Source organism: Oryza sativa, chromosome 12 (assembly GCF_034140825.1).
Source record: "Oryza sativa Japonica Group chromosome 12, ASM3414082v1".
NCBI lineage: Eukaryota > Viridiplantae > Streptophyta > Magnoliopsida > Poales > Poaceae > Oryza > Oryza sativa.
Genome location: NC_089046.1, coordinates 22,222,459 through 22,275,692, shown reverse-complemented (window position 1 = coordinate 22,275,692; position 53,234 = coordinate 22,222,459). Strand labels below are relative to the sequence as shown.

The window sequence follows — 53,234 nt, the reverse complement described above, 5'->3', positions numbered from 1 at the left end:
CTGTTGGCCGAAGCTGGTGTTGCTCTATATATTTATCTGGATCACACAAGTACAATATTTGTGATAACCTATCTAGCTGCCGTCGACTTGACGGCATAGATAACCAACACGTAGTCGACGGCAGGGTAGTCTTCCTCCTCAAATATGAACTCGTCGAGATCAGAGATGTTCTAGATCCCTCTTGTCGACCTCCGTAGGCACCAGATGGGGTCTGTCTAGGCTTATCTCTGATGTCGATGTCTGGCCGCGTGTGTTGTGTGTCTATTTGTTGTTGTATCCTCTCTCCCCCTACGGGGTCTTGTATTTATATCCATAGATGTCTCCTTATCCAAGTAGAACTACGGAGACCAATATGGATACAATCCGAGTAGTCCTTGTCGTTTCCATATAAAACTCTACTTGTCCTTCCTTATCCGGAACTCCTATATATGGGGCATGATTCCATATAAGACTTGGTATATGGTGGGCCCCGCCGAGTTTAGTCAATTACTATTGGGTATGTGGTATCCGTAACCCTGACAACAGTCGACCCACAACCAAGAGTCACGCACACACAAGCTGAAGAAACAAGTCATCAAAGAAATGAAGAGGAAGGGGATCAGAGGGGAGGAAGAACAGGAAGAGCAAGAGGAAGGAGGGAGAGGATGACAAAGAGGAGGAGCAAAAACAGGAAGAGATCGGTGCATCTCAGCCTATGGGTGCACCGGAGTCATCGCAAGCTGCCCAGGGACGCCCGCAGCAAAAGAGGACACCGGTGGACCGATACGCACCATCTACTAGTGGTCGGAGGGGTCGTCACTAGTTCATCCAATGCATTTACTTTCTTACTAAACATGGGCCTAAGGAGAAATTATCTTCCTTGACTTGGATTCTGACATCTTCTATTTCGAGAAGACAATTTCCTTCTTTATCCCCTGTATTTCCTCATTTAAATGATATCTTGTCGTATACTATCGGGTATATGGGATTGTTGTATAGGAGGTATGTCTTATCCTTGTCACTGACACAAAGGAATAGTTGCGATTGAAATGGTAGATTAAATCAACCCGGTAAATTAACACACCAACTATTGAGGACTCTAAAACTATAGTTGCCGACTAATTGACCGAGGACTAGAGACAACGTGACTGGTACTTGGCAAAATTCAACTAAACAAAATTCAATTATTTTAGAGGGTGTGCATAGATATTTATATGTGAAAGAGTAAATTTCACAAAACTGCAGATACTATGACCAAACTATCATAAATTACATATTTAACTTGGTGTATCACAAAACTACATATTTAATACTAAATTTATCACAAAACTACACATTTAGGATGGGGTGTCACAAAACTACATATTTAGCAACAAAGTTATCATAATAAAACTAGGTTTAGAATCAATTTAGCCACAAAACTATAATGTTTATAGCTTCACCATAACAATGGTGCTAGGGATTTAAACTCTAAGATATATAATTTTTTTGATAACTTCAATATTAAATATGTAGTTTTATGATACTTAATCTTAAATATGTAGTTTTGTGAAATTTAGTCTAGATGAAAATAAAGCTAGGGCTAGGTTCTAGTTTGTGGAGGTGGAGAGAGGCACGTCTGAGATTTGCCTAGTCTATTACAAGGCCTAAGGCTAAAGTTTGTTTCAGCTACAATGTTATTTTGTTTTTACGATTTTAGTTGACTTAGGATGAATTTTAATATGAGGCCAGATGCATTTGAAAGGTGACAACATAAGTTTTTCAATAAGTTAAAGACCGCCCATATTAAAGTTGGCACGAAGATGCTTGGTCCATTTAAAATTAGTGTTGTCTCCGGAGATTGAAGATGCTAGGACCATGTGTATATCCAATAAAGCGATTTCTCATAAAAAGGAAGCCGACTCTCTCTTTTAGTGTAGATAAATATCAATCACATACTGTCATGTATAAATGTTCGTTTAGTTGTTCTGTGGCTGTCAATTACACCCTATATTTCATATTACAAATCGGTTATATTTTTTCTTGTCAAAGGTTTGTAGGTTTGACCGTTTGACCAACTTTATATTTATAGAAAAAATTAAGAACATCTACATCAAATTAGTTTTATTAAATATAACATTAAATATATTTTTATAATATGTGTGTTTCGTATTAAAAACATTATTATAATTTTGTACAAACTTGATCAAACTTAAAAAGTCAAACAACTTGTGATATAAAATAGATGTAGTTATAACATAAAACGGATATAGCAGTATATCTTTCGATGCTCAAAAGTTGGATGTACAAATCCGGAATGCAACTGCAAATCCGGACCTTCTTCCGTTCAGCATGTATGCGGTCCATATGACCTTACTGGTGCGTACTCTTACAGAGAAAATGTGTCCGATGATATGCTGCTGAGAGTGATATATATGGACATATATGGACCCATCTTATTGGGTATGGATCCACACATTTGACGGATACCCGTTATGAGGTGGATATCCTATTTACTTAATTAATACACCTTATTATATGCATGCATGGAGGCAAACCTCCATTCTTGTGAGAAGTTACGTAGGTGTGTTCCGTGCAAGGGAATCCGGCCTAAACATATCCACTCAACAAATATAAACTAATTTGTGAAATAAACTAGTTTGTATATACATAACTTTCTCCGTTTCATATTATAAGACTTTCTAGCATTGCCCATATTTATATATATGTTAATAAATCTAGACAAATATGTGTCTAGATTCATTAGCATCTATATGAATGTGGGCAATGCTAGAAAGTTTTATAACCTGAAACGGAGATAGTATGTTATTTAAATAGTCAAAAAATATTTTCTTTTAAAAAAATAAACTAATTTGTGATATATCACTCAACAAATATGTATGTACATAATTCCAAATTTAACTTATAAAGTTGTACTAAAAATATATTAGAGATAACATGTATGCTATGGTCAAAGTTATATTAGAGCTAAAAAGCAGCCATAGCATATTTACTATAGAGGTCAAAGTTATACACATGATATGGTGATTTGCTTTTTCTTTTGTATATGTCAAATTATAAAATTTAATTTTGTGGAAAATCACAAAAAACCAGCAAGTTGTGTTTTCATAAACCCATTACTACTATATACTAATATAGAGCACTGCGGTTCCAAAGTGGCTTCCATAGCCAGGAATAGAACGGATAGTGGGAAATTGGTTGTTATACTAGTATGTATCATCCTAGAGTATTAGAATTATACTAGAAAAAATATCCGTGGGTCACAATGTGTAATTCTTTTATGGTACACTAGCTATTAGACGCTGAGCAATAAATTAAAACATTAGGATCGCTATATATACATTATAATTGAAAACCCTTGGCCTACCTCTCTTCGACCCAACTCATAAGTGAAGACGCAGCTAGTATAGCAGACTAGCTAGTGTCGGAAGACAATTCCGTCCCATGCCCATATGATGCTGGAGCCAACCTTGCCCACCAAATCCTATCGAATCTTTATCGATGTCCTAAAATTGATTGAGAGCTTTTGATCCACTCAATCTCCTCTTTCTATTTTCTCCAACATCAGAGCGAATTCATAAAATTCAGGATGAAAATAGTCAGGATAAGCTCGATGGCTAGACATCATTGGAATCAATTAAATCCGGCGAATTAAAGCTGAACTGAAAGGTAAAATCACGGAAAATAATGAGGGAGGAGTAGGGAATTGCTTTTTGCGATTGAAGGAAGAAACACACCGAGAGGACATGGCGGTGGTGCTAGGTTCGGCCAAGGCGGGGCTGGAGGCATGCTGCGCCAGTACGGATGACCGTGGGATGACGAAGGATGAAAAACAATTCCAGAAAGCGCAGAATGAAGCCTGAATGAAATAAGTTAATTATATAACTTAATTTAAAAAGCAAAAGCGCAGTAGTTAAACAATTTTGCTGTGTAACTTTGGTAAAAAAAAATCAAGTAGATGATATATATTATATATATACTTTGAAGTTGGGACTCATAATCATATATTCACAAAGAAAAATGCCTAAAAATGAGTGCACAAAATTATAGACGGGCCGGATGGATGCATATATATTATTGAGAAAAAAATATTCATGATGTTAACTAAATACTATATGAATATATTGCAACTTATATCAAGGTGAATACCATAAAAAAAAACTTTGCGTACACAAAAAGGGATTAACAGAAAATAAAGTAAGAAAGATGCATACCTTACTTCAGGTCAAGCAAAAATATATCACCACCACAATAAGGGTGGCATTGTAGGGGGAAACTATTCTAATCCCTTGAGGGGATGCTCCCTTGTTTGCTTAAAAAATATTTAAACGGTTATGAAAAATTCTGAAAAAATTTGACAACATTCATACAACACATATATACAACTCCACAAAATCTTAAGTCCAAACTCAACTCACGCGTCGAGATATAAACAAATTTAGCGTATGAATAGTAGCGTATTGTTTATATCTAAATTTGTCTTTTTTGTTTCTCGATGTGTAGATCGAATTTGAACTTGAATTTTGGTGGAGTAGTAGATGTCATTATACTCTACATTGTTAATTTTTTTTAAAAAAATTTCACAACTATTTGCATCGAATTTAGAAGAAAAAGGTATACGAGGGGTAGAATCCACTCCCCATATTGTAGGTAGAAATTGAGAGCCCAGATGATCTCTCCAACGATGGTGATGGAATCCACCGACCACGCTGGGGACGTCGATCTGATAAGCAGGGCATGGAAAGGTGGGATGACACCAAAACCATATGTAAAACACTGTACAATGTGGGCATGGGAGCCATATGGATGTGGATTTTGGGCTGAAAATTGTCAGAATTATTGCTGTTAGATAGCATTGTAATGGGAAAGAGACCAACTTTCGTAGAGTAAGTGTTTACTTGATGGTTTTTTAAACAATAAGAGGGTGTCATTACTTAATCAAATAAAGAGCAATCAACATCATGTACTACCTCCGTTTTTTAATAGATGACGCCGTTGACTTTTTCTCACATATTTGACCATTCGTCTTATTCAAAAATTTTATGCAAATGTATAAGATATAAATCACACTTAAAGTACTATAAGTGATAAAACAACTCATAACAAAATAAATTATAATTACGTAAATTTTTTGAATAAGACGAATGGTCAAATATGTGAGAAAAAGTCAACGGCGTCATCTATTAAAAAATGGAGGGAGTATAAATGAGAATCATTGAGGCAACAGTTAATATGAGGAATGGCCCAATGTAGTAGCCTTTCAACTACATACTGTAGTAGAATTTTTTTTTTTTTGAAACGAACTGTATTAGATATCTAATAAGATGCATGCCAGCTTTGCCCAAGGATGCGTAGAACTCACGAAGCAGCAAACTCACGCGAGCAGTAACAAAAAGACAAAATATTAACAGATTTTTACTCTTAAAATTGTCAAATTTTTCATCTTTTTGTTACAGCTAAAATATAGTGAATTTGAATACGAGATTTTGCATATATGTGTAATACTATTAGAAGTAAATGTCTAATTGTTTATAAAATTTTTCGTGATATTTTTAAGTAGTAATATTTACAATACTAGCATAATTTCATAAAATCTATAATTGAATATATTTTTATAATATATTTTTTTCTATAAAATTAGTCAAACTTAAAGTAGTTTAACTTTGACCAAAGTCAAAATATCTTATAACCTGAAACGGATGGAGTATGTAATTTTTATACATTTTTAGTCGTGTAATCTGTACCGCTGTTCATCTTCAATGCAGCTCAGGATCCCCTCCCCTTCGCAGTTTTTCTATTTATTTCTTGTTTGGACGACATAAAAAATTTAAAACCGGGTTAAATTGTGTGTATAGTTTTTTTTAAAAAAAAGATTGAAGAGAGAGTGGTAAAATTTGATGCATAATAATTTGGGTAGTGTGAAAAGAGAGAATAAGGTGAGCTTAACTTAACTGTTTAGATACTTATAGTAGAACCAACCCACCGAGTTAGAGTACTACTTAATATGAGTGTTTGTATTTATATGGCTAATTATTTTTGACAATATACCCATCAATAGCTATACACGAATAATAATTATATTAAGATATACTGAGGCCCCGTTTAGTTCCCCAAATTTTTTTTCCAGAAAACATCACATCAAATCTTTGGACACATGTATAAAGTATTAAATGTAGATAAATGAAAAAACTAATTGTACAGTTAGGAGGGAATCGCGAGATGAATCTTTGGAGTCTAATTAGTGCATGATTAGTCATAAGTGCTATAGTAACCCACATGTGCTAATGACGGACTAATTAGACTCAAAAGATTTGTCTCGCGGTTTCCAGGCGAGTTATAAAATTATTTTTTTATTCGTGTCCGAAAACCCTTCCGATATCCGGTCAAACATCCAATGTGACACCCAAAAATTTTCTTTTCATAAACTAAACAGGCCCTGATCCAATATATCTGTCCCAAAAAACTCAACTTCTAGAGTTTGAATTTTGTCCCATAAAAACCAACTTCTACCATCCTATCTACACTCAGCACGTAAAACGAAAGGTTTTATTCCTTCAATACCCTTTACCTACCTATCACACCTACTATTTTTTTTCAATGTCCAAGGGCATTTTAGTATTTCTCTATCTCAACTAAAACAACCTTGGGATGCTAGGAATATGTTCTTTTTGGACGGAGGGACTATATGTGTTCGCAGAGATAATTTATGCATGTGTTATAAGTGTGTCGTTTGTAGTCCTACAATGTTATAAGAGAGAGAATAAAAAAAACAAGGGAGTACCTATACATCTTTCGAAAGATTTTTATTATCATATCACACAAATTTTTAATCTTTAATTAAAATCCGATAGATATAATAAAAAGCAAAAAGCAATTAAGAAACACCATAATGGACACTAAATTACCATATCCTCAAGAAAAAGATCAAATCCAATACAAATTTTAAAATTTACATGCGAAGATTCACAAATTACAGTGTAACCTACAAAAGTTACAGCGTAAATTTCATAAATTACACTGTAACTTACAAGAAAATGCACTGTAAATTTAAGTGAGAACATCGAGTGAGAGATAAGAAAAAATCTTTCAGGTAAGATATAGCAAAATCGAAAAAACAAATTACTCGGAGAGATCGAGGAGGGTTGGGGAGGTAGCATGTTGGGGCGGTGGATACGGGGAGCGGATCGGATCGGATCAGACCGGCCATAAACTTTCGCTTGCTGTCGAAGACTCCACCAAAACCCTCCTCCTCCGCAAAACCCTCGTCACGCGCTCCGCCGTCGCCGCCATCGCCGCCACGCCACCGCCGCCATCGCCGCCACCGCGGCCGCTAATGTTGCTTGTCGGACCCGTTCCTGCCGGCTGATCTGGTCGGCGTCGCCACCAAACTCAAGTCGCGGTAAGCTTGTCCACCCCCCCCCCCCCCCCCCCCCCCGGCCGCGAAAGATCTAAGCCACCGCTAAACCCCACCCGCCGCACTTTCTCCTCCGTGCAGCGGCCGAGCCCGCCGCCGTCGGAGGGAGCGGGGACGCGAGCTGCTGCGCCGCAGGAAAGGCAGGGCGGAAGTGGGGTGCGCGCGCGCTGCCGTCGGAGAGATCGGCGGTGAGCTGCTGGGAGAGACAGGCGGGGAAGTGGGTGCGCGCGCCGCCGTACACCCTGCCTGTGCTGGTTGGTGCCCGTTGGGAGAAGGCGAACAGGTTTCGTGTGCGCACTCCTGTGTATTCGTCCCTTTCGCCTTCTTTTCTACTATTGAGGATTTCCTTTTCCAGATGTTCCAAATTTAGCTGTTAGATTTCAATTTCGTTGGATTGCTATGTCATATGCCTTGTCAAGATTGTTGCATTTACATTACATAATGTAAATTTTGTTGCCATGTATACCAGTCCATCTTTCAGGTATGTCTGTCTACAAGGTAGAGGAGATCAGTTATGGTGGGCACATAAAACAAATTATATGCCATGATAAGAATGGCTCCTCCTCTCTCTTGGCGATTGTTAACTATATCATCCTCACTCGGACCACGAAGATCAAGCCAGATATCAACGGTTTTGTTTCTGAGGAATACCTGTCCAGGCTTGTTAGAATTGTATTGGACCTTGAACTCAGTAGGAAATGCAAAGGAAATTCTCATTTGATTGCTAATGCTGCATAAGAAGGGCCTGTGCTGGAATGGGAAATGGAAGGCAGAGCATATGAAAGTGAGGAATGATATCAAAGATTTTGTTATCACAGAAGTGCCAAATGATACAACCTCCAAGGAAGGGATGCAAGCTGACTTCAGAAACTTCTTTGAGATTATTTTCCCATATTACGAGCATGAAGAGATCGATTCAGCTTCTGGTGAAAAGAAGAAAGTTCTCCCCTGTTACTTTCTACAATTTCAGCATAATTGTATGGAAGTCCCTGAAGTTCATGAGCGTGAGAAGCTGGAGAAGTTTCAAAGGTTTTTGGGCTGTCATCCAGCTTTCATGTCTCCAGCAGCTCTTTCTACTTTGATATGCCATCTGTACAGAGATTGTGATTCACTGCGCAAACCGCAAGACACTGTGTATGAGCCATTACAAGTCTCGGAAACTCTTCTGATAGAATGGAGAGGTGTGAGACACTTTGGCATACCATTTTCAAATGTCTATTGGCATTTCTTTGTGGATGTTTATGAGTTAGGCTACTGGTTTCTGCTGAAATATCTGAGAAACTTTATTGAGCATGCCCATAGGTACACAAAGGTAAATACATGTTTCTGTTTTCTCTCTTTCTTTTTTTACTTCATCCAAGTCACCAACCTTTCCACCTATGCTTGTTTTCCGGTGGGGAGGGGGGGTGTTAATCGAAGACGCAACTATACCTCCTTATAAATAAATGTGCAGCAGCCCAATTTTAATTGCTCCTTGATGAAAAGCATCTGGCTCAGTAGGATGCAAAATCTGGGAGTCAGCGATAGGCTGGATAGCAGATGATGTGCCAGGGTGACACAAATGAACTATCATCCCTGCATTCATAGTCTAGAGAAGAATGTGGCTTGTGTGCTGGAGATGAGGGGTCTAGTGGTGACTTTGAAGGAGAGTTGTAGTTCTCTTAAAGAGTCGCAGAGTTAGGGATGACCATTTATCCCTATATTATGCTTTTCAATTCACCTTTTCTTGAGCTTTTTTCTTGACCAAATTTCTTTGTCTTTGTAATCGTCCTATTACTTTACTGACCTAATGATCCAGCCTCGCTTTAACCTTGTCTCTTCCTGAAAACACTTTGTTCATTCTGGAAATTTTCAATACCCTCATCAAATAGTCTGCTAACTTTTTTTTTGTTCTCTGAAGGACCAAGGGACTGTCCTGGACATAGTTACTACTGCTTTGATGATTGGGGAATACCTTTCAAAATTTGTGCCACAATTGATTTTGTTTATAGTGAGAAATTGTGATATCGATGGCCCGTAAGATTTATTTGCCACTTTTTTTTTTCAAAAAGCATGTCGTTTTGTACTTTTAACAGCTATTCTCTCTTGTTTTTAGGTTTTCTACAACCTGGACAATGTTTGAGGATTCTGAGTAAGTTTTACTGAATGTGTAATGAAGTGGTGGTTTCATTTTTAATTGACAGTTTTCTAAAACAAAATTCATGCTCACATGGGTGTCATAATACAAAGTAGTGACATTTCCCTATATATTTTCATATTAATCTAATTGACCATTCGACATTACAAATTAAATCCAGCGTCTTAATCTGTATGATGTGAAGAACCATAGCTAAAGTTAACCATCTTATTTCTATTTAATTCTGTTATGAACAAGCATCGCACATGGTAGCTACTTCCTCCGTTTTACAATGTAAGACTTTCTAGCATTGCCCACATTCATTTAGATGTTAATGAATCTAGACATATGTATGTGTTTAGATTCATTAACATCTATATATATGTGGGCAATGCTAAAAAGTCTTACATTGTGAAACGGAGGGAGTAGTAGATATTCTCTTTATCTATTTTCAGCAATGGAGGAACCATAACTGAAGTTTATTGGGATACTGGAGGATGATATTGGCTACCTGTCCATCCACTTGCGACATACTCTCTCCGTCCCAAAAAAAACCCAATCCTGGGTTTTGAACCTGGACACACATGCGTCCAGGTCCAAACCCAGGATTGAGTTTTTTTTTTTGGACGGAGGGAGTACCTGTTTACCCGAATGAACATGCTTTTACACATCTAAATATTTTTTAATATTACAATAATTGCTTCGCTTTGAGAGGGTGGGGGGATAGAGGTTGCTACTTGTAATGTTTATCTCAAGTTTCGTGCATGCTAACCAAATCTTCATTTACTGCCGTTTCATTTAGGTTTCGTTTTTTCATGTTATCTGATGGAAACGTTTTGTGTCAATGCAGCTGACCGCCTAAGCAGAGCCTGAGGTTTTGTATCAGATTTTTGTTTTTATTTTTTGGCCGGCAATCTTCTTATGCTTGAGCATTTTAGGCTCGCGTGCATCGTCACTGGATAGAATGGCAGATGTAAACTACTACTCTACAAGATCGAGGTGTCAGCATTAGCCGCTGGTACTAACCTGAGGAAGGGGGGACTAAAACTGAAATGGCACGATGGTTTCTTCATCCGTTTGTTGATCTTCACTGAGTAGAAATGATTTGGTTTTTAATAAATCATCATCTATTTCATATATGCAGGTAATTTTCAGGGCAACGCACTGGCTCCGGTTTTGGGCACAGCTACAAAGGTGTGAGGATGATGGGGAGTTTCTAAAGGTTGCATGCCGCAAGTTGAAGTCGATGGTTATGCAATTATTTGCCAATTATGGATGGAGGTTTACAAATAGATTTAAATAAATGTGTTCTCCTTATTTTGGCTTAGTTTCCTCTGTTTTTTGTTTGGTGTCCTATTTAGCTGAACTACGTTCTTTTCTGGATTGATATAATGTAATAATTGGCTGTAGCTTGTAAAGGCTGGGATGTTAAATTCCATTATCCCACTATGTTTTTTTTAGGAACAAAAGTAATGAACAATTATTGATTGCAGAGGGCATGCAGACCAGTACTTCTTCGGTGACCGATGGGTTCTGACTTCTGACTTTTGTTCCTAGCTTGCGCTCCACTATGTCTCAGCGCTTGCTTGTTCAAATGCATGTATAGCTACTGATAATCCTATCATAGGATACACTGCTCTGTTAGTAGATTTTGTTGCTGCTCGGTTGATTTGGAGATCATTATATCTTATCATATGAAACACTGCTCATTATATCTTATCCGGTGGCAACATGAGGAATTATTCCTATATTCTTATTAGATTCCATGCTTAGCATATGGTTGAGGTTCCAAAGTAAGTGCATTGATCAAAACTGCATAAGAGAAATATATATGCCTCCTTGGAGGATTATAAACATTATCTCCCCAAAGCTGTAAGGCCTTACATTCCTACGGCATCACCAATATGACAGTTGCGAAGCCTTGACAGGTTTCACGCTCACGCCTAACCCACAGGCCTTCAAGAATGTTGTTTGGGTTAAAAAAAAGTTCTTTCTTTTTAGTTAAAGGAAGAAACGGAGCTTGATAGACAGGATTAAAATGTGGCTGAAGCGTAGATGCACGCCCATAAATACATGATAGATTTGAAATGGAAATCCCACCTCAGCAGATTCAGCAACTGCATCAAATCAATGATCGCATTTCAGGACTTGGAAAAGTGTTCGAAGACGAGTATGGCTACGTTTGTTCCCTTCGAACTTTTAACTTTTCAGTCACATCAAATGTTTAAACACATGCATGGAGCATTAAATATGGACAAAAAAAATCAATTACGCAGTTTGCATGTAATAAATTCCGAGACGAATCTTTTGAGCCTAATTACGCCATGATTTGTCAATGTGGTGCTACATGGAGTAATTAGGTTTAATAGATTCGTCTCGCAATTTATAGGCGGAATCTGTAATTTGTTTTGTTATTAGTCTACATTTAATATTTCAAATGTATGTCTATATACGTTAAATTTTTTTTGCCAAAATAACTAAACACGGCCTTCCTTAGTATACGTGTAATACTTCAAATTAGTATTAGTGTCCATATATCTAATATAACACGCCAAAACTTTTCATCCCTGGATCTAAACACAGCCTTAGTACCCCTGTGTCTACGCACGCTGTAGTAAAACCGGCAAGATCAACCGAGCAGAGCAAGAACAATAGCAGAGATGAGTTGATGGCAATTTTCTGGATTTCTCTTCTCACCGAAATCAAAGTGCGTGATAGTCACGAATATAAAATCCCATTACAAGTTTTTATGAGATGATAATGATGATGCTTCATCGTAAGTTAGTAACAGATCGACAAGCTACTGGCTGTTTGTTCCAACTAGAGAAATTTACATAAATACTCCTAACCACCAGCGCAGGGAAACAAACACGTTTCTTGCACCCGAATGCAAAATTGCCAAGACCCCTGTAAACATATACTTCCTCCGTTTTATAATGCAAGTCTTTTTAGTATTGTCCATATTCATATAGATGTTAGTAAATCTATACAAATATGTGTCTAGATTTATTAACATATATATAAATATGAGCAATGCTAGAAAGTCTTGTATTATGAAACGGAGGGAGTATATGTGTAACAACATCATTCAGTCTTAATCTTCGATGCATCGCCTCCAAACAGGCCAGCAGTACCATCTTGATTCAGTGATTAGCAGCAGCATCCTTTAAGTTCTCCCAGTCACTGCATCAAATGAGTAATTTTTCTATTAATATACAACAAGGCAACTAAACTGATTCTAGCATCACTGCATCAAATGAGTAATTTTTTCTATTATAAATATAGCAAGGCAACTAAACTGGTTCAAGCAGAACGAATCTAGTATATGATTTAGGTACATAGGGAGCATATCTCGGTCTCATGCATGGATGTGTGGTTGGATGTGCATATGATATATCTTCCTCATTTACCCACACATTGACTAGAATGTTTGTAAGCAATGCCAATTTATTTCCTTACATAGAAAAATACATGCATATGAGTCTACATATGGCAGGTTAAGAACCAAAGAACAGAAGATAACTGAACTAAGAGCATGTAACCAGAGTGCATGATACCAATGTAATTTTTTTCAATTGGTTGATCATCACCTAATCTCGAAATGTACTCAACCAGCTAGTAGCTACTAAGACAAAAGGAAAGTCTTTGTCCACAGACAGGTCACTGAAAGACTGGTTTTCTCTAAGATATCTCGCTAGTCAGTTTTGCCCGTAGAGAAATGTCACTTGTTGCGAGGAGGGAACGAGGCATGTGCTGCTATAACATGATGGCAATTACCTGGAGAAGTCACCAGACTCATGTACTTGGATATAGTACTGGGGCGATACGTGACACCTGCAGATGGTGCGGTTTCAGTGCCAAACTCAACCACGCCTAGCAGCGTGCTGCTCCTCGTGTCGAGAGCAAGAACCCACGCCTTGGGGTGGAAGCACTTTGGCTTGGCCAGCAGGTAGATGACATCTTCTTCACCATCTAGGCTGGGGGTGGGATGAGACACCCAGAGATTGTGCAAAGCCAGCTCCTCCACCGTAGCCTCATCGCCATCCCCTCGTGACGGTTTACGGTACAGCAACCCAGATCTCAGCAGATCCGAGCGCATGGCGTTGCTAATCCTGACCTCGGAACCGCGAATCGTGAAATCCTCCTGCCAGTCCTCAAAGTAGCCCTTCATCTTGTCATTGCTCCATGTCGTGACAGTCCAGTCGTCGACGGCGAACGCCGGCAGCTGGGTTTCAGCGTCGTTGTAGGGGAGGCGCTCTCCGGTGACATGCACGCCGGCGAGCTTGAGGCAGGCCTTGCCGCGCCTCGTGACAGAGGCAATGCCACGGAGAGAGCGTGGGCAGCCTAAGGCTAGCTTGTCGCCCATCCCGTGGTTGCCGGTGATGGCGTGCATCGGCAGCGGCAGCGGCATGTGCCGGAGCGTTGGCCGGTCTTGGTCCTTGTCGTCATGGAGGAGATCGTAGATTAGGATGCCGGTCCAGAGATCGACCCAGCCCATGGCACCGGCCAGCTCGCCGCCGAGCGTGATGGTGGTGGTGGTGATGTGGTGGTTGAGCCGCCTTGCGTTGATGGGGATCTCCACAGGGGGAGGCCTCCGCGGGTCGTCCATCCACACCGTCTTGGTGGTCCACCTGCCCCCGGCGTCGTCTAGCAACCAGGGCCGCGACCGTGTACTCGCCCCCGCCTCGGGGAAGGATGCCGACATCCCCGTCGTGGAAGTAGTTGGGCTTTGGATTCGGGAGCAGCGTGAGCGACGGACGACGGTCGCCGGCGGCGGCACGGTAGATGAGGTAATCGCACTCCGTGAAGCTGATGAGGCTCGGCGCAGCCCCGGCGGCGACCGGGACACGCAGCAGCAGCAGATCTTGGGCCGTGAAGAGGATCTCGGATTCGCGGGGGTGGCGGACGCCCGGGCAACACACGAACACGTCGGAGGGGTGCGGCGGCTGCGCCGGCCACAAGGACACCTCTATCGTCAGCTTGTCCCTCGCCTCACCGACGGCGGTGGTGGCGTTGGAGCGGCTGCCGATGTGGGCACCGCTGTTCAGAAGGATCCACCCCGGCACCCCCTCCGGTGCCGGTGCCTGTGCCTGTGCCTGTGCCGGTGTGGATCCACGCCGGCGACGACGGCGATGGCTGGAGGCGGCGACCAAAGTGGTGGGCGTGGCCATGACCGAGATCGGTTTCCTTTTCTCCCCTTCTGCTGCCTATCGATATCGATCGATCAAAGAGAGGGTGGAGCTTTGCTACCTATGGCGTCAATTATACTTCAGATGCGATGGCGGCTGCGGGGTAGGGGTGGACAAAAAGCTCGGGCTCGCGAGCTCGGCTCGGGCTTGGCTTGAGCTCGCGAAGCTCGGCTCGGCTCGAAGACTAAACGAGCCAAGCCCGAGCTCCCTCCACAGCTCGTTTCCAAACCGAGCCGAGCCCGAGCTAGCTCGCAAGCTGCTCGGTAGGCTTGTCAAGCCTATGGAAAACTGAGTTCCCTGAGCGAGCCCAAGCCCATTAACAATTGTCTGGCCCATGAAAGAGAGAAACCCTAAGTCCTGACTCCTGAGCTGAGCCGAGTGCGAGCAGATCCGATCCCTCCCCTTCCTCGGTTCCTCCGTTCCTCAACTGGCGCTGGCGGCGACTGGCAAGAGGAGTTGCCGGCCGCCGCATCCATCCCCTCCCCAGCGCCAGACCGCCAGCGGCAGGCCGGCAGCGCCGTTCGAAGCCCTCTCTGTGCCGCCGCCGTCGGCCCGCCACCTCCCTTTCCTGCGCGGCTGCGCCGTGGGCTCGCCGCCTCACTCCCTGCGCCGCCTACCTCCCCTAGTGTGGCTGCGTCGGCTCCGTCCTCCCTCCACGGCGACGCCCCCTGTGCCGTCGGCCCGCCGCGGCGCCGCCTCCCTTCCCTGCACCACCTCCGGCCTCCGTCCACCGTCCCCAGTGCCGCTCGAGCCGAGCTCGACGCCCCCTGCGTCGCCGGCGTCCCTGACTCGACGCCGTCCATCATGACATCACAAGCTGGCTCGAGCTGGCTCGAGCTTTGAAACGAGCCGAGCCGAGCTGCATCTTTTGCTCGTTCAATTAATCAAGCCGAGCCAAGCCGAGCCTGTAGTTGAGCAAGCTTTCACGAGCCGAGCCGAGCTTGGCTCGGCTTGGCTCGTTTCCACCCCTACTGCGGGGAGAGGAAAAGGGGAGGAAGCGTACTCCGTCTCCGACTAGGATTATATATACTAGAGCGGTTACGCGTAGCGCGCTGCGCGGCTGCTAAGAGATGGGTTTTATCTGATACGTACCGGTGCAGTATATGGAAAGCGTATTTTTGGTAGTGGAGGTATGTCAAGCTGTTATTATGGGTTGATCGTGCTATGCCATAAAGGAGTTATGGCCTTTTCCTTTTATGTTTGACCTTGGGCTTTTAAAGATGTACAGTCCCATAATTAGTGGGCTGGTTTTGGGATTTATGATGCACGGCCTTTTTGAGTTAAGCTCGGTTGTCCCAGGGCAACGTGTCATGGTGGGATTGCATCTGCTTTGCTGAGGCTGGTATATATGTGGTATAACTGGCTGCTTCTTTATACTGAGTGGTTGCGGCGGCGCTGCTACTGCTTTGTTAGATCTTGTTGCTATAAGAGGGACTATCCAGTTGGTACGGAGGAACCTGCACAAGGTATGTGTATTAATGTATTTGTATATGCTCCGATTAATCTTGGGGACCTAGATATACTCTTATAAATTTGTGGTGTTAGTTTTGTTCGGTCTCTTGCATCTTGTTTGGTCTGAAGGAGCTGTGTACGAGGGGCTTGTTTTTTTAGATGTGTGATTATTTTTCAGTTGACCCGTGTTGATCTGGATCTTTATAGCAGCATATGGTGATTTGGATGATTTATATATAAATGGATGATTATAGGAAGTTTTAGGAATAGGGGAAGAAAGGGGATGGTTTTATGATGTCGGTATGGTTAGTGATGTTGTTTTTGTTATGGTTTAACAGAGCAGCGTCGGCTCGTGCAGATCAGGTCCAAAACGTTGCTATCTGAGGTTTTGAGAGGCATAGGCGCAAATGAGGCACGATACAGTTGCCGTGCTGTAGCAGATGGCTATGTTGGGTTTGCTGAGGCAACTGTTTATGGTGCAAGAGGAGTTGGAGAGCCTTTTGTTGTTCGTGCACAGGGTATTTCAGCTATAAGACCATGTGATGCGGAAGAAAGCGCTGCACATGCTTTAATTTCTGTTATCAAGAAAGAATGTAGTGTGGAGTTCGATGATACAAACTGGTTTGACATGAATCGCTATCATGTTGAGACAGAGCGACTGAAGAGAGCTCTTGGGAGAGCTAGGAAGAAATGCAATACTCTTGCAAAGAAGGCACGGTTGCTGGAAATCGGCTGGGATAGAGCTTTAGATTCATTGGGTTCTGTCAACCAAATATGTGATGACATATGTTCTTTTGTTCTAGGAGGTCCTGATGCTGATGATCTTAGTCATCGTGAGGTTGGAGTATTCTACGATGTGCACCGTCTTGGTGAATATGCTGAATCTTTTGTGGACGAAGGGTTGGCTAATCTTACCAGTGTTGCTGCTAGATATATCTAAGCCTAAGGAGACCTGCATGGATTGTTTTTGGGAACTAAGCTGAGCGAAAACAACAGATGTTGTGACTGATATTATGTCCAGTATTTTATCAGTAGGGATCCTGCAGTTGATTGTAATAAGCGTCTGTTATATAGCAGCAGTTGTGTATAGCTGGGTGTGTATGCATGGAACAGCATGTAGGCATGATATATGGTGGTTATGTATTTGTCTATAGTATATAGTCAGACATATGTAATCTGTGATGGAATGGTAGTGTAAGTAGTAAAGCCCTATAATTTCTATGTATGGTGGTTAGCTATGTTTGTCGGTATCTGGAAATTCTTGAATACTATAACAGCGTGATCAATTAATATGTGCATGTAAATGGTCTGCTGCTCTCAAATGGCATGGGTGCTTGTTTTGATGAAAAGAATTGCTGAAAAATAGAATAGTGCCTGACCACATGCTTTGGACATAAAAGGGAGAAAAATAGAGTGTGCCTATGGTTTCAGGAATATGCAAGTATGCTTTTTCAAGAATAAGCTAATCGATGCACGGATCGTAAGTATTTGGTAACACATGGTTGACTATAGCCGCTGCATATATAAGAAACAGTAGGAAATTGTGTTTTTCCGGCACAAACATAAGAAGACTTTGGGAAACAGTGTGCAGCGAATAGATATAGCACCAATTATAAGAGTATAAGTTCTGGCGATATTTGATTAGAACGTGCATATCGTACAGACACCACATACTATTTATACGAATTCATTTATCGTTCTGCTAGCCACTAGGGCTCGCAAGCCTGTAAGACGTAGAAGTAATGTCATTTGGTCTAATGGCTTGCACAAAAGAACACATCCCCTATTTATATTCCCACTGCAAAATACATTGGGCAAAATATGTGAGCATTAGTCTTGCTTGATCAGGGACAGGAGTATACGCCTTGGCATGCCAGGTGCAAAAGACCGCTTTGGTGGGGTGATATTATATGGAGCCCTCAAGTCCTAAAGGGCAAAATGTAATGTAGAGTCAGTTTTTCTGTAACAAATGAGCACACAGGTAATATATAGTTGGCTAACAACGTTTACTTACATTTTGGGGGCTGTGGGGGCAGTTTGTCTACGAACAGCGCACGCACAACTGATGCTTTCTGACAATCATGTTCACGAGGAGATGAACTACAGATGCAATTTGTTTGAGCCATGAGAAAACTCAAAGAAAAAAAAACAAGGAACGTAAATATGAAACTGTGCATTGTCACTTACCCTTCCTGAGCAAGATCCTCATCAATTGCAGAAGATTTACGTTTTTTGTCTAGTTGTGCCATAGCCAGGAGCTGATAAAGCATTAGTGGTCAGTTAGGTTTGATAAGGGACAGACATACATATTTGCTCTAAGTACAGAATATAGTGCTAGCCTCTGAAGTAGGCGGTGTTGTCCCATGATGATCATCACGGCTATCAGTTGTGGCCTATGCATAAGCAATATTAATATAAGAATTTACAATTGTTTATATGCAAGAGAGTACACATTGCTGCAGAATGAAGCTATTAGATTATACCTTTGGATCTGGAAGCACCAATGGTGTAGAAGGTGTCATAGATTGGAGAGAAGAGCCAATTATCGTGTGCGGTTCAATTGCATCAGCTGGTGATGAGCCATGCTGAGAAGATGCCATAGAAGCATCATGGCTGGGTAGAGTACTTGTGTGGGCTGCATCTAGTGAGGCTAGCATAAGGGAATCCACTTGGTAAGATATCCGATTTCTTTGCAATGAGCCACGTGACACACTAGTTCTAATGACATATTGTTTCCCAAAAACTGCTTTGATTTTTGATGGAACTATATCTCGTGCTCCTTGGACAGATGCAACCAGGTTAAGAACAGGGATGCCAATCAACTGGTAGCCAATTTCTCCAAAGAAAGTAAACTCAGCTGTTTTGGCGTCATGGTTCGCTAAATCTGATGGGTCGACACCTATGATAGCCACTCTGTACCTATTATATAAGGTAGCAGAAGTAGGTCTTATGTTCTATAGCTCAAATTGTAGCATACTGAATGGTTTATTATGTAAAACAATTGAGAAGAGCTGAACGTGTGTAGGTGGTAAGAGTACCTTGTTTCAATTGCATTAGTGATGCACCTCGAGCATTTATATGTGTTCCCATCTCTACCTGCTCCTCTCTTACAGGTGTTGCATGCTATTTACCACCAGGCTTCAGCAGGGACTAAATCCTTGATGGCTATCTTGACAATATAGCTGTTGCCCTGGTTCACATGCGAGAAACAGAGGAAGTAAAGGATGGCACTGATAACACATGGATGGAAATTATGCAATGTAATCATTAGGTGTGGGGAGGTACACTATATTACCAAGGCTTCGTGGGGATTAAGGTCACAGATATCAGAAACTTTTACATGCACAGCTTCTTTCTGACCGAAGTTCGGCTCTATTGCCCTTACCACCCGTGGGTTACCATGGAGGCTTCAAATATGAAACAGATTAGTGTTTTGGTTTGTAGGCTAGGGAAATATGGTTGATCCATATAACAGATAAACTAAGGAAGATATAAGTTGAACAAAGAAGAAGCATGTTTATGTGAATGGAAAGAGTGCAGGAAAGAGATACCTGCTTATGAGAGAAATTGTTTCCTGGATTGGTGCATTGGGATACCACCTACAAACAGTGCTACCTTGTAGGGCTAGCTGGTCTGGCAAGCATGAAAGAGTACATTATTTAAGCAAGAACAGGCAAATATGTAAATAGGAGAGGTGATAATAGGGTAAGAATTTATTTCTTACGGTCTCGGAATTTAACAGTTAATCCAACAAACAATATAACAACAGGTCCATGGTCTGCTTGCTGCTGTAAGTTTTCAGCGTGGAACTGTGTATCATGGGCACCCCACAATGCAATGACAGCAGTTTCGCTGTAGGCACATAGAAGAATGAAGAGGTGGAAAATAATGTGCATGAATTAAGCTAGTATTCACATTTGCAAATAAGAGAGTTGTGAAACAATGTTGATATTATAAACAAAAAAGAAGGATTGTACATGTGTAAAAAGAAACTGACAATGCATGTGCGGACAATTAAGTCATTTTGTATCTAATACAAAAGCAGCTGGAACAATTAGTGGATTAACGCATACATACCTTCCATTGGTTATGTGGACATTAAGCACAGCTTTCATAACACCTCCACAAGAAACAGTTTGCACTGGTCCAATGGGTGTCATTATACCTATAGCATCTACAGGAGTAGTATAAGGGATAAAATTTGCACATGAGTAAGTGAGGGCAGTAAGCAGGGAATAGACAAAGCTAATAAGGAATGAGATAGATTGATCTGGACCAAACAGAGTCACCTGAAAGAATATCATCAAAAGAAAGAACCTTGTAAGCATGAGATGGGACTGTGGATGGTGCCTCAGTGTCTTCTTTAACGGTTGTGTGGGCAGTGAATTTTGCCATGACCATCCGATCAACAGGCCTGTACTAGGGGCGCGCCTCAGCAACTTCGAAGTACTTGATGTAATACACAGCATCCTCCTTCAGCAAAGGCTTGAATTGAGAAACATGACGTCCTGGGATCTGCGCATCCATCATGTCCCCCTGTTGATGTTTGGATGTGTAAGAGACAAATAGCATGGAGGTAAAATAAGGCATGACCATGTGCTTATTGCTATACCTGCTCATCAAGCAGGACTAAATCAAGTCGCAGAATCTTGTCAGGTTCATTTGCTGTAGTGAACTGCGAGAAGCGAGTGACCCGCACTCGGACCTGCCAACGGTGTGATTCCTGTGTCACATCCCTTAGCATAGTGTAATCCATCTACAACACATAAAGAAGGCATTACATAGGTTAGAGGGAAACTATAATAATAATAATAATAATACCTTGCATGATATGAAGATATAAAGTCCTAATTGCTGAAGGAACTGTGGTGCAGGATATATCTTTTTTTTTTCGAGGTGGGAACTGTTTCCCAACTGACAGTGTTTCAAGCAGGCATGTTTAAAAGCAACTGATTGCATCCAAGAGAAGAATATGCAAAAATAAGAAAGAACAATTAATAAGCAGATATGGAAGACACTGCAACAATCAACTGGTCAAATAGGAAGAAAACAAGTATGAACAACAACTCATTGAAGGGTAAAAAGAAAGCAGTAACAAATAGCGAAAACCAAAAATACGGATAGTCATTGTGGACAGAACACTGTATGACCATGAGTTCTTGCTTAAGTTACACAAGCAAACAGTAACACGGAGAAATGGGATCATAGAAGAAACAGGTGAACAAAAGGAGCAAAGTATCCTAGCTGCAGTCACAGTGACAAACTGACAATAAGATTAATCTACAGCAACGATAATATTTCAGTGTAGACGATGTTCCTGTAGTGGAACAAGGCTTGCCATCATCATCCTCTATCAACAACTTGAGGCCTTGCTTCGATGTAGCGCGCAAAACAGTGACATATAGCTGACCATGTGTGAAGACAGGGTTTCTGAGGTATACACCAACATTCCCCAAAGTTTGCCCTTGGCATTTGTTTATTGTCATTGCATAACATAGCCTAATTGGGAACTGCCTTCGCTGGAGCGTGAAAGGCCACTTTGGACTGTTCCCACTTAGGACAATCCGTGGAATACAGACCAGCTGGCCAATATTTGTGCCAGTCATGATTTTGGACTCGAAAACATAATCACCGAGTCGGGTGACCATCAATCTTATCCCATTGCAAAGGCCGAGTGATTGGTTAATGTTGCGAAGCAGGACTACAGCTGAACCAATTTTGAGGGATATGCGATGTTTCGGGAAATTGTTTATGGATATTGAGTTTAGAAATTCTATGGGGTACAATAGATCAAAATCTGCAGGCTTTTCAAGTGTATTTGAAATAGTGTCGCTGCTAAGATAGTCCTTTGCATCCCCAAGCACTTTAGCAAGCATCTTATCATTAATCTCATCAACAACTGTATTGACAGGACAGACAATTGCATGCTGAGAAAGGTAAGGAATGTAGTCATAGTTCAATTCAAAATCCGGGTACACGGCATCAATTATAGCTGTAATCTTGTCACCGCAGGGAGTAAGCAGCAACTCCTTAGGTATCTCTATCCATGTCCTCTCAACCTCACCTTGTCTTTTGTTCATGGGAGCACGACCCTCACCAATGTCAAGAACCTATTTAGCAAACTCTGCCAATTCACCCTTGGCTTGCTGCGACAGGGATGGATTATGTAGCCTCATGTTAGTGGTAAGGTGTAAGACTTCAACATGCTTCCATAGTGCAGACCTAACCAGCGAAGCATCTACCACATCAGCTCTTGTACCTTTCTCAATCACCGGTAAGACTTGCCTAAAATCACCACCAAGTAAAATGGGTTTACCTCCAAAAGGCTTATATTCATTAGCTGGTTCATCAGCGGATTGAATATCTCGTAGAGTTCTATCCAATGCCTCAAAGCACAGCTTGTGTGTCATAGGCGCCTCATCCCATATAATCAGTGATGCTTTCCTAATAAGATCTCCTAGGATTGTCCCTCTACGAATAGCACACATCGACCGGTCATGTATATCTATAGGTATCCGAAACCGTGAATGAGCAGTCCTTCCACCAGGCATGAGCAGAGCTGCAACCCCAGAAGAGGCAACTGCAAGAACAATTTCACCTCTTGATCTCATGTTTGCCATAATAGCATTCCACAAGAATGTCTTCCCCGTTCCACCATGTCCAGATATAAAAAAAATACACTTTTCGTGATGGTCTATCCTGTCAAAAATCTTGTCATATATCATCTTCTGGTCATTGTTCAAGCTGGCATACATGGACAAAGATTCTTGATGGAGGCTATGTTGGTTAAAGCTAAAGCTCTTCTAAGATAAGCCTGTTTGCTGCACTGGATCCTGAACAATCAACTGGTGTTGGCAAATTGTATGATGAGATTGATAAGCCATTATTTGAGAACATGGCATCCAACTCTTTGAGCAAGGTATCCTGCAACATAACTTCTGGAATAGCTGTGCGTTGTACTCCAAGAGCTTTGGTTAACTTGTAAGCAAAATCATCTACCATGTATCTCCAGTACTTATCAAACAAAACCCTAACATCACCTACATCACAGTGTGCTAGTACAGTCATGAAAAGGTTCCTGAGCTGGTATGAAGTAGCCCAGATAACTGCCTCCTCAAAGAGGTGATCCCATTCAGCGTCATCACCAATGAGACCACGTGCCTGACAGGCTTCACGATAGGTACCATACAACACACCTTCATATGTCCTAATATCTTCAAAACTCATACATCCTCGAACTATCATGAGCAACATTCTAAGGTAGAACGGCTCCCCAGTACTTGGATGGATGTGCTTTAATCTCCCTATCTTGGTTCCTCTTTTACGCTTTGTCCAAACTTTCTTCTCAGGATCCCAGCTAAACTTGGTAGGAAATTCACAATAGGTGAGATCCCTGGCAAAGATGTGACGTTGGTTGGTAGCAAACCATTCAGTAAGCATTGTTCTAGAGGAATCAGGGTCTTCTATGACCTCTTCAAGGTCAGCTCCATCATGGTATGTCACAAACTGCATGTTCGGCAAGTGCACAATGAGGCGTTCAACAGAAGGACTCCTTCCATGGATCTCAAAACCATATAATCTCCAGAATAATTCACAAGTTGATAGGTATCTGGATTTGATGTATTGCATAACCTCACCTATGCCTCCATCGCTAGCAGTATGAGCCTCTGTCTTTTCTGAAGTCCTGTGGCTGAAAACGAACATAGTCGAATCACTTCCCTTATTTATATACTTAAAAAGGTACTTGATAAGGTATGTTTTATTGCACCATTCCACATTGATATGAGCTTGGAATTTCTTCAGAAGAGCTGGATTATAAGGAACAACCCACCGGTTATCTAGTGAAACACCATTCTTCACCACATAGCGACCATCATTGCGTCGTCGATAAATAGGATATCCATCATCATCTATGGTAGTAACATCACAGAACTATTTTGGATAGCCCTTTGAACACCGACCATCCTTCATGCAAGGGCTGCTTGGATTGTGCTCACCACATGGGCCATGTATCATGAATTCATCAACAAGACCAAACCCAAACCTATCAGCTGTTATATCTGGTATCTCAGCACAGATCAGGTTGTCAATGAATGCAGGTGAAGGTTCTTCAGATTGAGCTGTGAGCCATGTTAATGTGTGGGAATGCGGCAATCCTCTTTTTTGGAACTCAACAGTGTACACAATTGAAAAGCAAAGCAACAAGAAAAGAACAAATAATGTGTTAGGGGAAGCAATAGATGTGTTAGGAAGGAGATGTACGTAAAGATAGGACAGCTATCATGAATAAGACAAGTAACACACCAGCTTTTATGGGACCGAAGGCTTCTCCATTCTTAATAGATGTGATGTACTCATCTAGCTTCATATGGTAAACATGTGTGACCATATCACTTCTATCACTTGGTTTTTGCCCTGCCTCAAAACGAATAGCTTCAATAATCTCTGGCCATTTAGAATTGCAGGTGAAAGTTGAGAATATTTGAGGAGGACCGTAAGAACGGCAGATTGCCATTGAATCATGGTAGTTTTGAACCATGTATCGCCTTCCTCCTATGAAACTTGATGGCAGAATTACCTTGGTGCCAACATCCTTTCCATCACTGTCTCCCCTAACAACAGCATCAGATATACCTTGATGTGTCTCAGAGCGAAGTTTTTTCTGGTTGAGGGCATGGTATGTGAGTCGAGATGTCTCTATACATGAGAAAGCATTCGCAGCGAGCTGATCAGAAAGCCTACCACAACAGGTGAATGGATTGGGCTCATCCTTTCGATAGTGGGACTCGTACCGATAAAATTCAAGCATCGATGCTTCGTCGCAACTACCGGGTGGCTGATCATCTACCTCTCTAAGCTTGATACCAGTATGAAAACCCACATCACCATATGGGAATAGAAGCGGGTACTGCAATGACATAAGGGCTGGATGAATAGGTGACAACTGACATAACTCACCTGAATGCTTCTGCACAATGACATCAAACTTTGATACCTCACAAGATGCACCAGGTATAATTAGTGTTGCCAACTCAGAGATGGTGGGAAGGCTGTAATGGTCACTCTGAGAATGGTCTGACCCAATGAGCTTGATAGCAATCTCAGGAGCACTTGGAGAAAGCAGCTTGTCTCGAGCAAGACGGAACTGTTGCACAAGAGGATTGAACTGGTCAAGCATCGAGATAAGCTCTTGCACAATAACAGGATCAGGGACATCCCCAGGATCATCAGTGTGATAAAAAATATTAAGCCTATTCTGGAGCTCATTGGCGGTGTCATATATGTACAGCTGGGCGAATTCCGGACGTTGTCCAGGAGCAGTAACCAGAGAACCAATTCTGTGATGGACAACACCATTGATACGAAAAACATAATGCCCCTGACCAGTGTTTATGCTCCTATCAATGTTAGCCCCAAGCGATGTGAATGCAAATAATGAATTATATTGCCTGATGAGTCGCATGAAAGAGTTGGAACGGGCACCGCCATCAAAACGAATCAAGTCTTGTAAGATAGGAGGAAAAGGCTTGGGTGGGGGTAAGGAGATCTTTCCACCACGACAACACAGATTGTATGCAATCCTCTTGGCTCTGTGCGAGCTCTGGCTAACAACCCTTTCTTGGTACCAAAATAATGCACCACAATGATTGCATTCATAGTCAAGGCCACCATAATAGGAACGATCTGGGTACGTAGCTATAAGAGCGAAAAGGAAACCTATAAGTAGAGAAGCATGCATATGTTTGTCCAGAAATAGATAGAGAGGCAAAAAAAAAAGGGACAAAGGCGAAGCAAAGCAAGGCTGGTACTAAGATATTACCTTTAAGAATTTGCATGTGCTCCTTTGGTATGGAATATGTGAATCTCATCGACAGTGAACGTGGCACATGTTCTATGCAAATAGAAGAAGAACGGAAGAAGAGAATTAGCAAATAAGAAATAAAGGGAAACAAAAGAAAGAAAGAACATCGCCATAAGCGACCAGAAAGGATCATGTACATAAGCAGGTCAAGAACCTTGTCGCAAAATAAGACGCATTTTCCTAGCGGCCTGTCTTTTTTCCCGGTTCACTCGAGCAACACGTGCTGGCACTATTGGGCAAAAATGATCTCCTATGAAAAATTTAAACAGGAAAAAAATCAATCGGAAGAAGGGAAAAGGCCTTAGCAAGCTAAGCAACACAACAAATAGTAGTCCAGAGGTAACTGTTGGGTCGAGAAGACTGAATGTGGCCAGCTCCACGACTCCCTGTGGAAGTGATGCGAGGAGATAGAATGAGGGATCGGAGAGAAAACAAAGCTAAGCTAGAAAGAACCAATGAGCAAATAGATGAACTTATCAATATGAACATACATTTTGAGCATATCGTATCACAGCAAGTGGACAACTGTACAAAAATATGAGAAAAAGATGTGCAAGGGATAAGAGATGACACTAAACATTGAGACAGCAGCGACTACAGCAAGCGTACATACCTATAGTGCATGATGAACTACCCGTGAGCATTGAGAACCCAGTGGCACCGCGGGATGATGACGGCTCATCTATCGGAAGGCAGAATTGCGAATCAGGAAACAAAAAAACAACAATTATCCTAATGACCTCGCTAACTCTCAGACTATTGAGCGTACATACCTATGGCACATGACACACCACTCGTAAGCTCTAAGTGCTTATTGGCAGCAGATGATATGGAGGACCCATCTATTGGTGAGCAAAAGTGTGAATCAGGGAAAAAAAAGGATCGCTAATGGCCTTGCTAACTCCGAGGCTTGCATACGAAACTATAATGACATCACCAAGTACCATCTGGACGCTTCCGCGGGCAGATGCGAACGAATCTGGATGGCTCCATGTCATTTCTATACACCAAGAAACGAAAGGAGCAAAATATAGACACATTCAGAAAAACATATGGATGAATATATAATGGAGAGGGAAAGCATAAAGAACAGAGGCACGAGCTACTATAGAAATATGGAAGAAAGATAGATGCATATAAGCAAGCACTGAATAACTGGACATAATATGACATATCTAACAGCAACAAAGTGGGAAATCATCAAGAGCTGAACCAGGAGCTCTCGGATGCTTAGACTGGAACATACAAATATTTGAAAATGCGTTTACGAAAATGGTAAAACACCAAAGACATAACCACATTGAAAGGCTAACCCAAACATATAACTGTATAAGGTCCAGCAAAGGAAGAAACAGATGGACGCCGAACGAAATCAACTGGCAACAACACAAGCGATCGAAAAACAGCCAAGAATATATATCACAGCGGAACAATGTAAAACAAAGTAATCGGTAATTGAAGGAGGGAAAAAAAGAGGAGCGAATATATATCATAGCGGAACAATGTAAAACAAAGCAATTGGTAATTGAAGGAGGGAAAAAAGAGGAGCACCATATATATGAAATCCACCGAACAGCTATACTGGAGACAAAAGCATCTCAGTTTATACATATCGCAGCATCGCATATGTGAAATGAACTAAACATGTATCCCACATAAGCGATAAAAAAACCAACCTACGAAAGAATATATAACATAACAGGACAATACAAAAATGAAATAATGTAAATATATGCCAAAGCACAGCTAATTAGCAATCCAAGGGAAAAAACAGAGGAGCACCATATATGCGAAATCAAGCAAACAGGTATTCGCTGACATAATCATCTCAGTTTATCCATATACCACAGCTCCACACATATGTAATGAACTCAATAGCCATCCCAGTGATAAAACAATGTGATCTTGTATTAAATACCTTAGCGAGAAGTAGCTGACGAAGGCAAAGATGCCCCCCTCCCTCCCCCCAAAAGAAGATGCGATGTGTGGGAGAGACGCCAATTGGAGCCCGCAACCTGGAAGGCAGAGAAAAAAAATACACTGAGCACACGCATGGATGGAACAACATCGGCATCGCAATGGGGAAATCGACAGCGAGACACGGCAGGAAAGATGAAAAACGAAATAACATAAATATATGCCAAATCGTAGCTAATCAGGAATCCAATGAAAAAAACAGAGGGGAACCATATATGCGAAATGAAGTGAACAAACATCCAGTGACATAATCATCTCAGTTTACCCATATACCAAGCACCACACATACGTACTGAACTGAACAGGCATCCCCATGATAAAACCAGGTGATCTTATACTAAATACCTTAGCGAGAAGTAGCTGAGGGAGGCAAAGATGCCCCCCTCCCTCCCCCCAAAGCAAGACGCGATGTGGGAGAGACACCAATCCGAGAGCGCAGCCTGGAAGGTATAAAACAGGAAAAAAACAGTGAGCACAAGTATGGCTGGCACAACATCGGCACTGCAATGGGGAAATCGAGAGCGAGCACAGCAGGAACGGTCGGACCACACGAGACGATGCGGTGAGGGAAACCACCGAGCTGGAAATCCTCAAGAACTAAGCAGGAGGAGCAGCAAATAGAACCAGCTCCATATATGGAAGAAAAAAGGGAGTGGAAGAAAGAAGGAGCGATGCAGATTACCTCCCCTGGTCCTCATAGGGCTCTCCGCGTAGTGGAGCAGCAGCCGTAGCCAACCCCGTCGCCGCCGTACGCCCATGGCAGAGCACTATCGTCGCTCCGTCGCTGATGGTCAGATAGGGGATGGAGAAGGGGCACGCGTCGAGAGGATAGCGGCGACCGACGGATGATCCAGCGCACAGGAAACCCAGGACGGAGCAAGGTCACGGCACCGATGCCGCGATGGGCCGCTGAGCACTAAAAGGCTGCCGTGCATTGGGCCAAAAAATCAGCTGGCCCATAGAAGCGCTAACCTGGCTTGGCAGTTGATCAACTGTAACAAAACAACGTGTCACGATTGTATTGGATAACGGCTGGCTCAATCACCCGGAAGGCAGCTAATCCAGCACCTTTAAGATATTTAATATATATATATATATATATATATATATATATATATATATATATATATATATATATATATATATATATATATATATATATATATATGTATATATAGGAATTAGGGCTACGAACCGGTCATGAAGCCTTAGAAATCACCAGGCCCTTCGGCCCACTGGGCTGCCCAACTTGGGAAGCCGGCCTTGACCTCTTCACTGACAGAGAGGAAAAAGTACACCGAAGGTCCCTCAACTTGTCACCGGGATAAAAAGAGTTGATTGCACCCATGATACAACAACTTGGTAGGTAGGTACCACGTTTGAGTGCAACAAATTGATAAGTGGGTGCGTTCCAGTACAGGAACTTAATAATTTAATATTTTGATGCATCAAGTTGGCTAAGCATATGCTAGGTGAGTTTTTTCACGATATCAATATGCCATTACATAGTAATCCTACGGATATTACCTTAAATATTAAATTTAATCTTTAAGAATTATATTTCACATCTAGTTTACATCCAATTACCTTTAAGATTTCCTTTTGTTTTCTTCACCTTCTTAAATATCAACCGAAATATAATAATTTTTACATCTAGTTTAATTGACTTTCAGTTATGAGTTATTAGGATAACAATATAAATATGCTTATAAAAATCAACCCTTGTATATTGTCAAAATAATTACTTAAAAATGAATCTATATAAAAAAATGCTCCAAATAATTAAGTTGTCGCATAACTCCTTAGTTTACTGTATCAAAACCGTACCTACCTTGCAAGTTGTTATAAAGTACTTATACTAAATTGCACCTACCTATCAAGCTGTTGTACTAGAATGCTCATTTCTCAAGTTCTTGCACCAAATTGCACCCACATGCCAAGTTGATGCACCGTGGGTGCAATTTACTCGGATAAAAAACATTTTTGATGCAGGATCTCTTAACTATACAAAACCAGTCACCCGAGGTCCTTTGGTGGTTTTGACCCCGGTTTTGATCTACTATGGATTAGACCTAAAGGAACTCTTCCGGGTCGGTGCTTCCGTCGTATTTCTCTATCGCTCCCGGTCGAAACCTCTCAGGCCATCGGACGTCCCGCAGAGCACGGCTGAAAGCTCTACACCCACCGCCGGGGGCAGTGGGTTGTCGGTGATCGTACGTTCTCCGTGGATGTCTGTCCGATGGCGAAGATGATGAGGATGATGACGATGACGATGAAGAGTCGCTCGGTTCCGGTGTGCGATTACGAGAATGACGTCCGGGTTCTCGAGAATCTTGTCGTCGCCCACCGTTGCTGTCCCGGCGTCGATCTCCGCCGTCATCGTCATCACGATGTCGTCCTCGATCAGTATCGCCCGGCATCCGCTGCTCGCGATTGGTGTGTTCGTGGCGGTTGTGGCGATTATCACGGTCTCGGTTCTCGCTTGGATGTCCTCCTTGTTCTTCGTTCCCGCGGCGTCGCGAGGAGACGCGATGTCAAGAACGGTCGTCGTTGTCTCGAGTGCGTCGCGCTTCTCGGCGACCGTTTAGATGGTCGAGGAGATCGCTGGTGCCCCGAAGCGGAGGAGTGGCTTGACGAGGTGACGTCCGCTGTTCAGGTGGTTCTCCGTCAGCACCGCCGTTCGGCGGTTGTTCTGGTTGTGCCCTAGCAGCGGCCTCCTCGAATGCGTTACTGAGGTTAGCTACGGATTCCCGTAGCCGTTCTGTCCACTGTTCGAGATCATCGTTCAGAATGGGGTCATAAGGAGTTTCCCTCAGCAATGCGTTGATGGCCCTGATGTGCTGGGCCGGTGTAACCACTTGATCCTCCGTTCTGCGTTAGCGTGCGCAGATGTGTTGGTCCCATCGATGGCGAATACATCACGTGGTGTACTCGTTGATGATGAGGTCTGGTCTTCGAACAAGTGTAGAACAGACAGCTCGTGAGGATCGATGTCGATTACCCCAACGAATCGATCTGAGATAACCGTCACTCCTCGTTCCTTGTCCGCATCTCTAAGAGAGATTTGTGACTGTTGAACCTTAGGAGGTGACGTCCTCATGGTGCTGAGAAGAACCTTGCAGCTTGAGAGGTCGTGATTCTTTGTCTTATGAATAGGACAATGGACATCACGGGTTGGAGAAGTACGTTGAATTCCACGCTCTTTGCAGGCACGGATCTCAGCTTGTACGTCGAGAAAAACCCAGCAAGCTTGCAAGGTGTGTTTCCTGGTTTTGTGGATAGGACACCAGGACCTTGTTGCCTCGGAAGTTGTCCTTGTCGGCTCGTGATTCTCGTCGGAAGGACAAGATTTGGCCGTATTAGGATCTTTCTCGGGCTCGGACGTCGTCGATGTTCCGCTCTCCACTTCTACGGGAGGATCCTTCGACATAGAGCCGTCTGGGGTCGTAACCACGACGTTCTGACTTCCGGTCATTGACGGACCAGTTGAGATCGGCACCGTGGTGTAGACTAGGAAGACGATTTCGCCGACTTGAGTCCACACCAGCATTGTTGAAGTTGAGACTCATTGGTTGATGCTGGGGTTGATGTTGTTGTCGACGAGACTTGATGGCATAGTAGTAGAGCCTTAAGCACCAAGTCCCTCTACCTGGCGCGCCATTATCGACGGGAGATACCCGTAGACCGGATATAGAGGGTATTGGGGTACGCTGGTATGAGGATCTACGTAGTACGACATCAAGCAAACAGAAGACAAAAATTATACTGGTTCAGGCCCCTTAATAGGTAATAGCTCTAATTCAGTTGGTATGGGATTATATGATGGAAACCACAGATTACAAAGAGAATAACAGAACTCGATGATACCGACGAGACCATAGTCGAGTTGGTTCGACTAGATCACCCGGCGACTTGGCTCCTGTAGGCTCCGACTTCTTAGGCTGTGGTGGTTGTGTTGGCGGTAAGATTCGATGCCTTAGGTCCTCCCCGGGGGATCCCGTTTATACCGCGGGTCAGTTGATCTCTAAGTAGAACTCGGAGACATCGGACCCCACACGATATGGTAACGACCCAGTTCTGTCCGAGTAGGACTCCTTCCATTGGTGGACTCCGTTCCTATCATGTGATGGATTTCCTTAACGTATACAGGAATTACCCGTATACGCTCAGGTATACCGTATCGGTATACATCGTATATCCAAGGGTAGAGGGTATACCTTATCCGTAACCCCGGCACCTGTATTATAGACCCTGCACGTCTCTATATACAATTATCAGGTTATTTTTATTAAGTATAGCTACTATTCTTGATAACATATGATATGAAAATATTATTAAAAAATAAATATATTTTTAATAGTTTTTATTTAGAGAAGAGTGCACAGTGACTCTGTTTTGTGTAGATTTAACCATGCGATGTAGTGTAGAATTTGATTGATTCTATAATTGGTTACAAGAATGAGATTGAAAGAGTATTTTAGATTATATGCATGTTGTCATATGAATAATCCAATTATTTAGGTAAAACAAGCATCAGTAAGGTTGCCATCGTTGAGGTTGTGCCATTATATTGAAGATGTTCCAATTTTCTGATTGTCTTAGCAACAAAGAATCAATACAAACATTTGCTTTGAGATGGTTACGCATGAAAAACGTATATTATCATTATAATTTTTAACCCGTTGCAACGCACAGGCATTTTTGCTAGTAAATAGAGAAAATAAAAAAGTGCACTGTACGGAGGCCCACCTGTCAGTATTTATTTTTTTTTATCTCTCGTTCTCTGCTCCATCCTCCTTCCGTTCTTCCTTCTTCTTTCCGGGAGCCGAGAGGAGGGAGACGGGAGGGTGAGCAGGGTGACGGTGCTCATGTAGCCGGGAGACGGCGACGTCGGAGGCAGAACGTGTTCCCACTCACTGCATATCCGGGGAATGTGGCGGTAAACAGTGAAATTGAGGGAGAAGTTGGGAACGCGGTCGGCAAAAGCTCGGTCCTGAGGAGAGAGAGGAGGCTCTGGTGTGGTTCAAGGTGGCGGCGGACGGAGGGGAAAAGTAGAGAAATGGGTTCTTCTCAGCGAGGCGGAGCTGGTGGTGAGAGGGAATAGGAAGGGAAGCTCCGGTTGAGGAGATCGGCTAGTGATGGTAGATTGGCCGGCAGTCGGACGGCTATGCGTAGGTGCATGCGACAGACTCGAGAAAGCCAGAGAAAAACCGAATCGGACTGGAACAACGTATGAAAAGTAGGCAAAAACATTTTAAACTTTTATAAATGATAAAGATAAAGCATCACTCAACATTTAAAGCTTCATCGAAACGATACTTGTCTGGATGTGTACAGTGTACTCTTAAAATTCATCTGGCTTCCGATAATTTTGATTCTAAACCTTGTAATCTACCATATTATTTTCTACCCTATAATTCACCGCCTGATGTTTACATCCTTCGTACTTCATTTATCAAATCCAACGGTCTAGGATTATCCAATCCAATGGCTCATATCATCCCACGTACCCCTCAACCTCCGCAAGCAGAAACCACCGCACCTGAGCCGAAAATGACGCCGCTCGCCCAGATCGCTCCGCCTCCCCTCGCCCAACCTCCTCGCTCCATCCCTCTCACAGTCTCACGCCAAGTGCAGCGCAGCCGCCGGCGCCGTCGATTCGATTCCGACGCCCCGCCTTCGCCGCCGGCACCCCTCACCGCCGACCGCCTCTAGATCCTCCAGATCGACGCCGCCCCTCCCCACCGACCTCCTCCAGATCGACGCCGCCCCTCCCGGACACCGCCGCCGTAGCGTCGCCACGCCCGCTCCACTCCCGGACACCGCCGCCGCCGCCTCGCCACGCCGGCTCCACTCCCGGACGCTGCCGCCGTCGCCTCGCCTCGCCCGATCCCGGACGCCGCCGCGACTCACGCCGACGCCCCGGCGCCACGCCAACCGCTACGCTGCCTCGCTCCTCACGCCAATCGCCGATCCACATCCGCGGGCGCTGCCGACCGCCGATCCACATCCACATCGAGGACAGCCAAGGAAGCAAGCGACAACCTCCTCTGCGGGCGCTGCCGACAGCCTCGGCCGCCCGCATCACCGATCTACTCCACGCCGACTATCTCCTCCGCGGCCGCTGCCGACCGCCGATCCACAGCGAGGATAGCCGAGGACAGTTGAACCACATCCACACTGCAGTCCCTGGAGGCGAGCCACAAGGATTTGTGACTTCAGGTTGGGAATTCAATTCAAATGTTCATAAATTAGTTTTGAATTGAGACTTATCTGAATTGCTGTAGGATTGATCATTTTTGCTAGGCCTTCTGTTTTTCACCTGGCATAAATATTTGTGATTACATCTAATGAGTGATACATGATTCAGTTTCTTGCACCCTTGATTTTTATTCTCGTCATCTCGAATTCTCCATCGATTATTCGATCTGCATGCAGTTATGTATGTGCATCAATATGTACATCAATATATGCCAGGACCGATGCGTATATGCGACTGACTAGCTATCCATGGCCTGCAGAGGTGTGTTTGCCTCGCACACAAGCATCCCAATGCAAATTAAGCCAGCTTATCATTTTGATGGCTTTTAATTTGACACCTTCTGAAAATTAATTCTCATTAGTTAGCTATAGGATAGATATAGTAGGTCGACACAAAACGATGGAGTATAGTATAACAGCAGAATGAATTCTATGATGTTACAAAACGGTGAAAGACTCAAAAGTATTGGGGCTGTTTCCTGAAGGAAACCATCCTATCTCAGTCCAAGAAATAGTTTCGATATCTTACAAATCGATCTAGTTTTTAGACATTTTCTTATTTTCTTTTCATGCCATATGAATGAAAGTAATATATTTTTCTGTCCTGGGGGAATTCGATCTCTTTATCATTTGGCACTTATCTTCTTTCACATATATAAGTGATTTACTCCATCCAAATAGCTGTTTAGTTTGGATGAAAATACATGAATTAATGTTTTCCATGGTTGATTGATGTTAAATGTTCACTCTTCTAAGGGTGATTTTTCTACATGTGTACCGGATGATCGCTTATTAGATATGTCTGTTGTTCACGGTTATTTAATTCAAGGTTACTTACATGTTCTCCTGTGGTCTTTAGTACTTTTCATGCATAAATATTCTGCTGCAGCATAACTTTTTTTCTTAATAGACATGTATTATTTTCATGAAGGTAAACATTGGGATGCAACATTATCTTTTTCAACGCTGAAAGTTTCTGAACAGTGTATATAAGATAGGAAGTCTGAAAACTTACTAGCTTACTATCACGACACGGGAATAATAGGGAGGTCTATGGCCCTCAATTGCCTCCGTTCTATATTCATTCCTGTTTCTTAGAGATCATTGTTCTTTGACTGAAAACTGAAAATCATTTTATCGGGTTAAAAGATTTTCCACTTATGTGTCTATGGCATATGGGATCAGGACCCACATGTTGGGATCACAATGCTATCTTGAGGAGTGGCCAAATCCTGAATTTCTTGGCCACTTATTGGTTTTAGCTTAGGTTGCCATTAGTATTCTTCTTGGATCTTTTATATTCATAACAAATATTTTTTTTCCGTGGAAATTAACCAGAGGAGATTGGTATGATCGGTCCATGCATGTTATATTCAAGGAGGACTTTAGGATTGGTGGACGTGGTGAAGCAAGCTAAGTTTTGATAAATTTTGGATAAATATGAATGCTTAGTTACATTCTGATTGATCAAGAGAAGCATACACTGCATTTGAAAGTATGAACACACATATTTTGCTTTATTGAGTTTGCAAGCCAACATGGAAATCATAGTTTCATAGTAACTGATGAGTGTAGTACTGAATTATAGGAAAATGCATTCTCTTTACATAAGCTTTTCCTGGTATGAGTTAATGCATCAGTTAATGATAATGCATACTGGATCACACTTCCTTTTTATCTCTATAGTGTCAGAGTCACCTCTTACAAATGTTCTTATATACTGCAGACTTACAGTTCATAATAGTATTATATATATATCCTCTGTATGGTGCATAAATTCAGATTTTTATTAGCCTTCAGATTTTTTTTTTACTGTCTCAGCTTCTCATGCAGATTAACTGTTGTATTCCATGTCCAGAAAAATTTACAAGGTCTGCTCCCCTTGTCCAGCAACTATTTGCATAAATTTCCCTTGAAAAAAAAAAGATATTTCCTGCGTGTTGAAATAGAACTAGGCATAATTTATAGCAAATTGAAATAGATATTTCCTGCGTGTTGAACTTTTTAGTTGATGATTGAATAGTTTCTGGAAAAGGTAAAAACAAGGAGAAAAGGAAATCCCAATGTTGCTACTGAGGCAATATAAAAAAAAATGCTATACTGCAATCTGCTTTGTGTAAAAGCTTTTTCAATCTTCAATCTGACTATTATTGTGCATTATTATCAACCAAATGAAGAGAGCGTGCAACCTGGAGTTCCATGAGGTAGATATTTTATGTGGCGATCATGTGAACTAAGACCTTATTGTTCATGGGCTTTCATTGGAAAATTTGAGTCATTAATCTGATAAGATTTCGTCCTAGCCTATTCTTCTCCAAGCTTAGTAAATTAGGTTTCACTTATTTATAATTTATCATTTAATTTTTAGCCTTTGATTAAATGTCTTGTACTGAATCACGTAATTTTAATGTCTAAGTTTTACAAGAATCTCTCCAACACCTTAAATGATGTTGTTTGGAAATCAGATGATCTTCAAAGTCAACATTCCTAGAGTAACTTGGGAGAGTAGGATTGTGAACTATTAGCATACCATTCTTTTGAATCAATATTCCTACTTCTAGAGGCGTGAAAAGGAGAAAGCATGTCTATTGCACTTGTACATGTGAATGACCCTGTAAATTATGTTTGGTCTCCACTCCTGTTGTATGTGTTGCTACTATCTTTTATAGAACCTTTCTGAAAGCAAGTGAAGCTGATCATGCAATGAGTTTTATGTGTCAGTAAGTTTTGTGTGTAAACAGTATGTTGTGAGGAACAAGTACACTTATTCTTTTAGATAATGGATTTATATTAAACCCAGCCTCTACACCTGTGAAAGTATACTTATTGTTCATCATCATTTTCATTTACTGTTGTTTTCATTCTCAGCAGGAATTTCATTTATGTTTATCACCGTTGCCTAATGAAACATTGCCTTTTCTGTTTATCACTGTTATCTTATGAAACATCACCGTAACGTTAGTACGGGCATATTATTAGTTTTTAATTCATAATTCAGCAAGTGGGTCTTACATTCTTCATACTTCATTCATCAAATCCTACACTCCGTTTCTTCATACTTCATTCATCAAATCCTACACTCCGTATTCATCTATCCCGATCGAACGATCCTGATCGACTCACCTCCCCTATGGCCCTACCCAACGCGCCTGACGCATCTCCTTGCCCTGCACACGCAATTGACGTATTGTGCCCCCCTCAGGAGCGCACTGCCTGACCAACCCTAATTGCCGTCGATCCGCCACCGCCGGCCTTTGTCGCGCTGTTGCCGGTCTCCGTCGTGCCGCCGTCGTTTGGTATCTGTCGCGCCGCCGTCGTTTGGTATCCGTCGCGCCGCCATCGTCTGCTATCCATCGCGCCGCCACCGGAATCCCCTGCCGACCGGTCTCCCGCACCGTGACGCCTTCCTCGCCTCAGTCAGGGCCACGGACGAGCTCGACAGGCGGCCACAGAACTAGGGCACCGGGCGGCCTTCCTCCAGGTCGCCATCTTCTGGATTTTCTACTGTGATAGCATATTGGGATTTGTAGGGGGTTTTTCTGTGTACGGTGTTGAATTCTTGTCTGTTGATGCTAGCTGCATCTTGCTTGTACACAGGTTAACCCCGACGGGACATCAATGGATACTATGGTTATGGCAATTACGAGCTACATCAGCAGGAGCCTCCATAGCAGCAGGAACCCCCATAGCAGGTATGAGATTGAAAGGCTACGTAGTCGTCCACATTTTTCTCATCATACATACATACACTGTAGAAGTTCACTTCTTTAATTTCAATTGAACAAACAAGCATTGTTGTACATTTGCTTTGTGAACTGCTGGCCCAAATCGCACGTAGTTCCTGCTTTCAGGCTTTCCAAACTATTATCCAGTTCTTTCAATCTTTTTATAGCTCCATTATTCTGTTGCATGACAGATTATGAGTTTGACGGATTTTTTGGTACCTAGCAATTGTTTTGTGTAGTTTAACGTGACTTATTACACCCTAATTATACTTACATTGTAATTGCATTATAATTACATTTGATGGATTTTTAGGGAGGATTTTCTATCAAATGTTAGCCATGAAAAAGGGAGCATTTACATATTATGTTCTTCCTCTAATCTTGTAATAAGGCAAATGCTCTAATTATACTTATTCATCAATGATAATAGATTAATAAACGGTTTTAATTTTTTTTGTTGCATCCATGTATGTATAAAAACAGGCACCGTTGGACAGGCAGATTTTAATTAGGGCCATCTCTGGGATTAGAATTGCTTAAGTTCACTTTTAGATCAAGAAGAAAGAAAAGTAATGTACATCCATCTATAGATGGCCATAAGGCCCGAAGGCCCGGCCCACGGCATGGCTTTTTGGCCCGGCCCAAGCACGGCATGGCCCGACTTGGGTCGGGCCCATGCTGGCCCGGCCCGACCGCCGGGCCATGCCTGGGCCTCCCCGCCGGCACGCTGGGCTGGCCCGGCATGGTCGGGCCGGCCCGGCACGATGGGCCGGCATGCTAGGCCCAGTACACAAAGTATCAGGACTACAAATAGACATAAATGTCACTGTCCAAAAAATAGGGACCTTAAATAGACTTATTTTAGCTAATTATATATTAGAGCCCAAAGAAGAGGGAGGTAAAATAGACTTTTTTTAGCTATATATATATATGTCACAGCCCAATAGGAGGGAGGAAAATTAGACTTATTCGTGCCTTCGGGCCGGCCCGGCACGGCCCGAGGCGTGTTGGGCCGTGAGTGCGGCATGTGGGCTGGCATGGCACAAGCCTCGGCCCAGGCACGGTCGGGCCTGGGCCGTGCCGTGCCGGGCGGCCCACATGGCCATCTATACGTCAGTCCAACATGCACAGCATAGATGTTCAGGATTTGTAACCTGAAAGAAATTTCAATTCATTTTTGTCTGAAAAATTCCTGAGAGACTGAAATTCGTTAATGTTTTCAGTCCTAAGAAACCAATTGCTTTAAGTATATTGGACCTGGTTATGGTTGGATGAGACGCCGTGGTCGACATACTCTCCGCCTACCGCGATGGACAGCGCCGTTGGAACCTCCACACAATATTTCAGGCAAGGGAAGAAGGAGGCCTCTATAATGTTAATTTCTGTCGGTTGGGCGCAGCGTGGCACTCATCTTACCGCAGGGACAAACCAAGGCAGATTTCAGGTTAGGCATCCCGCTCATCTGAAATGATCAGATAACATGTTCATTATTAACCAAAATTTGGGGGAGGGATTGGCCATGGAGATGGTGGCGATGATGGCCAGGCCAGAGTGCATGCTGCCCAGGCAGCAGGACTGCTTCAAGAATGCGGGCGTACTTAAGGCATTATCAGTTGAATGATCGATGAACTTTGCCCTCTATTTCTAGGTTGATTGCTTTTACAATTAAAAAAATCAATCGGTTATTCTTGAGGTATATGACTTATAACATCTGCATTTGATTTTATATTGATTTATCAACTCCGTTGTTCCCTTTAACTGAAAATGGATTGCCACTATTTGTTTTATCCCAGATTCATGGAAGTGCAGCTGGGAGGCCTATAACCCTTATGTGGCCTGTAACACCCTTATATAGGTATTGCTTTCTTGTCTCAGAATTAGAATGTGACTGCCTTTTCATGACCATGCAAGTAATGACTTAGAATTGTACAGACCAATGTGGATGCTCCTGTTATTTGCAGTAATTTGAAATTCTTTTATGTACCTCACTATAATCAGTTAAATATCCTGAATAGGTACTGATTTATTATAATTCTAAAGGTCAAGCTAACAAATTTTATATTTGTTTAAAAATTGCAGTGCATGTCAACTTATTTCTTAAGCAAGGTATATTTTGGATCCGAGATGAACATATTCTTAACCATATTCGCTCCAATCAAAGCAGGTGGAATGTGGGATGTTGTGTGAGAAACAAAATTTGAATGTTTACAGAGTTTAGCTTTCATTTTGAGTTTGGCCATACCAGGTCAATTTTTGGCATTTCAATGTCTATGTACTTGGTCTTATAATGCTTTTGAAATGAATGTCTGGATCTAATCATGCAATGTGTCTTCAATTTTTTTTTACCCCGCCACACATGGACATATATTGTCCTTAGACATGTGTCGAGTTGATTAGGCTGTGTTCTTTTCGAGAGGTTGGGAATCCCTCCCCTCTGCACGGAAAACGGAGCGATAGATTAACACGTGATTAATTAAGTATTAGCTATAAAAAAACTTAAAATAGATTAATATGATTTTTTAAAACAACTTTCCTATATAAACTTTTCACATTATGTGTACCGTTTAGCAGTTTAAAAAGCGTGTACGTGGAAAATGGGGGAGATAGGGTTGGGAACTCATGGGAAAGAACTCGGCAGATATAGTTGTTGGTCTTAAATTATTTTTTCAGACAATATGATATTTTTTTGCCCTTTGTCTTAAATTAACATTTGAGACTGATTCTAGAAATGTAATTTGACTAACATAAAATTTAATAATATAATTTATTAATCAAAATATTATTACACCGTAGCATTAGCATGGGCAAATTACTAGTCTTGTGATAGTTTGATCACTACTTCCTTCGTCCCAATTTAAGTGCAGCCATAAGTTTACATGTTCAATGTTTGACCGCTCGTCTTATTTAAAAAATTTATGAACAAATTTTAAAAAATAAGTCATGCATAAAATAATATTCACGTTTTATCATCTAACTAGATGATGCCCCACACTTTGATGCGGGATATATGTTAGATATTGGAGAAATGACGAAATGATTTAGATTGAAATATTATGAAGATGATTTGAGAATGGTGATTTAGCATGTGTATGTTTAGTTTTAGAATTAAATAAATTGTATATATAATTACTATATGTTTGCACGTCGTTGAGCTTTGTGTGCTTAATGTGTTGACGTGGCATGTTTGCATGTGGGTTTAAGAAGTGCTAATAAATACTATATTTGTATGTTGAGCTTTAGGTGTTTAGTGGGCATCAGATAACAACAAAACTAAAACCCACAATTATATTTAACTAGAAAAAATGCCTGTGCGTTGCAACGGGTGAATGTTATTTTAATCTTATTATTAATTGTTAGTAGCAAATATGCCCGTGCGTTGCACCGGGTAACATCGCAGTGGATAGAATTTACCTAAATGATTTTAAGCAACCATTTGGACAATTTATTGACGTGTACGTGTAAAAAAATTATTTTTTTTACAGTTAATACTTTTTATCTCAAATAAATTTTAAAGTAGAAGTTCTGGTGATTTTGATGTCAACAATAAAAGAAAACATTTTTAGCAGAATTCAACCGAGGAGATAAAATTGAGTGGTCACTTCGTTGCTTTAGTTGTCGTCGACCAGATTGACCATTGGCTCCAAGTCGTCGTTGCTGGTCGCACCGATCCGACGCTGTTGTCTCTCTGTCTCCCTCTCGCGCGGATCCGTTGTAAGGCGGCAGGAGGGACGGATTACCCTCTCGCGTGGCTCGTGCGTTGGACCGGTTAATCAAAGTGTTGCTAAAATTGATTTGAACTTTTTATATGAAGAATATGAAGAAAATGAGTGGTAGTGAGCTGATGGCACATCCGAATCGTGACACGTAGAAATTATATTTTTATAATGTAATTGTTGAATTGCTACATGAAGAAAATGCGTGAAGTTGAACCGACGACACATCCAAATCGTGTCATACAAAAAAATATTTTTAATGCAATTGTGGAAAGAGTAAAATGCATGGAGGATCATTAAACTTGTTTAAGTGTGTCATATAGGTCACTCTACTTTTAAAATGCACATTTGGGTCACTAATGTGAGGTAAGTGAGTCACTTACCCATCTAACTATCCACGCGAGCATACTTTGTACACATGCCATGTAGGATTGAAAAAATTGCATTTGGAAATATGCAGGAAACCCCTATGCATTGTGATTAAATCGTCTCGTATCAATTCCCTAAATAAATTGACTAGTAAACAGATCCTGAAATCAGTGCATGACACGTTCGTAGGAGGCTGCCAATATTCTTATTCCCGCTGAATGCATATGTGAGATTAATTTTTTAATGGATGTGTTAGACCATTGCAAATTAACAGATACTAGACCATTGTATGGCATAAGAATTCACCAATTTGTTGGCATGCATGTTTTGCCATAGTGGCTTCTACTTTTACTTTTAATTTCAGAGACACTACAGGCTTTCATAAATCAACATTTCTTAATGATGTTCCACATCTCAAAATCACATAGAAAACGATCTTACATTAACTGATAACATCCATGAGCAGTCAACACTAAGTTCCACTAACCAAAAGCCATAAATTTCAAAAGGGGAATAAATCCAATTGTTGAATTGTGCACCTTTTATTTTGCATTTTGCAACATTGAAAACACAAGATAGAAAGCACCCATATAACTTCTAATTTTTTTTCTTCTGGCTAGGTGGTCTAGATGATCTGGCCGTTGTTGATCTTGTGTTGCTTCTCTTCATCCTTGCTCTGCCCACGTGTGTAGATGTTGTCGCTCTTGGCTGTGGTAGTGTATTTCTATTGGCTTCAATGAAGACTGAATCCGGTAAAGGGCCTAGCTGGTTAATGGAGGATTGAGTTGATGTTGCCTAACAAGCAAATTAGTATGAAACATGAGTAGGTAACAGATAGTGACAGTGAAAAATGTTAAACCATGCATGCAACTAACCTGTTCTAATAAAGTAGTCAACACTGAAGTGCTATGTTGGCGCTCTTGTACTAATTCTTCTGGAACAATTGAAAACGAGGTCTGCATTTGACATAAAAGATTAAGAAATGCTTGCCGAAGGTGACAGTACATAAAGGATATAGTTAACTATACCTCATTTATGTAAACATCTTTGTCATCTTGCATTACTTGTACACTCCTCTTCCTTTTTGGTCTCATCTTTTTAGCTGTACCAAGTAATTCACAATTATTCCTAGTGTCCAGCCCCATCACAATAACTACAATGAATAACCACGCCATGCTTAGACAATTTTGTACCACCCTCCAATTCAATGGGTTGCTTCCTCCTAGTTTTCTTTGGACTCCCTGCTTTCTTTTCATATTTAGGAGGTTAGACATTTACACCATTCATTTTTTCCCATTTAGATTGATCCCTTGAAGGCACTATGTTATATTTGTATGCAGCACGAAATGACTCTAATGAGTAGCATGGAGATACCATGTCCTCAGGTTGTATCCTTTCATTCCTAAAGCATGATATGGCATGACTACATGGTATTCCTGTGAGTTGCCAGCGTCTGCAATCACAACACTTCACATTGATATCAACTATGAACTGGTGATCTCTGTAGGTGACTTGGAAAATACCCTTCCCAGCAGGGAGTGTGTAGCATGTATTGGCTAACTCGGCATTCTTCTCTAGTTTCTCTAGTTTCTGTTTTATCTTTGGGCATATATTTCCACTCCATTTCTCCTCAACCTCCTTTTGCTTCATGTACACTCTAGTCATGATTTGGGTCTTTATTTTCTCAATCATGCTCAATATTGGCAGTTCCCTTGCATGAAGAATGTACCTACAGATTGAAAGAGGAAATGTTAATACTATTGATAATGCTAATTGGAAAGCACACATGTACAATTAGGAAAAATATATCTCCCTTGTTGAAAACTTCACAACTATTATTCAACAATATATCACACTTCGGAAAATCACTAAAGAATGCTCTACACCACGTATTTGGTGGGATTTCTTCTAGGTACTCATGTGCTTGCACGTTTAAAGCTTTCATTTTCTCCATGTTTTTGTTCCACTCAATTACATTGCTTGATCTTGCAATTGCCCAGAGTTGATTCTTCAAGGTTTCCCCCTTATATAACACATGGAAATTCTGGTAGAGGTGTCTCACACAAAACCGGTGTTCAGCATCATTGAACACATCCCCAACAGCCGGTATCAATCCCTACAAATGAATAGGATTTCACTGATTACATGAATGTAAAAATTAAATCATGTATGACATAGAGTATATGAGATAATACATGCATATTCTCACCTTTTGCCTATCAGTCATGATTGTATATGGAGTTGTGTTAACTATATGTAAATCATCCTTTAGGGTCTGAAGAAACCATGTCCATGTGCTCCTTGATTCCACTTCCACTACAGCCATGGCAATAGGGAAAATGCAATCATTTGGATCAATTCCAACAGCTGTGAGCAAATGTCCCCCAAACTTTGTCTTGATGTGGCAACCATCTAAGCAAATTAGTGGCTTACAACCGATTTTGAATCCTCTCTTGCAAGCATCTAATGATACATATAGTGTATTGAATCGTCCATTTGACAAGTTCAAGAAAAAACAGCTCCCTGGGTTAGACCTTCTCAACTCAGCAGCGTAGTCCCATAATTGATTGTATTGAGCTATCTCATCCCCATATATCTTCTTGAGTGCTATTCTTCTAGCTCTAGCAAGCTTACTTCTAGATGGTGTCAGGTTAAAGTCTTTTTGCACTGTTCTTGCAAAATTCCTTATAGTCATCTTATCATCTGCCCTAAAAGTTTCCACATACTTGTTAGCAATATAGTTGGCAGTGAATGTCTTTAGCTCCCACTTCTTGTTGCATCTGTGTTCGCCGATATAAGTCTTGATCATGAAACATTTTGATCGGCTATCATGTGAAGCATTTAACTTCCATAGGCAGGTTTCATCACAATGAGCCCTTATTCTATCTTTGTCATTATAAGGCATCTTGATAGCCACTCTGTTCTTGACACTGTATTCATTTATAGCATCCCTTAGTGCTTCCACTGCTGGGAATACCATGCCAACAAAGAACTATGGATTTATCATGTCCTCAGGCATGAAACTCTTGAATTTTAGTTGCGCCTCTTCATCATTACTAGAAGTATCACAAGGATCCAAACCTTCCTCACTAGATAGATGTCATTTTTCATCTTCCTCACCAGCACTTGACAATTGTTTGCCCTTTGGTGAAACTAGCTTATCAACGACATCCTTGTCCACCCACTTCTCAAACAAATCATCATCACCTTTATCTATTTCATAATCACTGTCAGTAAACTCAGCACCCTCATCATCATTATCACTTATATTGTCAACTTGGTAGTCCTCTGAAATGTGAGCCTTTCTAAAGTTGATATTTGCATTTAACTCATGTTTTCCGAGTGAATCCATCTCAGCAAATTCGGTGATGACATTATTATGAACATACAACCTTAGGGTCCTGAATCGAGGTGCCAAAGCAGCCATACTATTTGTGTGCACGTCAGCCTTCACCCTTCTTAGCCCATTAGCTAATCCCCTCCCAGGAAGTAACCAGAAAACTTTTAAATCATCTACCTCTGCATGTCCAAGTTGTTTCAATATATCTTCAATCTAGAGCATTGACCATGCATCTACCTCACATCCATCAAAGTAATCCAAATTGCCACTAATATAGCCCCTGTCAGAACCTTCACCTTGAAAGAAACCACCATGCATAATCTCTAAAGAGAACAAGCCATCCTTTGGACCTAAATACATAACGTGATTTACAAATGTGGCACTTTTACTGATCGTGTTTGTTTCAAAACAACAAGTTATGGAACAAATAAATCGATTCAAGAACAAAGATATCGATCTTAAGAGAAACTCACTGTACTCTGGAGGTGGACTGCCTGCAATGTGAATGTGCGGCGCCATGGCTCACAACGTGTGCTCCTTTGTTGAGATCGCCTCCTGCATATGAGTCACAGAATGCCTCTATGATCTGGTGTGTATTGCCTCTCCGGCAAGGATGCAAATCACGCCTCCTGCGAACGTGCCATGCGCTGAATTCAGGATTTGTTTTGCGTATGGTATGAGTTAGTTGAATTCGGGATTTGTTTATTGCGTATGGTATGAGTCAGTTTTTTTTAGGGATTGGTATATATGAGTCAGATTTAATCATAATGCATAGGGGGTTTCCTGCATATATCCAAATGCAATTTTTTCAATCCTACATGGCATGCCATGTGTACAAAGTATGCTTGCGTGGATAGTTAGATGGGTAAATGACTCACTTACCTCACATTAGTGACTCCAAATATGCATTTTAAAAGTAGAGTGACCTATATGACACACTTAAACAAGTTTAATGACCCTCCATGCATTTTACTCTTGTGGAAATATTCTCGTGTGTTGCTATGTGAAAAAAATGTGTGTACTTAGACTGATGACACGTTAAAATTGTGGCACATAAAAAATTTACTATATGAAAGCTGACAATATATCTTAATGATGAAATTTAATGTTATTATTTTTTTAGGGAATATTATTTTGAATTTATAAATTACATTTAAGATCAAATATATCGGTTAAATTAAAACCTCCCCCTGACTTGCGCTCCCACAGCGATTTGGATAGGCGTGGCTGCGTGCGGTTCTATCCACGTCGCCCTCGGCCTCTCCAGGCGCGTTATTTCCCACCTCTCTTTTTGCCTTCTGTTTTCCCGCGCGTTTTCCGCCCGTACATCCTCTCGCGCCTCGCGCTGCGCTGTGTGTCGAGATGTCCACCGTGTATTGCAAGGAGCCCGGTTATTATGGGTTTGCACGCTTCGTTGGTGGCTGTCTATGGACCATCGGTGACTGCAGTGTGGGCCCTCTCAGTTTTGGTCCACAAGGTTTGTTGCATTGTGTTTGCTTTGCTGGTACAGCTAGGTTGGACAACCATCACGCATGTACAGGATATGGGCATCGTCCTCTGCTTGTTGGTGCATGGGCTGCCATAGGACCTCTTCCAATGACATGCGGGCCCTTGTCTCACTTTGTACTACTGTCTCCATGGACTGGGAGCATGTTTTTATTGCCTCGGTTTTTCAGTTTGGGAGGATGAAACTGCTCAGCATGGGATGTGTCTCACTGCCTACAGGTGATCGACACGTCATTGATGCACTGTGGCGAGAGCAGGCTTTGTACGTGCCCATACACCTAGCCCATATGAGCTACCATCGCTGCAAGGTGGGCCCATCGCGGTTGCTTGATCTGTGGTGCATGAGCCGGTTCTATAGCTCTAGCTAAAGTTTTACAGTCCCCGGTTGACATAAATGCGCTCGGTCTATGTGGGCTACTGTCACTGTAAGGTGGGGCTGGTGTTGCTTGCCCGCTCGATGGCTCATTGAGCCTATTCTTTGCCTGTGCATGCCACTTCCATCTCTCCTCCCTGATTTATTTCTCCTCGTGATATCTGTAGCGTGGTGATTTCTCTGCTGCTGTTCTATTCGAGGCGCCCGTGTAACACTCTGACAATTTGACCAACAAAAATTAAAACTCCAAAAACATGAGCCTTCAAAAACTTTTTTTTTAATAAATTACATCATGCCGATTTTGTTTGATGATTTTTTTTGGATTTTGATTTCGAAGTTCATAGATCACGAATAAAGAAGAATTAATTAGGAATAAATCCTAAAACTAGATTGGTTAAAGAAATAATTAGATTATAATCTAAAAATAAAGATTATGCGAAGATAGAAATAAATAAAATATTATCGCGGCCATATTCGTATCAATTAGATTTAAACGCGATGGAATAAGGATTAACTCTAATTAAGCCGTCGCGTCGCCTTGCGCCCCGTGCGCCGCGCGCCGTCGCCCGTCCCGTCGCCGCGTCGTCGTCCTGTCGCCGTCGCGTCGTCGTCCCGTCGCCGCGCGCCGCCCTCTCGCCGCCTCGCGCCCCACGCCCGCGCGCCGCTAACCCGTCGCGTCGCCGCCTCGCGCCCCGCGCCCTGCCGCGCCGCTCGCCCGTCGCGTCGCCGCCTCGCGCCCCGCGCCCGTGCGCCGCTCGCCCGTCGCGTCGCCGCCTCGCGCCTCGCGCTGCTGCCACGCCACGTCGTCGTCGCACCGCCGTCGCCGCCGCGCCGCCCGCCCGTCGCCATCACCGCCTGCCGCGCTGCGCGCCGCCCGTCGCGTCGCCATAAGGCTGCCCGCCCCTCTCCCGTGCCCTATAAAGCCCCGACCCCTCGTCTTCTCCACCCCACACCCATCTCCTCCATCTTTCCCCTCTCCCCCCCTTCTCCACGCGCCGCCGCCTTCAAGCCGCCGCGCCGTCGCCACGAAGCCGCCGTGCCACGCCGGGTGCCGCGCCAGGGCTTGCGCTGCCGTCGCCGTCGTTGCCGCCGACCGCCGCTGTCGGTAAGCCGCCGCCTTCCCCCCTTGTGTCCATCGCCGTCGCCGCCGGGTGGGCAAGAAGGCGAGAGAGAGGGAGGGGGAAAGGAGCCGGGAGGGAGAAAAGAGAGAGAAGAAGAAAGAAAGGAGAGGGAAAAGAAAGAAAAGAAAAGAGAAAAGAAAGAAAAGAAAAAAAAGGGAAAAGAAAAAGAAAGAAAAAGAAAATAAATAGGCATTTGAGTAAAATTTTAGAAGTTTAGAAAATTTAAAATAATTAGAATTTAATCGTAGATTAATTATAGTCGTAAAGTTGCGAAATTTAATTATATTTTGGTAGTCTCTATGAGTAATCAATTTGCGGTAGGAATTTGGATTTATTTAAGAACTAAATAAATGTGTTGAATTCTTAGGAATTTACTTAGGAGACACAAAAAAAAAATCTTAGGATGAGGAATAGTCCTATTTCGCGATAACATAGTTGATATAAAATTCGCCTCTAGCGCTCGCTTTTCGATTTGGTCTTTATTTGGATTTTATTTGAATTGTAATGGAATTCAAATCAATTCTTCGCACGTACTTGTAGAGCCCGAGGGAGTTGCGGATCCGAGCGAAGGTCAAGACCCACAGGACTACGCGCAAGGCAAGTCATCACTATTCTTTGAACATGTTGATCCCAATTGCGAAATTGTTTTGTTTACAAATAAAATTGCATGTAATGATGAATATCCTACTTGTAATTATGCCATGCCATGATTATTGTTTGTCCCTTATTCCTTCGTAACCATGTTTACGTATGAGTCCCTAGTCAATTATGACAATTGCTTAGAAATGCTATTCTAGAATCATGCATACTCATATTTATCAAATGCTATATGCTTGGGCAATTACCTTTGGGAAGGTAATTGAGATGCGGCATGTGGAGACATGAGCGCCACATTGCCATGATGTTAATGACATGATTTGTGAAAGGAGAAATAAAATTAAACAATTGTTTTCGACTGGGCGGACGGAGGATTTGGGTGGTATCTGGAAAAGGCTAGTACCGTCCCCGGTCAATTAAGGACCGAGCCATGAAGTTAAGCATGAAACGATCCCCGTACAACCGTACTTCTCGTATGGGTATAGACCTAGCGGATTAGATAGCCGAGCGGAGGCAGTATCCCTGTATAGATGGTTCACCCCTGAGTGAGGCAGGTGCGCTACGGTGGGACAGCCGTTGAGGTAGGGCCAAGAGGCGTGCCCTACATCGGTGTCGCCATTGGTAGGACTACCATGAGTGTGTGTGAGAGAGAACTTAACTTGAACCATAATTTAATATGTGTGTGAGACTTCTCTTTCCCGGGAGCGCCAGAACTCCTCTCACTGCTAGAAACATGGACGCCTAGAGTGCATGAGGATTTAAGTTCATGGAGCGGGTACTGCCAATGCGAGGTTATCGAAAAGCTTTGCCGTGACGCGTCTCATGTGTTGGGACGAGGCTCATGTGTTGGGCAGTCGCGGAGTGCGGGTAAAGTGTACATCCACTGCAGTGTGAGTAAACCAAATCTATTCGAATAGCCGTGCTCGCGGTTATTGAGCACTGGGACGTGTATTACACTTGGCTAGACTCTAAATTCTTAACTTGTGTGGGATGAGATATTGCATGATGAATTTTATGCTGATGGAGTCACTTCCTGAGAGGAGGGAAGGTGGACGTCCTCAGAAAACCATGACGACTCAATGGCGGGAAGCTATCCTTGGGATCATAATGGATGGTGGACAGAATCGTCGTTGTTTAATGTGAACACTGCTATTAAAACTTGATCAGTCTATGCTAGGTCTTAAGCTTGTGAAAAGATTTGCAAAACTTGCTTTGCGCAAAGGAACCTGAAGCCATTCCTTGAAATACCTCCATCATATGCATTGTTGTTGTGGTGGCTTGCTGAGTACGGTTGGTACTCACCCTTGCAAATATAAACTTAATCAGAGGCCGGAGATGAAGCTTCGGAGCATCCCTATGCCTATTACCAGGAGGGTGATGAAGACGATGGCGCTCAGTAGGTCTTAGTTACGGTCGTTGCCTGTGGCAATGGCGTGCTGCTGCCTAAACTCCACTGCCTTATCTATTTCTGCTTTTGGAATGTATTCCGGACCGCTCGGTCTGATGATCTAAGACTATGCCTGCGGGCTTATGATGTAATAATTCGCACTAGACTTTCGTGTATGTGCATTTGGTATTTCAGCTATGAACTCGTGTGTACCAGACTACTTGATCCAGGGAAATGGTACTGTTTACACGATTGATTCCTGTTATAAAAATGGGGGTCCACAGCCTGGGAACGTATCCCTGGAACGAATCCCCTCTTCACAGGAGAATAGTTCCTGTTCTCACAGGAGATAAATCCCCTTTCTGCAGGCTTTGTGCTTCACTTTGCCTTGAGATTTCGACAATGAGATGGTGCGCGCCTACACGCTTTGCCGCTGGTTGCTCTCTTCGATGGGTTGTGTTTTTGAGTGCTTGTGTTTTTGGTGGTTTTTTGATGTAGGGCATGGTGAAGTGGATGCGTCGGCTGCCGTCGTCCATGCCGTGATTACTGCTCCTTGCTTCTGCTTTTCCAAGATTGGTGAGTTTGTGCTGGAGCCCCATTGTTTCTTCCTTTAGATGCGGTGTATCTTAAAGGATTTTGTGTTCTTCCCTGTTCTCGCAGCTTGTCTGTTCCTTGTCAGTTTAGGAGGGATTTCACGACTCCGCTATTCCATTGTGCTTTGGTTGTTCTGGCCATTGACCCGAGGTTCGTTACCGGATTTACCTCCTTTTGAAGTATTTCTCTTGGGTTGGCCTGTACGTATATGTGTGCTAAATTGTTTCCTTCCTTTTTGAAATTAAAGCTCCCACCTCTTTGGACCAGCACCTGCATTATTGAAGGTCAAAGGTATAACCTTGATGCCCTGCATTACTGCCTTCCCTATGGTTTTTTGTACATTATTCTGCTTTTTGTTTGGTTTGTGTTTCTTATTGTGCTCTTGCTGTGATTTTGTTTGGTTTGTGTGTGTTCTTTTGGGGAAAAAATATATTGTCTGTATACGTGGCAGTATGCTTTGGGTATTTAGTATAGGATCTATAACATGGTCGTATATATAGTCAAAAGGGCTAACTTCCTTCTTTAATATCTGCACCAGAACACATAGCCATATCTCAGTCCCTTCTAGCCGTTACCCACATGCTGCCCTTATTGTGCTATTCCTCTCCTCTATATATCCTTACACCTTAGTTTCTCTTGCTCTATAGGTTCTTTCTAGCTTACCCTAGATCTTTTCACATTGGCAGTGCTGGGAGCAAGATGATTTCCATTGGAGTGTCGCATGTGTCTCTACTAAATGCGGCTGCCCAGCACTGCAGGATACCTATACTTTGCTACCTATGGGAGTTTGGTGAGGACGGTGCGTTATTGGCTGGTGTAGAAGTCGTTGTGCCATCCATGGCACATCCCAGTGAACTGGAGACCATCTTTTTCTGGGATGCTGCCACAGATCCACTTGGATCTGCACATGAGTTGGTTGCTCAGCAAGCATTGAGATGCCTATAACATCGATATGGTTTTGAGGTCCATGACTACAATTTTCGATCTATGTTGTCCTACAGGAGAATAGCACAATCTGCTGTCCAGGCTGCCTTATCTGCCTCTGCCTGTGTTGCTCGTTTTATTTCTTTGCATGGCCCATTGGTTCCATGCTGTGATGACATTGTTAGAGCATGTACCACGTTGTGCTTAAATTTCTTTGTAGAGGACAGAGAGCATATAGGCCATTTTCCACTCTAGGCTGCAAATGACCTGCGAATATTGTGTTTTTTTAGAGCCCTTGTTTGTGTGTGTGTATTTTATTTGTCCTATGCAGTACCCATGCAGTTCCCTTCAATAACCCTTTCACTGTACTTTATTTTAGTGTAATCCTATTTATTGTGCTCTACTATTGAGTTCTATCTTGTTACTGTGTAATATAGTAATGTGATGTTTACAATAATGCTTCCTTCTGTTGGTTACATAGGCATTTATGTGAATGTCTACCAGAGCTGTTGATAGAGTAGCTAGGGTTCGTGCAAGCCGTGAGAGACGTAATGCGTGCAATCAGTTACAAGAACCATGCCATGAGGATATGTCTGCCTCATCCAGTGGGTGCAAGAGATCGCGCACAATTATGGATTTTAATCCTTCTTTCACAGCCTTCAATAGACAAAGGCGACGCTTGCTGATATCCAATAGATGTTCTCTAGCTGCAGGCAGTAGCAACCTACGGGGTATATAAAATTCTAATGCCCTTTTCAATCATATTGTAATAATCAAGTCAATCCTAATTAATCTCTAACTTGCTGCAGCTGTTAATGGGTTGTCTAGAGGTAGTTCGGCGCAATCAGACAAGGATTACGTTGAGGCGTTGAAGGGTTCGTTCATGTTCAGTACACAGCCAATAGATTTAACTTTTTTCGATAGCTTTATGTTAGATACCATTCTCTGCATTGCAGCGTCCTACCCTGGAAGGTCGTATTATGGTGCACCAAACTATGAATGCCCCTACTGTGGTGCTATCTTTTGGTACCAGGAAGGGGTTAAAAGCGCTTCTGCTGTTACGAAAAGAAAAATTGTTTACAATCTATGCTGTAAAGGTGCGAAAATAGATTTGCCCAGGATACGTAACCCTCCAGAACCTCTTGCAACACTGCTAAATTTTAATGGTGATGCACGCTCAAAGAGATTTCTTAGACAAATACGATCTTACAATTCTATGTTTGCTTTCGCTTCCATGGGTGCAACTGTTGACAAGACAATTAACACTGGAAATGCACCTTATGTTTTTAAGATTAACAGCGTTGTCCACCACAAAATTGGTAGCCTCCTGCCCTC

General features: G+C 42.3%; 5 protein-coding genes and 3 long non-coding RNA genes across 23 annotated transcripts; 5 read left to right on the top strand and 3 right to left on the bottom strand.

The window, feature by feature from the left end:
• The first annotated feature begins 7,165 nt into the window (after nt 1-7,165).
• On the top strand, nt 7,166-11,001 carry LOC9270455 (uncharacterized). 5 transcript variants are annotated; one of them, XR_003239894.2, is made up of 8 exons: nt 7,166-7,378; nt 7,475-7,676; nt 7,863-8,705; nt 9,294-9,409; nt 9,489-9,524; nt 10,360-10,383; nt 10,448-10,527; nt 10,654-11,001. XR_003239894.2 is itself a non-coding variant. In XM_026021906.2 (7 exons), exons 3-6 carry the CDS (start codon nt 8,121-8,123, stop codon nt 10,361-10,363), a joined length of 741 nt encoding a protein of 246 aa, XP_025877691.1. In that variant the 5' UTR covers nt 7,166-7,378; nt 7,475-7,676; nt 7,863-8,120; the 3' UTR covers nt 10,364-10,383; nt 10,448-11,001. The 5 variants fall into 5 exon arrangements, 3 of the variants coding, with proteins under 3 accessions (XP_025877691.1, XP_066162274.1, XP_066162273.1); XM_026021906.2 differs by having other exon boundaries at nt 10,448-11,001; XR_010738229.1 differs by having other exon boundaries at nt 9,489-10,527.
• Nucleotides 11,002-12,174: 1,173 nt separating this feature from the next.
• On the bottom strand, nt 12,175-14,735 carry LOC4352431 (uncharacterized). Its single transcript, XM_015763482.3, has 2 exons — nt 13,287-14,735; nt 12,175-12,692 (listed from the first exon to the last, which is right to left on the bottom strand). Exons 1-2 carry the CDS (start codon nt 14,212-14,214, stop codon nt 12,676-12,678), a joined length of 945 nt encoding a protein of 314 aa, XP_015618968.1. The 5' UTR covers nt 14,215-14,735; the 3' UTR covers nt 12,175-12,675.
• Nucleotides 14,736-14,766: 31 nt separating this feature from the next.
• LOC4352430 (uncharacterized) lies at nt 14,767-17,442 on the top strand. The gene is made up of 2 exons (XM_015763793.3): nt 14,767-16,164; nt 16,489-17,442. Exons 1-2 carry the CDS (start codon nt 16,047-16,049, stop codon nt 17,088-17,090), a joined length of 720 nt encoding a protein of 239 aa, XP_015619279.1. The 5' UTR covers nt 14,767-16,046; the 3' UTR covers nt 17,091-17,442.
• A 294-nt stretch (nt 17,443-17,736) lies between these two features.
• Nucleotides 17,737-28,822, bottom strand: LOC9266439 (uncharacterized). 12 transcript variants are annotated; one of them, XM_026021894.2, is made up of 24 exons: nt 28,672-28,822; nt 28,335-28,429; nt 27,931-28,027; nt 26,957-27,012; nt 26,786-26,854; nt 26,626-26,694; nt 26,357-26,398; nt 26,167-26,262; nt 25,971-26,042; nt 25,146-25,846; nt 24,455-25,058; nt 20,972-21,099; nt 20,763-20,906; nt 20,440-20,686; nt 20,228-20,324; nt 19,875-20,002; nt 19,702-19,783; nt 19,446-19,557; nt 19,189-19,340; nt 18,634-19,069; nt 18,490-18,543; nt 18,338-18,408; nt 18,165-18,250; nt 17,737-18,076 (listed from the first exon to the last, which is right to left on the bottom strand). In XM_026021894.2, exons 4-14 carry the CDS (start codon nt 27,003-27,005, stop codon nt 20,570-20,572), a joined length of 2,091 nt encoding a protein of 696 aa, XP_025877679.1. In that variant the 5' UTR covers nt 27,006-27,012; nt 27,931-28,027; nt 28,335-28,429; nt 28,672-28,822; the 3' UTR covers nt 17,737-18,076; nt 18,165-18,250; nt 18,338-18,408; nt 18,490-18,543; nt 18,634-19,069; nt 19,189-19,340; nt 19,446-19,557; nt 19,702-19,783; nt 19,875-20,002; nt 20,228-20,324; nt 20,440-20,569. The 12 variants fall into 12 exon arrangements, with proteins under 12 accessions (XP_025877679.1, XP_025877674.1, XP_025877675.1 ...); XM_026021889.2 differs by having other exon boundaries at nt 24,455-25,846; XM_026021890.2 differs by having other exon boundaries at nt 24,455-25,846; nt 28,536-28,676.
• Nucleotides 28,823-33,550: 4,728 nt separating this feature from the next.
• On the top strand, nt 33,551-35,927 carry LOC136354830 (uncharacterized). Its single transcript, XR_010738666.1, has 2 exons — nt 33,551-34,211; nt 35,589-35,927. It is a non-coding gene; the product is annotated as an uncharacterized lncRNA (long non-coding RNA).
• A 3,495-nt stretch (nt 35,928-39,422) lies between these two features.
• On the top strand, nt 39,423-40,294 carry LOC107277771 (uncharacterized). Its single transcript, XR_001541745.3, has 3 exons — nt 39,423-39,668; nt 39,769-39,830; nt 40,055-40,294. It is a non-coding gene; the product is annotated as an uncharacterized lncRNA (long non-coding RNA).
• Nucleotides 40,295-43,079: 2,785 nt separating this feature from the next.
• LOC112937457 (uncharacterized) lies at nt 43,080-43,858 on the bottom strand. Its single transcript, XM_026022220.2, is given in 2 exon segments — nt 43,080-43,188; nt 43,190-43,858. Coding segments are annotated over 2 exon segments (765 nt in total). The 5' UTR covers nt 43,846-43,858.
• A 7,012-nt stretch (nt 43,859-50,870) lies between these two features.
• LOC136354719 (uncharacterized) lies at nt 50,871-51,268 on the top strand. The gene is made up of 3 exons (XR_010738415.1): nt 50,871-50,957; nt 51,042-51,125; nt 51,223-51,268. It is a non-coding gene; the product is annotated as an uncharacterized lncRNA (long non-coding RNA).
• The last annotated feature ends 1,966 nt before the right edge of the window (nt 51,269-53,234 follow it).

What these genes read in the sequence shown, in the direction of transcription:
- LOC9270455 (XM_026021906.2), top strand. Translation starts at nt 8,121, where the DNA reads ATGCTGCATAAGAAGGGCCTGTGCTGGAATGGGAAATGGAAGGCAGAG. An exon ending in ATGCCCATAGGTACACAAAG is followed by an intron (nt 8,706 to 9,293) that starts GTAAATACATGT and finishes TGTTCTCTGAAG; the next exon opens with GACCAAGGGACTGTCCTGGA. An exon ending in AATTGTGATATCGATGGCCC is followed by an intron (nt 9,410 to 9,488) that starts GTAAGATTTATT and finishes TCTTGTTTTTAG; the next exon opens with GTTTTCTACAACCTGGACAA.
- LOC4352431 (XM_015763482.3), bottom strand. Translation starts at nt 14,214, where the DNA reads ATGTCGGCATCCTTCCCCGAGGCGGGGGCGAGTACACGGTCGCGGCCC.
- LOC4352430 (XM_015763793.3), top strand. Translation starts at nt 16,047, where the DNA reads ATGTGGTATAACTGGCTGCTTCTTTATACTGAGTGGTTGCGGCGGCGC. An exon ending in TACGGAGGAACCTGCACAAG is followed by an intron (nt 16,165 to 16,488) that starts GTATGTGTATTA and finishes ATGGTTTAACAG; the next exon opens with AGCAGCGTCGGCTCGTGCAG.
- LOC9266439 (XM_026021889.2), bottom strand. Translation starts at nt 27,005, where the DNA reads ATGGAGCCATCCAGATTCGTTCGCATCTGCCCGCGGAAGCGTCCAGAT. An exon ending in CTTCGGTCCCATAAAAGCTG is followed by an intron (nt 21,100 to 24,454) that starts GTGTGTTACTTG and finishes GGATGCAATCAG; the next exon opens with TTGCTTTTAAACATGCCTGC. An exon ending in TAGTCCTGCTTGATGAGCAG is followed by an intron (nt 20,687 to 20,762) that starts GTATAGCAATAA and finishes AAACATCAACAG; the next exon opens with GGGGACATGATGGATGCGCA.